At 40.1% G+C, this 67,473-nt stretch overlaps 1 protein-coding gene across 1 annotated transcript; it reads left to right on the forward strand.

Annotated features, from left to right (window-relative positions):
• Positions 1–4,909: 4,909 nt before the first annotated feature.
• On the forward strand, positions 4,910–28,469 carry LOC149300640 (excitatory amino acid transporter 3-like). The gene is made up of 12 exons (XM_089485200.1): positions 4,910–5,000; positions 18,435–18,575; positions 19,897–19,989; positions 20,737–20,851; positions 23,361–23,403; positions 23,678–23,782; positions 24,489–24,673; positions 25,746–25,853; positions 26,095–26,217; positions 26,511–26,705; positions 27,120–27,254; positions 28,220–28,469. The coding sequence occupies exons 1-12, from the start codon at positions 4,910–4,912 to the stop codon at positions 28,467–28,469; spliced, it is 1,584 nt and encodes a 527-aa protein (XP_089341326.1).
• Positions 28,470–67,473: the final 39,004 nt, after the last annotated feature.

The following is a 67,473-nucleotide window of genomic DNA, read 5'->3' on the forward strand; positions in this document are numbered from 1 at the left end:
GATGACCAAGCTTTCCCTCTCTCATAGGTACTCGCTTGACCTTAGCCAAAAGGCTGAGATGCAATCTAAAGTAGACTTGTGCATTCGTCTTTGGGCGAACATGAAAACAAACACGAAGAGTGCGTTTTCGTGTTCGTTCCGAAGACATGCCGAAGAGAAGACAGAGGCGGTAAAACGTAGGCGAAGACGAAGACACACACCACGAAGATCTTCGTGATCGTCTTCGTCTACCATTCTTCCCCCCTCCTTCTAACTTACCTTGTCATCGCGGCATCGCGGCAGTTCCCGGAAGTGGAAATCCGCAGGTTTGCCGCCACGGGTTATAGGGCAGTGCAGGATTATCAGTAGACCAGGGACCACCAATTGGTTGATGCCAGAGGAAGACCCTGCAGGTGACCAATAGGCTCATCCCACTGGTCTCCCTCCCTGTTCAATTAGTTAAATGTCCGTACGAGCGACTATTGGTCGCTCGTACGGACATTTAACTAATTGAACAGGGAGGGAGACCAGTGGCATCTGCAGGGTAAGTTGCAGCATTGAGGTTTTAAAACCTCAATGCTGCAACTTACTCGGCACATCCCACTGGTCTCCCTCCCTGTTCAATTAGTTAGTCTGTGCCGGGTTAAATGTCCGTACGAGTGACCAATAAAGTCGCTCGTATGGACATTTAACTAATTGTTGAACAGGGAGGGAGACCAGTGGGATGTGCCGGGTAAGTTGCAGCATTGGGGTTTTAAAACCTCAATGCTGCAACTTACCCGGCACATCCCACTGGTCTCCCTCCCTGTTCAATTAGTTAGTCTGTGCCGGGTTAAATGTATGTATGGACATTTAACTAATTGTTAAACAGGGAGGGAGACCAGTGGGATTTGCCGGGTAAGTTGCAGCATTGGGGTTTTAAAACCCCAATGCTGAAACTTACCCTGCAGATGCCACTGGTCTCCCTCCCTGTTCAATTAGTTAAATGTCCGTACGAGCGACTTTATTGGTCGCTCGTACGGACATTTAACTAATTGAACAGGGAGGGAGACCAGTGGGATGTGCCGGCTAAATTACAGCACCAGGAGTTAACAGTCTGTACGAGCGACCAATGGCAGACGAGCCCCCTGCTGACGACCAATAGAGTTGCTCATACGTACATTTAAACTCCTGGCGCCAGAGCTGCGTTAACCCCTTATTAACCCCTTAACCGGGGAAACGAAGAAAAACCGAACACGAAGAATGTCCACGAATATTCGCCCGAAGAGAAGACGGGAACAGGCGAATATTCGCGGAATACGAAGATTTTTTTCCCCCCCGAAGACGAGCACGAAGACGAACACGAAGAGCCCCCTGGTGCCCAAGTCTAATCTAAAGTGCACACTCCCATTTGAGGCTATGATCACATGGGTGTTATTGCAACAAACACAACTGTATGGATCCTCAGCTCAGCTTTGGTGTATAGTCCCAATTAATATTATTGATCTGTTCACCTCACTGCTGGTTCATTTCAACATAGCCACAAGATGACTCGATGGAAGACAAAATATTACTATGACAGATTTAAAGTCTGGTTCTCTTAAGCAAAAAACTTACTGAAGTCTAGCTGCTAAAGGAGAGTGACAATGAATTTTACATATTGCTGGGTAATCCTTGTCTAAGACCACCATCGAGTATACAGAATTCACAGATGTCATGTTTGATGTGGCTGGTCTGTGAAACCTACTTATTGATTGCTATTATTCACAGGGTCATATCTAATCATGGTGCAAGAGGTTTCGGAGGAGATTAAGCTCTGAATGAAAGGGAATTTACATGTTTTTTCTTTGCGTTGGAAAATAGTTGCATAAGTAGAGGATTAAGAAATTCTGTAATCTCTGCCAAAACCGTTCGCTAGAAACGGCTGCTGCTTATTCATTGACCACTCCTATATTAAAAATACTTTTTTTGCGATGACGTGTATACCTGTAGAAAACATATAATTGAATATATGAAATACAATTCAGACAGCTAAACACTACCTTAATTGTGCACTGAATTAACATTTTCATTGCCAGTTTACAAGAGACTTTCACCTGTTCAGGACCTCCCTATACTTCTCAGTGTTGTTGTAAATATCATCGATGCGTGATTCTGACAGATCTATCTGTGTTAATGACAATTACGAGTATCCATGTTGATAAAACATTTAAAAAATCTGTTTTCCTCACCTTTAAGATCTCTAGGCCACTAACTTTGCACTTGAGCCTTGCTATATCCATCAAAACATAGAATCTGACTGCAGATAAGGACCATTCGACCCACCTGGTCTGCCTATTCCCACTTCTGATGGGAGGTTGTTTATCTTCCATGCTCTCAGTAAAATAAAACTTCCTTACATTACAACTAATGATATCGTCACCACCCAAGCAATCCCTTATCTTCGGTCTCGTTCCCTTTCAAACTCTCAATTAATTTTCATTTTGCAAGAGCAGGACCCTCTTCTCATCCTATACCAGTATGTGTCACATTTCTTCATGTTATTGTTCAAGGCCCTCCAAAGCTTAGTTATTCAAATCAAATAAGAATCAAATCTTTACTACAATCACCTTTTTTGCATAGTCCATTAATCCATTGTTGGGAAGGGATCACCGTCTTTGCTCGAATATAAGACGACCCCCCAAAATTTGTATATTAATTTAGAAAAAAGCCTAAATGGAAAAATGTTTTATTAGTAAATATTAATTCACATGTAAACTATGATATGCCTTATACCCCCCTGTATGCCACTCTGCCTCCCTGATATGCCTTATACCCCCCTATATGTCCCCCTGACTTACCGATGTCTCCCTAGACGTATTCCCCCGTGCTCCAGACTCCCTGGTGTCAAGTGGGGGAAGCCGCCGCTGCGCGCAGACAGCCTCTGCTGCTACCCGGGATGTCCACCGCTGCACGGTTTCTATGACTGAGCACCGGAAGGTCACGTCTCGCCGGTGCTCCGTCATAGAAGGCCCAGTTAAAGTGTTGGGTAGGAGCGGAATTGGTCTGAGCACGTTGTGCAGATGTTCACTGGCTGCCAGAGAGGAGGATCCAAGTCTCCTGCAGCGCTGCGGGGGATCCTCCTCTCTGGCAGCCAGTGAATGTCTACACAATGTGCGTAGACAACCTCCGCTGCTGCTGGCCGGTACTTCCGCTGGGGCTTCTATAATGGAGCACCGGAAGGTCATGTCATGCTGGCACTCCGTCATAGAAGCCCCGGCAGAAGTGCCGGCAGCAGTGGAGGTTGTCTGTGAGCATCGTGCAGATGTCTACCGGCTGCCAGAGAGGAGGATCCAGGTCTCCTGCAGCGCTGCGGGGGATCTGGATCTAAGTCTTGTAGTCAGACCTCTATTTGAATATAAGACAAGGGGCATTTTTCAGAGCATTTTCTATGAAAAAAAACCTTTTTTCTTATAATCGAGCAAATAAAGTATATTTCTAAAGGTCTAATGGCTGATAATAACCTACAAACTATTCACTAATTTTCTGATTATATTTTGCATTCTAATTAATTACTTCTAAAACATTTGTATTTTTAACTGCCTGCTCAAATATTTAATTATTCAAGCACTTTTGATTTAGCCGTTAACTTCGCCTCTGTGTGCATGTTAGGTATAGCATATTCTATACCTATCTTTTGGGCTATAAAACTGAAGATTTTTGTAAAGTAAACATGATAATTCTTTAGTAAACTGCCAAGGATCATTATTCCTAGTTGTATCAAATTAAATATACACTATATGGACAAAAGTATTGGGAGACCTGAACATTACACCAGCAGGGACTTTTATGACATCCGTTCCAGTTCATCCCATAGGTGTTTGATGGGATTGAGGTCAGGGCTCTGTGCAGGCCAGTCAAGTTCTTCCACACCAAACTGCTCCAACCATGTCTTTATGGGCCTTGTTTTGTGCAGTGGGGCACAGTGATGCTGGAATAGAAAAGGGCCTTTCCCAAACTGTTCACACACAGTTGGAAGCATAGCATTATCCAAAGTGTCTCGGGATGGTCCCTTCAGCATACCAAGACATTTTGAACAATGCTATGCTTCCAACATATGGTGTATGTAAATATGACACGCTTGTATAAATACCATGTCTTCATTAAAACACTACTGTTAATGAATGTGAATGGGGCGACTCTAGGCTTTATAAAACCTAAAAAATACAATGGAGGGGCTAAAAGAATTATATAAAACTAAACAATCTGACATATACATTTATGTATGTTTAAGAAGTACAAAATAGATAACACCTACATGTGCCCAACAGCCATTCTCCAATGGGGGGCCAAAAGTGTATGGAATCTGGTAAAAGATGCCATAAATCTAGTGCTGAAATAATAATTAATTCGGTTTTCAAAACAAAGAGCTAGTGAATTAGTGCCCTGGTGAATCACCATGACTGTCAATGTAAACAGTGAGGCGGGACAGGGCATAGTCCCCTTTTATCCAGAGTATGAATGACGGGGAGGACTGACACCTCAGGCAGGAGGCAGAGCGGCAGTGAGGGAGCCTGACAGCTTGATTTGCTTCTGGCAGCGCCATAACAGTGCCAGCCGAGGGATACCTGCGTGTATAAGGAGGTACATAAAGACAACCATATATAAATATGTATATATATAGATCGGTATATGAGTCTGTGGGGTGCCATTAATGGGGGAGGGGGCACATGGTTGAACCCCACTCAGGCTGCGGCAGTGAGGCGGGGAAGGGATTAGACAGAGCCAGAGACCCGCACCTTGTGCTGGATGTCTGCAGCCTGACACACACACACACACACGTGATCACACGCATCGCACCGACACCATCACTTTCACTGTATTGTCTCCCACCTCGCAGAGCCTGCCCAGACCTTCTCCCGGGAGCCCCCGCAGCCATCTGCCTCCTCAGCCCCATCCCTGGAGCTGCAACATGGGCAAGAAGATGAAGAACGGATGCGACTGCAAACGAATACTGAAGAACAACTGGCTGCTCATCGCCACCGTGGTAGCCGTGGTTTTAGGTAAGTCGTCCGGCGATCGGGTCTCTTGTCTGTGCGTGATGTGTGTTGCATATGGCTGTGAATTTCTATCTAGACAAATGGCAGCTTCTCCCAGTCTACGGGTATAAATCACGGCGTGCACCTACTGATAATCCGGTGTATATGGGAAGGGGATCCGCGTCTGCTGGAACCATCATATAGAAATTTGGATTCCTATGTTTAATGTGTATTCTCCCCTAGCAATCCTCATTTACCATGCCTGCCTCCCAGCACAATATGAACATTGCAATATATCTATCTATCTATCTATCTATATATTATATATATATGTGTGTGTGTGTGTGTGTGTGTGTGTATATATATATATATAGCTATGTGGTTGCAGATAGCCATGTGGTATAAGTGCAATAATTATGGTATGATAATCCTTTTAATTGTTATGATATATATATATATATATATATATATATATATATATATATATATATATTTAATACACATGCATGTCTGGCATCAAAGAGAAGCATGAGGAAGTATGTTTCTGACAATGATAATGCAGTTAACATAGATACAGATGAAGGCTATTTATATATGGATTGATTTTTAGAAAAATGTTTTTAGTATGCAGAAATCCTCCCAGATTAATGTATATGTTTAACATTTAATCCTCACTACCTCCGGGTACCTTACATTTCATAAATCTTAGTTCTAGGGCCACCAGGAAATCCTACTTGATTTCTGAAGATAAGAAGCCAAATCACTGTAAAGGCTAGGTAAATCATTAAAAAAAAGTCACAACCGAAGTTTTAAGTGTAATATATACAATTTATAACAGTAAAGGAGTGCCAGAATGATTTACTCACTTACCCTGTTATATAAGTTACTATTGGTGTTATCTTACACGGGTTACTATTGTAGATAGAAGTTGGGGCTTTAGCAAGAGAGTATGCGACCTGTCGATAGCATTTAGAAGAAAAATCATTTTTTTATATATATATATATATATATATATATATATATATATAAATATATTATTGTGACTATCCTTTCTGAGCAGGGACACGTGGGTGCTATTAAATTGCACACTATAAATGTGTTTGCATTTCTATTTTGCAATGTTGTGCCACTGTTTTGATTTTTATTTGTTTTATAAACAGCACATACACATTTGGCACTGCATTTCGTGTCATTGTCATTCACTAATGCTGTTTACGCGCTCCTCTGTTTAAAAAGAGTATATGAAGTTGCAGGAAGCCCATCTCCTGCTCATTACCCCTCGACCGCCTAATAGATTGCAAGCTTGCAAGGTCGGGGCCCTCTTTGACTTCTGCAACAATATGTATTATGTGTCTTCGTGCTACGGAAGGTGCGGGCGCTCTAAAAATAATACGTAACTTTCAGAAAACCTCCGCGATTTAGTGATGCATTATGCAGGGCTGTCTTGGATTGGCCCTTTATCATGCATAGTAAAGTTGTTAGGTTGGTACTGCAGTTCTCATTTAATTTTCCTGAACCCGTTTATTTGGCACTGCTTGTTTGAGCTGCAGGAAATACACAGGCGGCTAGAGATTTTAAAGAACGCTCGTGCATGCGCGTGCTGAGTTAATAGGAAGTGGGTTTCTATACTTATATCCTATACACATAGCCTTCACGTCTCATTTCATAAGTTTAATATATCCACATGTATCCACACGGTGAAACTGTTAAAATATTAATGGTCTCATGGTTATTAGGCAAACTATATATCCTTTTTTTGCTATAGGAAGAGAGGATGGTGATTTAAATTCAATATTCTGTTTTATATGTTATTTTTGTTATTATTATTTATTGATATTCATATTCCTCGGCACTTTACAATGGGTTGTATCACAAAGTGTATATTTACCTTTTTTTATTTTGTGAAACTTTACATTTTACTTCAAAACTTGCTTCTAAAGTAATGTAGTATTATATTTTATCTTATTAAAACATCTGCCCTGTACACACAGTAGACAGGGCCAGGTAACTTTAAATGTGTTGATGAATGTTTTGATACACCTAGTGTTTGCCATAGATCACAGAAATAAACGAGCATTGTTCGTAGGGCTTGTTTATGTCTTAGAAGGTGCCTTGGAAACGGTAAAAAGGTAAACATACAATGAAATATCTTCATTCAGTAGAACGTTTGAATTGTACCAGGAACGTGTGGGTCTGGCTATTAGTTTTCTTGTAACTGGAAACAATGGTATTAATCAGTAGGGTGACCCTACAGTGGTAGCGCAGCGGCTCTTGGCTCCTGCATCTTGTTATTGGCTCAGACATGTCCATTTGTCAAGCCCAGGCTCAGGGCAGTTTTTCATCTGTGTTTGTGAGCATTAGATGTTAGCGTATGTCTGTTACTGTACGGTGTTAGAGTGTGTAAATGTATGTTAGCGTGTAGCAAGGCTCATCAAACCTCGGGCGCCGAGGCGTGATTGGAGAAGAAAAAAAAAAAAAAGCTGGCTCCTAACTTTTTTGGCTGGCTCTTCGATCCAAACCAAATTTGTTGACCCCTTATGCAATAACAAATATTAATAAATTAGTAATTAATGGAGATATTAGTTGTGCCTACTTTAAAGGGTCTGCCAGCGTGCCATGTGCATCCTATGTTACACCCTCATTGCTGATAAACATAAGATTGTTGGCTAGTTAACCACTGTTTTTCCTGTAAATAAAATCATGTATTGGGGTCGTTTATTATCATCTGTGTATCCTGGTCTTCTCAGTGCATACTGTACAACAAATCTGTAGACGGACTAATAGCTAATAATGAAACAGAGGTTTATTGTCTGTATAAATTTTCCTTCAAAAACCCCATGTCATATAATTGAGGAGATACAATAAATGGAAGAAATGACGTTTCCAGGAGATGCTGCGCTATGAAACAGCTATAAATAGTTTGATGGGGAGATTTATGTGTGATAATATATCTCTCACCTTATTAAAGTAGTATATGTTCCAGTCATTCTTGATCCATACCCAGGCATCATCAGACAGCATTGGTTTTGGAATATATTCCATCATAAATACAAGACTTTGGTCTTCTGGTGATTACAGGTTGAGATTAAAGTGAGGATGGTTATGCCACGTAATTTCCTTCCATTTCCAGCAGTTTCCCAGGGAAGTTGATGGAATCGAATTATTTATACAGTATGTGAATTGCCCCCACATTATCTAAAGTGATATGCATCAAAGAAACATAGGTATTGCCAACTGTCCTGTGCCTGTCAGGAATGTTAGCAGGTGTGAACCTTAGATAAGTTTACTATAACTTTATTATTTCATAATGACTCAAAAGAGCCCACTTTTACTGAAAGCATAGATATTGTTCAACCATTTAAAGTGGCCGAGCCAGCCAAAAGAGAACAGGTAAGTATGACAATCGCATGTACAATCACAAGGTTTTTTGTATACACACCCGTCAGTATGCATTCTCCCAACATTTACAATGTCCAACACTTGTAGGAAATATGGTTAGAGGCATAATTTTAGGGCCAGCGTCACTAAGACCTGGTGATAATTATTTATGTAATTAAGTAAGACATTTACGGTATTATATTTGCACAATTTATATTCTGGGCTAGTACAAGAGAATACTATGAAGGTAGGAAAGAGGGGTAGAGGGATTTAAATGGTCACTTGGGAAGGATGTATATATGTGACACAACAACCTTCTCTCTCATTCTACAACATTGTTATTAGTTCATTCAGTGCGACTCTACATTACTTGTGTACTCTTGAGTGAGAGAAACACGTGCCCTTTTTAGTGCAGCACCCCGTGCCTGGCATCATAACCCCATCAGATCTTAACTTGTGTCTGACATTCCTAATTTCTTATTTATCTTTTTTTAATATAAAATATTTACTCGGTTGGCACCTGATGAGCTAGATGTGTTTTTTAGTGAATGGGCTTTACAGTACTAGGTTTCATGTGTCGTGATTTTCCACTGAAGCAGTTGGGTCGGGCAGTATTCTATGATATTAACATAATAGATCTAGCATATCTTACTCTGTTACAGGTGGAGAACTTAAAGTCAAGAGAGTAAACAATGTCCCCTGGGCCAGAGACCAATTTCCTCCAAGTCCCACTCCAGTTACCATATGCGCATTAATGCATGTGATTCATTCATTTCTGAGGTTCCCATCGCAAATGCATGAGAGAGTTCTGCAGAATCCCCCCATATGCATCTCTAATATATATATATATATATATATATATATATATATATATATATATATATATATATATACATATACACACATGCACATTAAGGATGCATATTAATGTACTGTTTAATGATTTTCACTATTTGTGCACACTAATAAGTGTGGCTGTGGTTTTAACCACCGCTTAATCAATAAACATATATCATACTGTGTATGTTTATCTGATTAGAAGTTCCATAACCCACCCCCCACACACACACATTTTGTCCCCATTTCCTTCCTTAATTCTCATTTTTTTACATATTGTAAAACAACAAGATGCGCATTGGTGTGAATAGCGCTATAGAGTGATATAGATATGGTAAATAGTGAAGGTTACAGTACGGCCAGAGCCGGCCTTATGTGTTCTGGCGCCCTGTGCGGACTATTCCTCTGGCGCCCCCCCACTCTGCCCCTTCTCACTGCCCCCCCACCCTGCCCCTTCCCACTGCCTCCCCCCCTGCCCCTTCTCACTGCCCCCCCATTCTCTCCCCCTTCTCACTGCCCCCCCATCCTCTCCCCCTTCTCACTGCCCCCCCATCCTCTCCCCCTTCTCACTGCCCCCTCCCCTTCTCACTGCCCCCTCCTCTGCCCCTTCTCCCTATCCTTACTTACCTCGTAGCCGGAGTCCTGCGGTGGGAGCGGGAGGCGTCGGTCTTCCCGATCTGCCGCGGTGCGCGCTTCACAGCATGAAACGCCGGCACCGCGACGGAGTCACGGAGAGTGAGGGGCGCCGAGCGGATCCTACAAAACTTCACGAGCGACCGCTCGGTGCCCCTGCCCGGGACTTAAATTGAAACATCGTTTTTTTTGTTTGTTTTAACTTTATTTAACATCCTATTTAACATCCTCCAAGTTAAATAAAGTTTAAAAAAAACTTTATTTATTATGGAGGATGTTAAATAAAGTTACAAAAAAACCAAAATACAAAAACGATGCTTGAATTTAAGTCCCGGGCAGGCGCCCCTGTTGTCCCGGGCAGGCGCCGCACAGGTCGCACACCCCTAAGGCCGGCCCTGAGTACGGCTCTATAGAATACGAAATAACTGTATGTATACACAGTTGTGCTAAAGTATGCAATCAGCTGTCATGACACTTTATCATTTTTGCAATAAGGACCTTGGTGTCAAGTATTCTCTGGCCAAAGGTTAACTCGGCGCTAGCAATATTTTTGGTTTTTTAAAAAAAAGTAACATTTAGTGTTTGAATAACAATCATTAACCAGAACTTGTCACTTCCTAACACCTACTAGGATAAAATGTAACATAATGAAATAATTAGTTATAGTCAGAGTCCTACAGGTTGCTTGTGGTTAGCAGAGAATGTGAAAAATTGTAATATAAACAAAAGGATAGTTATTGTTACGTGAGATGAGAATAAAAAATCTCATTGCGTACCTTGGGGATTTGTGCATAAGAGGCTAATGCATAGTATCCGACTATGGCTCACATTAAATATTGTATATCATATATTGTATGATGGGTCCCACCAATTTGTGTTATTAATGCTGACACAGAAAGCTGAGCAGGCATTGCCACCTTTTGCCATGATTGTAATGTTGATTGGTTATTTACATGATTCTTTGTCTAGTACACAGGGCCATATTTAACGCAGGGCTTAAGGGGCAGCCGCCCCGGGTCCAGTCATTCCTGGGAGGCCCAAACAAAACTGGCCCTTATATGGGGCAGGCACTGGTGTCCACCACCACAATTTGTTGTGCCTGCCACTCTGCCAACTTTCTCTAGTGGCGGACTGGACTGCCCACTGCTGGAGGAGCATCGGGGGGAGATCAATGCTCCCTAGTGAAGTGTGCCGGCTATTAGTAGTGTGCTCTTCCTCTGCACTGCGCATGTAACATGAAGACTTCTCACGCGGAGTCACACTAGAGTCAGAAGGTTGGACAACTGCACAGACTCTGACAGTCTCCTCCTAATCTGCAGTCAGTACACGTGACCAATGCATTGAATGCCCCCAAGCCACATATACAGTGCCTCTGGTTGTGGCCACCAGTGCAGGTGTTGTTTTGCTATAATGTGCGCCTTATGGTCATATTTGGTTATGTTTCTACGGTGGACTGGAAAGTGAGATTCATGTCCCATATTAGCACAAACTTGCTATTTTGAAATACTCATTTGTGTTTTATGAGAGGTCTGTGTTTCTTGCCTAGACTCCAGTTTTGCTTATCCGTCAGGACATAAACTGAACACCGCGTGACATATAGCACTAAGGTTACAGAACTCAAGTGTAGCGATCAGGAGTAGAGTGTTTGTTCATTCAATTAAGTGGAACTAGCTAGTGGTCAGTGTATGGCAGCTGTTGTACCATTATCTAAACGTGAACACCACAAAAAACTTGCTTACAGTTTTATCAAATGGCTCTGGATTAGGCATAAGTATTGTGATTCTGTCACACTATATATACATATATTGCTTAGCCCGCCACTATGCCAAACTACCCCAAAGTTGGTGAGTCCTATCTTATTTTTCATGGTTATACTGCTTACCAAGGAGCTGAATCAGTGGGATAGCATTGTATTTTAATCCAAACAAGACCCAATGCAATATAAAGCCTTCTCTGGACACCATTGATGAGGCACGCGTGGCAGGTGGGGTTGGTCAATCATAAGCTTTGGTCAGAACCTCCAAATATGCACAGCACAAAGATTATACAAAGCTAGGGGAGTGCACTAAAAAAGCATAAAAAAGCATAAAAGGCCTACAAATTCAGATTCCTGTGTTGCTAGAATAATAATGACCAATAAATACACAGTTAGTGCACTTGGTTATGGGCCACTTGAAAAGAGGACCTGTCACCACCTCAAATGTTGCAACACAAAATACTTTAATCCGCAGTCTTTTGTTTGGTAAGAGTCCCAGCCCATAATCTGGTAGTTTCTACGATTTAGTCATAATAAAGAAATGTCAGTGCCATGCTTTAGTAGATCTTATTGATATGTTTTTTAATGTCCAGTTATTTCTACATGAGCTATTATTCCTTATGGAAGAGACAGGGAATTGTCAGCAAATGTATAAAACAATAGAATAAAACAGTAAAAGAAAGAAAGTAGGTACTGTATATGTCACCGAACGTGTCACTGCAAGCAGTCCTGCTGGGCCAAACCGGTCACCCATACTGATATTTTGTAGTTATGGTAATCAATTTGTGTTGCCTATACTCGTGTAGAGTAAATGTAGTCAAAAGAAATGGAGTCCATCATTACAGGGCCCTACCTGATGAATTCAGATGGTCATAGGAGATGAGTCCAGGACTGTACGATTGTTACAGTGGTGAAGAGCTCCTTTTCGTAACTCACTAGCCCCACAGAACCACCTCACCCATTTCAACCTTCGATCCATTTTTATGGTTTACACACAAATTAAGAGGATACAGAGCTCAATTTCACGGGGCTGATTCAAGTCAGAATATACTGTAGTGTACACAGGCATTTCAGAATAATACAATAACTGTACAATTAGGTTGTGGGAAGCAAACTCTTCATAGGAATACCAGCCACTTTAATAAGCTAACTGTATTACTTTATCATCTTCTGGTTAGCTATGGTCCTCATTTCTCAAACTCCTAAATTTTCAGGCGTTGGCTTTCCAGTGTCTAGAAAGCGACAGAATATGCTGAAAGAATACATTTCTTTGTTTTCTGTCATGCCCAGGAGGGCAACTGGCCTCTACTTTGGGGAGATTTGTTGACTTTGGAGAACACTTGCTTCTTCTTGCTGTGGCTGTAGGTTAATTTAAATTTGGCATTGTCATATTCTACGATATATTGGGATTTATATCTTATCCCATCGAGAGGTCATTTTATCACTGGTAGGACTACAAAAGACAACACTTTATATATATTTCTACTGGCAAAATGTATTCTACTACATAAACTCCATCCAACAAACTGATAGACAGTACTGTAGTGATGAAGGATGGTAATTTACAGTTATGGTATCATAGACTCCACCAGTTTGCAGTGTCCCACCAGTCACCAGGAGACACTCTATTGTTTCAACTTTGGATGTGCATTTTGGCTTTGTAGGTTCATATGGTGTCTTACTGTATGTGGTAATCCAGTGCAGTTTATCTTTAATTTAATCAGAAACAAATAAAACAAAGATATGTTTTACAAGGTGAATTATACCGATAAGGTTACATAGTTCAGAGTAGGATAAGATTGCTGGCTACAATTATAGGATCTGTCAGGTGAAGGTAAAGTGCTTTATGAATTTATGGATGTTATCTAGTAGATGAAAATGCAATAAACTGAAAACACAATCCCAGTTTTATCAGTAAGGTCACAATGTTGCACTTAAGTTGGACATTTTGTATCCCTGACATCAATATACATTATTAAGGGCCAGCCCCGTTGAGCTTCTCCTGCTTGAATGACTGATCAGGCTCTGTATAATACATAGTTTAAATGGTGAAATTTATTTCAAAGAATGTCTGTATTAACTATGCATTTTTGAAGTTGTGAAGCTCGCTTGGGTTGGCCTTTAGTAATGTATTATGAATCCGCCAAGATTACATTTTAAACTCTCTTGCAAACTCTCAGGTTTGAGTAAATAATGAGCTACAACAGTAATGGATTCTTTTTTTGTTATATTTCTTAGTACTGAGCACCTTGTTTGTGCGCACAAACACTGGATCATTGGCATTTCTATGGTTTTATGCACAAGTGCTTCTAGGACATTTAAATGTGTCAACAATGGCGAACGTCAAAGGATTTAGTTGCTGCTATAAAGCGGGTAACTATACTAGTATATAAGAATAAGCTACCTGTGACATCATCAGCATAATGTAGCATAGGTACAACAGCATCCAAAAGGCATTTTTTATTTTTATAAATAAAGACTTTTAAAGGATTTCTTAAATAAATGCCAAATATTTGTTCCCCATTCTCCTTTGAAATAATGGATCACGATGTGTCAGATTTGTTAATTATTATCCTCTCGCAAGTAATACATTACATGTTACTGGGAAGTGCAGACAATGACTAGGAACCGTGGAGCGATTTGGGATTGTTTGCCATTCAAACACTACCTGCCATTCCAAACAATCATAGTTTTCAGAACATTAGGGAAATAATCAGATGCCATTATAAGCTCACCAGCTCTCCTTCTGTAGCATTGTGTCTTAATATTTGTATATTGTCAATTGTAATGTTATTGACAATGTTGTATTCTTTCCTTTGGTAATACAACTTCATAAACAAAATGTAATGTACATCAGGGTTTGCTTGGACGCTGTTGCGTAATTCTATGAATAAACAAGGGTTTTTCTTGTATTTATTGGGAAATTTGTTGTAACGTTGCATTGCTAGCGTGCTATGTATATCAATGAACTCTTACACGACACATAACCTTCCATGCAAGAGTATGACGAGTTGCCTTGCAAGAAGCATTTTTAAGTAATCAACTAAATGTTCCCAGAAGCCTTTTTCGTTATTCATATACTGTTAGTTATTAAAGGTATACCACGTTCAATGTTTGCAATGTTGGTCTTGTAGATATATTTAATTACTTTAAGTTTGAAAACTTGGTAAAATAAAATATATTCATTTGCACAGATTTTTATTATCTTACAGTTAATAAACTAAAGAAACTTGTTCTCTGCCAATGAAGCATGGTTATCCTTTGTGTATTTTGCACATTCCTCAACATGATCTATTCAAATGTAGATTACATGTAGCTTCACTAAGGCAGTAGCAATGAGTAAAACATTCACCTGCCGTGGCTAAAAATTTCCTAGGTTTTGCCACCCTTTTTTGATCAATCTTAGGCTTATGGCTCCATACATGACATGACTAGGATATCCAGGGATCAACAAAGGATCCTGGTTCAAAGTTTTAAGAATGGTTTATATTTATGTATCAACCTTTTGGATGTTCCTTCTGAGCCATTCCGTTGGTTGCTGTGGTGATAAAACCAGAATCATTTTCATACATAAACTCAATTGATTGATCCGCTGTTCATCAGTATATCCCCATCATCAGATGTCTCTCAGTGTCCCTTTTTGTAAATAAACAATCAGGAAGCAGAGATGAGTATCATATGATGAGGAGTGCACTAATCCCAGCCATATAAAGAGCTCCAAGTCAAAGTAAGAGGAAATATGCTCTATGTAAATATATTTATACTGTTAAAAAATAGAACACAAAGTATAAGCCTTTTCAAGTGCCATTTAAACTTAAAAGCTTACATGTTCTGATTCGTAATCCTAGCAATTACTAAAATCATTTTGAATTTTCACCTAAAAAGAATTCACAGCAGATGGTTTATATTTTATCATTCCATTGACATTGTGCAGTACTGGAGATAATCTTAATTAGCAAGTCTGTGATTAAGCATTTTTAGCATAAAGCACGTTAGGCAGGTTGTTTGTCTTCTGTCTCCCCCTGTATTGCAGTATGAATGAAATAATAACTGAATTGCCCTAGATGCAATCTTCAGTAGAATCACTTCATAGATAAACCAATGGTTTGGGTAAGATTTACACGTTCCACTAACAAGGAGTTCAGCTTTTGCTTATTATTTCCTAATAGTCACACAATATTACTTTTACTGGTTGTGTACATGACCTGTAATAATTCTAGTTATATTGCTTTGAGTATGTTTTCCATCTTTTATTTCAGTTGCTAATATATTATTGCATGTTCATCTAGTCGTTACAACTTTGTGCACACCCAATGACCGATTCCTTGTTCCCATAAGCTCCTGGTCTCTACGTGACCATCCTCAGGTCCCCTCTTTGCCCCACACCCCAAAGTGTTCTCATGAACCACTGGTGACTATGTGACAAGCTGCCGCTTGTCCTATGCAGGACAATGAACACTTTCCAAACCAAGTTCACACCTTCAAAGCCCTATTGGCCATAGATTTGTCTTTGTCGCTTTACCCATAGTGACTTTTACTGTCATGCATGTAAACACTTTTTTTTTTCATTTTGCTTTGTGCCTGAGCTGGTGTCGTGTTGTTACTCTGGTGGTTCGTTGGTAACTTCTTTACCTGGGGTATTAAAATGTTCCGAGGACTGGAACAGCTACCCATCCTGTAGCCGGCCAGAGCTTGAGGAAGGAGACAAAGAGGACCAGGGAGGTCCCACTAGACCCCCTGGTTCCCGTTACACAAACTTTTTTTTACAGTAGTCACAGTAAATACCAGAAACAAAATATATAACAAAGAATCAGGCCTTTGATGGTTCTCTGCATGCTTTTAATGAGTTTACTTTTTGTTAACTTCTTGCATGATTAATGGATTCCGTTGTATGCAATACAAGAAGATAACTATTTTCACCATGGCTTTAAATTATACTTCGGCCAACTGTTTCTTAGCTTAACTTTTAAAATGGTTTATCAGTAATAATGCTCTACACAGAATGTTATCAGCACCACGTGTTCCACTGAACATTATGATCAAATTGTACAGTTCCAAAGGCCATGAAGATGTACAGCATGCCTGCAAATCTCCTGTAAAATCCAGTTGTTTGGTGCCTTGAAAAGATTTAGTTTTTTTAGAAAGTGAACTAAAACATTTTCCTTATATGAACGTTAATACAAAAATAAAGCATCCCTGTCACAAGATTAAAAAACTCTGATAATGTAGAGATCCACCATGAAGGTTGTACATCTTACTACTCTAAATGCTAAACCGAGGAGCATCTCCTTATGTGTTCTATGGGAGAGTCTATAGAGTCAGTGTCTACAGGGCTATCAAAATATTTACAAAAATAAGATTTGGTTAACCATGAAAGTTAAAGATTCTGTTTGCAATATTATGTTATGAATTTTAATAGTTGTATTCACTATTCAAATTCTTTGCAGTGAAGTGAGTGGATGAGGGGTTTGATGGGTACTCTTGGCCTAGGTATAACTCTGGATGTGTGGATGGCAGGGATAAACAGACATGGCATTCTAAATTGACATAAAAGCAAAGGTGAATTGAGTAGAGAAAGGACAGGCAAAGGAACATATGCACTATGTGGACAAAATTATTGGGGCACCTGACCACTACACAACAGGGACAGCATACTTTATTTGTATGTGTAAAGACTGGTAGTTTAGGTATTGTGCCCATTTTGCAACACCTTTATACCCCTTGACGTACATGGAAATGAAACCAAAAAAAAGACGGGGAGATTTGGCAGGGCATTGGAGTGTAGCTTTATGTCAAGGTCCTCGTCTGAGACCCCAACGGAGTCACTCACCTGAGTACCCGCTAATGGCGGGTGCTGGGTCCAGCGCCACTTCTCCTGCTTCCTCCTCGGCTGCCTCCCGCGTAGCTGCTTCTGGGCATGCACGCAACCCCACTCAACTTTATTTGTCCCCGAATAGAGACGGCGGGGAATGCGCGTGGATGACGTCACGCACAGGGACGGGGTGTCCCTGAGCGGCAAGTTTAAAAACCGGCACTGAGTATTACTCAGTGCTCAGTTATTGTGCCTTATTGAGCTGCCCTCTACTTACTGCCTTATTAGATTGATCTTGTTGCTGATCTCGGATTCCCTTTGGACTTTGCTGACTTCTTTTATCCTGACCCTGGCTATTGTTATCTGGACTTCACTGTCTTCTGTGAACCTGACCCCGGCTAATGTTATCTGGACTTTGCTGTCTTCCATGATCCTGACACTGGCTACACTTCCTGACCTGAGTTATTCCTGCATACCCGACTCCTCATTCTCCCAAACCTTACACTTTAGCAAGATTAAGCAAAATGGAAAAAATACTGAAATTAGTATTTAGCAATGGGAGGTTTTGTCTGAGGTAAATGGAGACATTGAGATATAAATCCAACCATTGTAATTCTAAGTCACTGATATACTTAAATTCCTTTCACTCATATATCAGATCAAAAACTTGTACGAATAAAAAAACTTATTGTGTTGTCATGACGCAGATAACCAGCTTAGGCAATCTAAGGTTAAAATAACTTTTCTTGAAAAACTAATAATAAGAAAAAAAAACATGGATGGTAATGGCTATTTAATACCTACTCTGTTTGTTAAGCTAAAAGAAACAAACACATGGAATATTCAGAAACCATATTGCTGCTGGTTTTTTTAACACGCGAATAGGCAATCTGCAAATATGGGCCTTATTTATAAAACGGAATTCCAGGAACAAAGTGCCATCTGTGGGCCAACCTATGATGTAATCGTACTCATTGCAACATATTTAGCCTCTTGTTCTTGAATCGTTCTTTGTTAATATTACCATTTGTTTTCACTACAGGTATTGGGCTTGGCGTTCTGGTTCGGGAATATGCTAATCTTTCTAACCTGGACAAGATCTACTTTGCCTTCCCTGGAGAAATTTTGATGCGGATGCTGAAGCTTATAATTTTACCATTAATTGTGTCCAGTATGATCACAGGTACAAAGTGGGCTTAAATTTCACCATAAATTATGTAAAATAGGATGATAGGTAAAAGTGAGCACATTTCTCATTCTTTGTATCCTGATTACAGAAACACTTTTGGAATGTTTGTGTAAATTGTAAATATTTGTTATTTGGCCATTTTTTTATCTATTCCCCGAATAACATCTTTCATCATACTGATGTATTTCTTAGGATGTATTCATTAACCTGTGAGCTTTAACTGACTTCAACATACATTTTCAAGGGCTAATTCCATTGAGCTTTTCTTGAGAGTAGAGACTTTGCTGGTCATGTATAATCCATAGTTTAATTCATGGTGTTAACCCCTCCACATTAACTAAGCATTATGCAGGGCCTGCGCAGCTTGTTTTTGCAGGAGAACCTTGATGTAGTTGGCCTTCCATAATGAATAGGGAGTCAGTGAGAACAAATATTGAAATTTAAAGTATAGTGGACACATCCCCTAGCCTCGGGGTACGATCATTGGCTAAATCACCTACAAAGTATGGCTTTTAGCTTCATTGTAGTCAATTGCACTGTGTATATCTTACATGTAGACTCCTACTGTCTTAAACCTCTTGCTGTTATTATTTGACTGTTAATATGCCTATGTGCAACATATCTATTTTTTTAGCATATTTATTTACCCGTTCCACTTACATTTTGGTGTTAAAGGTCTAGTCTAGCCCTATATTCATGTTACATTTTACTGCGTGTAAATCAGTGCATCCTTTAGTATTGGAGGTAGAAGATGAGACTTTTGTCTCCTGTATCGCCTGCTCTGGCTGCCTCTGCTGAAAGCAGGGAGTATTCTTCAACATGAATCTTGCACATTGCTAATTAACACTCTCATTCTAGCCAAAGGGAGCTGAGCCAAACCATTGGTAGCAGCAGCCAATACGATGTATTTGCTAGAATACATGTGATTGGCTGCTGCTTCAGTGACCCTAATGTGTTACTGAGCGTGTGCAGGAACACTTCCTGTTTTTAGTAGAGGCAGCTGGGGGAGGAGTCAAAGTCTAATTTTCTAACTCTTGTAGAAAGCCCACACTGATTTACTGCTATAAAATGTATTGGAGCTCAACATGCATTAAAAACTAACATACCATTTTGGGGACTAAACTATTTCTTTATGCAATAATGATATATCCTGTATTCTGGTAACTTTGTTCTACTTTCATGTGCTGTTAAAGGGAAAAAATGGAGAACATTATGGATAGTCTAATATTGAACCTGTTAATCTTAAAAGTATATATAGATATTGCTGTAATAACCAATGCGATGACATTTGTTTAATTTGATTTTTTTACTTTAGGTGTCGCTGCTTTGGATTCCAGTGTTTCTGGGAAAATTGGCCTGCGCGCGGTTGTGTATTACTTCTGTACGACTGTAATAGCTGTCGTTCTAGGTAAGGAAATTATTTACTTATCAGTTTTTAATTTGTAACCCCTCGTTTCATTGAAAACATAAAAATCACAAAAGGTAAGTAGAAACATCAATTTTGGAAATCGTTGTGTTGTGTGAGGCTTAGCATTTTAGCTTTCCGGTAGGGATCTTGCTATGTCCAGTGAACAATTTATTATAGGTTGGTGGGGCCATACAGTTCTCTTTCCTCTTTGAAGCCTTCTCAGAATAACTGAGCAGGAACTGAATTTTTGATATTGTAAATTTACTTGTAAAACTGAAGACTGAGTAAATTGTAGCAGTGTAACTATACAGAGAGTATCTACAGCGTGTCTCCTCCTTATTCTTAGTTACATCAGCCCCACCTCAGTAACACTACCTTGGCCTTCTAATTGGTGAATCATAAGACCTATAGTAGGTCTACCTGTCACGAAACTAAATACAATGTGTATATGTGTACTAGTTTGCAACGAAAAACGAGAACTGGGTACATGTTAGGTTTCCTTTACAAAGCTAAATTTTCTATATAACCATGGCTTTGGTGAGATTAATTGATTGGTATCCAGTTATGTATTCACCAGGTGGACGGTATTGAAGCTAGGGGATAGGTTAAGGCTTGTGGGTTGAATTGCATTTGAACTCATCAGTTAGGATCTTGCCACATTCAGTGCAGAGTTCACTTTGCTATCCTGGGTGAGTTGCTGGAAGGTTCATTGTGAGATTCTGAGGTTTTTCCTTAATCTTGTAATAGGCATTGTCCTGGTGGTGACCATCAAACCTGGAGTGTCTCAAAATCCAGAAGACATTGACAGAACAGGCAGCACACCGGAAGTCACTACAGTAGATGCCCTGCTAGACCTCCTAAGGTGAGGACCCCAATATCTTATCAAGTAAATAGAATTTGCTCACACAAATTATTTTAGTGGTTCATCGATCTGGTCTTAAAGTTTCAAGATTTCCTCTGTAACTTGTACAGATGGATCTGTCACTAAAACTGATTGATGCTAAACCTGGAAGAGCTCAATGACTTTAAACGTGTCATAGGATGCCACAAGCCAGTTAATGAAGTTTCTGCCCTGCTAGATCTGCCGTTGTAAGTGCTATTATTGACAAGCGGAAGCACCTAGGAGTAACAGCTCAGCCATGAAGCTGTAGACCAAGCATGCTGAAGTATTTAGCACTTAATAATCGCATCACTCACTACAGTGTTCCAAACTGCCTCTGGTAGCAATATCAGCACAAGCACTGTGTGTCAGGCGCTTTATGAAATGGGTTTGCATGGCCGATTCGGGATGATCACTATGCTCAATACCAAGCTTCAGCTGGGGAGCTGTAAAGCACGCCAACACTGGACTTTGGATCAGTAGAAACCTTCCCTGGAGTGATGAATCACGCTTCGCTATCTGGAAGTCTGACGGATGAATCTGAGTTTGGCTATTCGAAGCCATAGTATCTACTGTAGAGTTTAATAATAGTCTAGAGGAAGAATAATAGTCTAGGGCTGTTTTCAGGGTTTGAGCTAGACCCCTTAGTTCCCTGTGAAGAGTAATGTTACTGCTACAGCATATAAAGACAGTTTAGACAATTGTAGAGTTCCAACTTTGGGAAAGGGCCTTTTTTGTTTTAACATAACTGCCCCGGTGCACAAAGCAAGGTCTATAGAGACATGGTTTGGTGTGTAGCTTAACCCCATTGCCAAATGTGAGCCAAGCGTTACCATCCAACATATAAACACAATTGCTTTAGCAGTGGCCAGTGCTGAACTACTTTCCTCAAAAGGAACAGGAAATACATGTTTGTCTTGGCAGAACCCACAAGGGAGAGCCAATTGCTAATTAAAAAATGAGCCCCTATCTAAAGCAGTTTAATTTGTTTTAGAGAAACTTAACGTGATGACTGCATCATGTCTGTGTTTGATGTTTGTGTTTCTATGCATTCCCTTTTGGTATATGTGTTTGAAACAGAACTGAAACGTAGACATTAACCATGTTTTGGATTTTTTATTACAAGATCATATAGATTTTCCTGCTCTATATGCAACCCACCCTTACCAATCCCTTCCCTAGGTTTTAGTACTTATTAGTACTCTAAAAGGAAACAAGAGTAAAATCCAGTATTTTTTCATCAGTTGCCATATTTTTATTGATACCACACCCTCATTTTTATAATAATTTTAATGACCCTTATGATGACTTGCTGTTTTAATTATTCAGTTACCAGCAGTTCAGTTAATTATCTAACAAGGCAATATTTCCTTGCACTGAATGCAGGCGTTGTTCAACGTAAATTACCTTTACTGGGAAAAAAAGGTACAGTATATCATAAAGGGTTTTCATTTACTATCAAGCTCAGCTGAAGCGGTGTAGCCTTACAGAACTGTTATCTTATGTGCCAAGTTTGTTACCACCACTAAGTGATAACATGTCATTTCATTGCTGTTATTGCTCGGGGTAACTGTTGATGAATTACAGGAATAAAAAAGATGGTATGTTGAACAAAACATGGTTTTATAGCTTTGCATTTGCCAGAGAACATGTGAACAACATTTAATGGATAGTGGACCAGCAAGTACAGATATACTGAAACCCTCATAATGCTAGCATTTGCCCATAGCTATTGGATTTGTTTTCAATAATTGATAAACAACACCAATTTCTATACAATATTATCCCCAAAACTAGACATACTTCCAAATATACCATAAAGTATGCTTTATAGCTGCTGACTGACATTGAGCTGCCCAGTGAGTTATGATAACTCTTAAACTAATGTTTACATCAACCATAGCATTAAATAAAGGGGAACCCCCACTATTTGTATTAAAATATTGCTGTTTTCTTATTTACACAGTTCCACCTTTTGCATTATATAATATTGCCATACAGCTGTATAACTCATTATCATACTGCCTTGCGATAAACAACAGAATGGCTTATTCTTAATCACCCAAACACTGACATTTGACTAATGTAAGTTTATCAACAGAACAATTTCATTGGACAAACAGGACTTTATTAGAATTGCCATAAACTGTCATTGTGGTGTCTGAGTAGGAAAGGTTGACTGACAACAATGGCAGCCTCCAGGTCTGCAAATAAAAGGGTTTATTGGAACAAAATTAAATCAAGCCATCTTTTCTTGAAGGCTAGATTGCATCACTGTATACAACATTGTATTTAATGCTATATTATATAAAAAAAAAAATTCATGCGGCTTCCCCTTGGAAAACAGTCTTCTGGACAACTATCACACTTCAGTATGTCAGCTTTTTTGTACATGTATTAGTATCAAAAAATGTAAAAATCTTAACACATTAACAATTTAGATAATAACAAAAAATCTGTTCTTCTGACAATATTTGCTGTTCTTCCTTAGAAATATGTTCCCCGAAAACTTGGTCCAGGCTTGCTTCCAACAGGTAACATGTTTTCCCCTTATTTAAGTTAAAAACACATGTTTATTCAACTTGAATATATGACAATAATTTATCCTCTGAAACACCCTCAACATAAACATATCTCTCATTCAAATTTGTATTTCATTTTGTGCTTGTTATGTGGATGTTTCAGGCTAATCTCTTATCAGTTAAGGGTTAAAGTGAGTTATCATGTGTAGGAATATTTCAGGTTTTATAAGATTAATATGCTTGATGGTGCTTCAGTAGAGTGTTTAAACAAGCTTCTGTGTTGCAGTACAAAACCAAGCGTGAAGAGCTGAAACCATCAAAGGATCCTGACAAGAACAGCACAACAGAGAAAAGCCTCACTGAGGATTTGATGCTGATGACAGATCAAGAGGTGGAGTGTTCTTTCTCTATTGATGTTTCCTCATTCGGAATATTATTTCACTGAAATGCAAATCACTCTGACTAAACAGGAAAGGCTAAGAAAGTTAAGCAGTATAATATATCACATTTTGGGCAGTATACTTGTGCCATAGGCAGTACAGTTGCTGGAAATGTCTGAGGCAATATCCATTTCAAAATTTCTAAATAATCAGGTAATGTGCAAAGTTAAGGCTGCTAGAAATACGTTTTAGTCCGTATCCAGATATGTTGGGTGGGGTAAACACAAGGAAGGTTTTGTATAAGGAGCTATTCTGGTTAAAGGTGGTAAAACTGGTACAGTTGCAACCAATAGAGCATTTCTCATTTGAGCCAGTCTTACTACGCCCAACTATAATCTCTTCATGCATTACTTTGTTGTATTAACATATTTGAAGCAGCAAAACTGAAGGTGAAATCTGAAGAGGATGCCCAAGATGCGCACATCCACTTGGTCTTACATGGAGTACAATATTATATGGGCCCCATGTTCAAGATGGTTCAGCTGCACTCCATCCCCTGCAATGCTTATCTCTGGTGGTCCAGTGTCGAGCAGGAAGCTCTGTTGCCTTATGTGACTAGCACCATTATTTATTGTTTGGCCTAACTATAATTTGTAAGCAATAATTACACATATATTCCAGCAATAACGGTTTCTGGATATTTTTGTGTTCCTACAGAATCGTACAAAGGAATATAAGATCGTTGGCCTGTACACTGATGGGGTCAATGTTCTGGGCCTCATCGTCTTTTGCTTGGTCTTCGGTATTGTAATTGGAAAGATGGGAGAAAAAGGTCAGGTTTTGGTGGACTTTTTCAACGCACTGAATGATGCAACCATGCAGATAGTTCAGATCATTATGCTGTAAGTGGAAAACATTTAAACAGTCAAACAGTTAATAGATGGGCAGGTTTTTTTTCATCATCAATGTTGAAAATACATTTTGTTTTACGGAACATTGAATAATTGAATAAAAATACAGAGCCAATTCTAAATTTTATTTTATTTTTTTACTGATACAGGATTACAATCTGACTTGAACTGGTAATGTGTTAGATGATTTGTTAAAGGGACACTCCAGCTATTACATGTACTTTAATGCATATGATTGGTGAGCTATGTGGCGTCACCTTCGCAAAGGCATGGGGGGATTCTGCAGAATTTCCTCTTAAGCATTTGCCACACATACCCCAATATATATCAGATATGTAGTGAAATGATTAAACTGAACTAAATAGTACTTTAATAATGCTTGTCTGAAGCTGTGTAACTACAGGCATAGGGCGCTGATGTTTAAAATATGTTGCCATAACAACAAAAAGTTAGTGTCGTTCTACATACATAAAAAGTGAGAAAAATAATAAAATCCTAGATTTTGCTGTGTTACCAAGCTGAAATTAAGCACAGTTAACAAATATTAATGCAAGTAATGCTGAGTATGCAATATAATATGCACTTGCTATGTGCAGACCCAACATAGTGTACATAACATGAACAGAGCTGGTAGGGGTGCCAAATTTCCTATGATTGAAAGAGGTCTGTACAATAATTAATAACGGGCCAAAACTTAAAACTGCAATTCTAGATTTGTGATAAACTGTATATTAAGGTTTATGACAGATTTTAAGTGATCCTTTCCTAGATTTCACCAATGAACAATACAGTACATTGTAATATTTTGCTGTATTTTACATCTTATAAAGGGCTTATGGTTTGCTTTAAATTTAATCTAACCTCTGCTGCTGTTCTTGTTTTGCCAGCATAAAAATTTGCCTTTCCCGGTATCTGGGACAGGTACAAAAACATAACCAAAAGCCTTTTCCTGTCTTATTGTAAATTGGCTTAGTGCAATCCAATGTTCTCTTTAAAATAAACTTGTGCATGTATTTTTTTCTGCAGAACAAACATTTGAATTTGTCTTTTTTAAATGTTTTAGGTACATGCCCCTCGGTATTTTATTTTTGATTGCCGGAAAGATAATTGAAGTCAACGACTGGGAAATCTTCCGCAAGCTTGGCCTTTATATGGCAACCGTGCTCAGTGGGTAAGTTCCTTTCTGCTACAGATATACATTTATGGCAAAACGAATTATAGATTTATAACTGATGCATTACACTATATCGTTTTATATAAAGGGTAGTCTATAAATGAGAGATGATGTTATGAATGAAGATGGACCAAACAGCTCTTCTTGCTTTGTAAAATGGGAAAAAAATGTAATGATGTGATATAAACATTTCATGTTGTTGCTGTTAGTAATTTAATGATTTTTTTTTTTTTTGCAGACTTGCGATCCACTCCATTATCATCCTGCCTCTAATTTACTTTATAGTAGTGAGAAAAAATCCTTTCCGATTCGCAATGGGAATGGCACAAGCCCTACTTACTGCTCTTATGATATCATCAAGGTAAAAGAGGAATGTATATATTGAGTATTTACTCTACTTTATAAAATGCCTTTCAGTCAATGCTCAGTTAAAAAAAAACCACCACAGACCTCTGGGTTTAGGTGGTTATATTTTTATGTGCATAAATAAAAATGAAGCATTACTAAAATAGATTTATTGGAACATGGATGTCTCATAATAAAAATAATATTTGGGACCTGAAACATGTAAAATATTCAGCATTGGATGAATGTTTAATATAAAATCACCACACATTGTTATCCATCAACTAATACTTGATATGTATTCACCAGCTCTGCAACCTTGCCAGTAACCTTCCGATGTGCTGAAGAGAAAAATCGCGTGGACAAAAGAATCACAAGATTTGTCTTACCAGTTGGTGCCACAATCAACATGGATGGAACAGCTCTGTATGAGGCTGTAGCAGCTGTCTTTATTGCACAGCTTAATGATCTGAATCTAGATGTGGGTCAGATCGTCACTATAAGGTACAGTCAATATGTTACTGTTATTGGAAACATTCTGCATATTGTTTATTTCAACTACACAATATCAAAGGAAAGTGATAACCAAACTGCACAAACAACAGACTTTTAAGTAAAAAAAAAAGTTGACGTTGTCCTTCCTATCATATTTGTTCTGATCTCCAGTGTGAAGCTGTTATACGAGCGTCTACTGTTCCTTTTCAAAATACAGATAGTAGTCTTTGTAACTCTCAATGTATACAATAAGCCTAAGCATAATGAAATATGATATATAAACTGATTTTCCCATAGAGTTTTAAGGGAGGTTTTAGAATAAAATAAGAAATCTCTACGTTTGACAAAACAAACGAGTAGCGACAATGTTCTTAAAGTCCTAACAGCGCTTTAATGCTCTTTGCGTGTATTTCTGAAATGCAGCGTAACTGCTACGGCAGCCAGTGTTGGAGCTGCCGGGGTACCCCAAGCAGGCCTGGTTACTATGGTAATCGTTCTCAGTGCTGTGGGCCTTCCAGCCGAGGATGTCACTCTTATCATAGCAGTTGACTGGCTTCTGTAAGTATCCATGGATTACTTTGTCTGTCTTACACTTTGGTATTTATAATTGCCTCCATACATTCCCATTTGCACGCTTATTTCTGTATACGGAGGCCTCACCAACAAATAATGCATATTAAAGTACTCTTTAGTAATAAGTGCTATTAAGCACCACTATTATGCATTATTTAGCTTAAATTAAATAGGCATTCACCTTTAGGACAAGCTGCAGTTAGGTACTGTGGTGGCTGGTGCTGAGGCAGGGCTCGGAATAATGACGTTGACATGGCACCATTATTAATAAATGTAACCCAAATTGTATATATTGCTCCAAATGGAGATTATATACTTCATGCTGAGTAGAGTAACTTTGCTTTATGGCTTGCTGCTATGAAACATACTCTATGTCTAACTGATATTTGCGTGTAGGGCTAATTACCCCACGTGCTGTCTCTGACCTTCAATTTACTAGTTAGTTATATTGCCATGTAGGTTATTCACCTCCTTATCACAGGTTTTATTATTATTTTTGCGCAGGGACAATTTAGGAGCAAGTTATGCCATTGCCAACGCATCTATTTCACTTGAAGTCATCGTGACTTAAAATTCAAAGAAATGTTTTTCTTAAATGACGATAATTATGTTTATGTATTAGTCCAAAGAAGATACCTTCTTTGGCACTTTGTCATGCATGTGATCGGCCATATAGTTGGCTAGCATCTAAACTGAGCAAGAGTTGGTCTATAAACTTTTAAGACGTTGGAGGTATATTTACATCTTCGGAAGGGGCCTCTGAGGTTGTTAAAGCTTGCCGACGTTTGTTGGTGCACAAGTATCTGCGATCGGTACTGAAACTGTGATATACATTCATAATGTAACAATACAAAATACATGAAATTCAGAGTGAACTATTGGCCTGTACCTTTAAGGTAGAATTGTACTACAAAATTTCCACTTTTTGATGAACTTCTCCTGTTCCTTAGTGATCGATTTAGAACAATGGTGAATGTCCTTGGAGATGCCTATGGGACAGGAATAGTGGAGAAGCTGTCCAAAAAGGAACTTGAACAAATGGATGTGGCATCGGAAGTGAACATCGCTAATCCATTTGCCATTGAGCCTACTACACTAGAGAACGAAGATGATGGCGAACTGAAAAAATCCTATGTGAATGGAGGCTTTGCTGTAGATAAGTCAGATGCTATATCCTTCACCCAGACATCGCAGTTCTAAGTAAATGCAGGTTGCTGGGTGCGCTAGATTCTTGAAGGAACATAGACTGTGGCATCAGTGCAACCAGGTGCAGTTACATCAAGGTATTATAGAAGACGCGATCACTGTGTATCGCACCAAAGGGATATTTTTCTTTTCAGTATTTGGATTGAACGTTTTTGCTCCATGTGGGCATGATTAATGGAAATTACATTTGGAACAATGCGTTAAGCTTCTAATGCTGTGACATCTAACCACTAACTGAAAAAGCATGTCTATAATCGGGTTGGCAACATCCACAGTCAGTAAAAGGAAAACTTTGTAGTAGTTTTTCTCAAGCACAGAACAGCATTATTTTTCCTATCTGTATTCTCAATTGCATTTTTTTCTCGAAAATGCATTATTAAAATGCCCTATTGATACAGCGCCAAAACATTTTTCTTTGCGTATGAAGGTGGTGAAAAGGATTCACTAGTAAGTCTTCCGGTTGTTTTCTTTATGGGAAGACAAGATACATGCTTGCTTACATGCAATACAGAACATACAGCAATAGGGGTCTTACCATGAGCTCACACTTTGCATGCCTGCATACGGCTTCATGCACTGCATGCCTCTTGATGGTTAAAGAGGCACATTGATGCTCATACTGTATAGACAAGGGACTACATTAATGTGCATCATTGTTTGGTGCCAGTTGGTGTACATATGTGATTAGCTAATGCACCGTCATTCGAAACCTGGGCTCAGCTTTATTAAAACTGAAGTGCTCTTTCATCTCTCCCTTGAGCCTCAGATAAGCTCTCTCTCACTATCCTGACATTGATTGACACTTATATCTACTTATTAATAGTTCTGCGTCATAGAGGTAACAATGGGGCAGTCACCATAACAACCAACAGGCTGATCCTGCTGACTGCTCCACTTTTTCTGTTATGTACCTAATATGACAACTGATACACCTTAAATCAGTAAAGCAAAATATATTCTTAACAGCAGCCTATAAACCTCTATGAACTGCCCACTATAGCAAAACAATGACTATACGTATGTGACAGTGTTCTTTTTGTTCTTTGAATATTTCGAATAAATGGCAAGTCAAGCAGTGAGTTATAAAAGAGAAAATAGCTGGTCTATATCTTTCTTTTTAGTTTGTATCAGTATGACATTATTAATCCCTACTGGTGTAATGGCACTTTGAAAGTGGTTGCAGCTTCTAATCCTTTACTTATTGAGTTAGGAGCTGAAACTGTCCACCAATTACATGCAGTTTTCCCAGTTCAAAGGCTTTAGGCCTCAAATGTTATTTGGCATTTGTCCATCATAACATACTCACATATTCTAGTTTATTATGTGATTAATTGTATAACTAGCAATCGGAATGCAAGATGACCATCATCTTTAACAAGAACAGTCCTTGCGTGAATGTTTCATAATTAATGCAGAATCTACAAGTCTCCCTTTATGCTCAGACCTGCATCATGGTTATAAAGTCATTCTCATGATGCTGTTGGGAGATGCTGTACATAAGTTAGTCCTATTATAACATATACTTCTAAATACAGAATAAGATGCATAGATGTCAAGGTCTGAATGAACTGCATTTAAAAGCATCAGACAGGTCTAGGTATTCTAGATTTGTTATCCAAAAGACTGGACTGTGTGCCCTCCCTTACATTTCTAATTTCATTTCTAAAAGCTAAAGGTCAGCTGGTCGGACCCTATTTGATACTCACAATGTAATTGTACATTGCACAAAGTAATTTTGGAACGGTTCGATTTAATTGTAATATGCCGCTGAAAAACATGTAAGATTGGAACCAGTACCATTAGAACCTTGAGTCAAAGAGCACTTTGGGATAAAGCACTTAAAATGTGTACTAATTACAATAAGAAAAAAAAAAGAAATTTAGAGGTATACCATTCTATAGGGATTTCTGCCAGTTTACAGAATTTCTATTTCACCTAAAGTAATTGTAGTGGACAACATCAGAAGAGCAATTATAGCCAAAAAAAAAAAAAGAACGTTTTGGGCTATAACTACGTGTGAATTTGTTGGCACTCTAATATACTGTATATTATAACTAGCAGCAAGAATAAAAGAAAGTTGACTATGCAGATATAATAGGCTTTTAAATGATGGAATGGTCAAGTGACCTGCTCTGAAACAAAATTTTATACATTTTAAACACTTAATAAATGCAAATTTAGATTTGCATGTTTTTACTTTTTCTTTTGAACGATGTATACTAGTATTCTACTTCAGCTTTGTAATCAGTGGTTTTATAACATATTCTGCCTTATATGTCCATTACCTCAAACCAATGTTTTTTTAATAATACATAAACATGCGATTGCTCGAGTTCATTAGAAAAAAAGGCAAATTGAAAAGTTTCTGTTAATATTAAAAATGTGTTTTTTTCCAGTCCCAATAAATTAGTATGTATATTTGATTTTAATTCCATTTGGTCCTGTGCTGTTGAACCTTTGATTGTAATACTCAACAAATGCTTTCAATTAAAATAATTGTGTGCCAAAAAGATCTCTAAAGTTTCTTGCAGGTAATTAATTACATTGTTTGATATACTAAGTATTTAAAATGTATATGTGTAAAATATAAAAAAGACAGCAATGCAATGTAAATGTCCAGGCTTTACGTTCTGAAATACTATATTAAAACATGAACATAATAAAACTTGTAATTGTTGAAATCATTTAGTTCTAGATTTTTTGGGACTTGTATATGTATATGAAAATAGCCGGTATTTAAATTCTTTTGTGTGGACAAATACAAACATAGAGGGAGAAATATGATGAAGCAACAAAGGGGTTTCAAACAGGTAGGGCAAAAACTAATTGTAAAAGGGAAACAATTTAAATGGAGTAAAAAATAGGAGATAGGTATAAAAAAATGACTGAATGGTAAACAAGTAGCACATATAATTTAAGGTATAAAGCCACGCTCAAAATTAAATCCCCTAATGTCCTTGAATTAGAAAAACCAAATGAGGTCACCGTAGTCTACCTATAAATTTGATTCTTATTGTTCCAGGCCCTTCAAATGTCTACGCCAGTTAAAAACAATTAATATAAAGTTTTTATGCCTATTTTCATCTCTTTGGTCCGTAGAGAGCACTATTATAAAAAGGTAGGCCTTATTTTCATGTTATGTATGAATGCATTAATGGATTTAAAAAAACATCAGACATCATATTTAATTCCTCCCATGGCTGTAATTAAAGTAATAAGCATTCTTCTGCACATTTCCTGCACTTGTTCAGAAACACTCCCATCGTAAAAGATAGATGCAGATCCAGACTGGACTGTTCCTTTAACTACTTTGTTTCCACCACTAAAATTAAACCTCCTCTTCTACTTATTCACAGAACTCTCTCAGAGATGAAGGTGCAGGCATGACACAAACATTGATATTGTGGTCCCAGATAAAATATAGGGATGTCTCCAGCAATCAATTTTAAGCAAGCACATGCGGCAGGGACAAAAGTAGGAAGGCAATTCTAAAATACTATATATGTTAGATTTGTGCATTTGGATTTGTACGCATTGCAATTTTAACTAAATTTGCATATTCTGTTAATTCATACAAATCCTAGAAAACGAGGAGGGACCCCAAATGAAAAGTGCTCTGAATTTTTGTGTGCATTTTGGTGGTTCTTTCACTCCCACTCACAAACTCACCCACTCTCTCATTCAAGCTCTTATTAACTCATTCTCCTATGCTGCCTTGGAATGTCTCCCTACTTTCTCTGACGACCACTTCCGTGTCCCTGACGACCACTTATGTGTCCCTGACTCTTCTTGTTTTTGTGTCTTCTCTCCTCTGTCTTCTTTCTCTGCTCCAAAAAGTGTTTGTTCTTCAACTGCCTCTTCATGGACAACGAGACAGGGACATGACCTCAATTTCAATTGGGGGCATATAATATGTAGGGAGTCATGGCCCTCTCTGGCCCCCCAACCACTCTAGCAGTGCCACTGCTATTTGATGAACTAAAGTTTGTTCTAAGTAAGTATGTAGAGTTACAGAAACATTCAAGACCTTTTTTCATCACATAAAGAATCGAAAAGAAGATCTCTAAGGTCCTAGAAAGTTTGGTCCATTAATGTAAATCAACTTCCTTTGGACTGATATTCTAAGAGGGTAAAGAGGTATGTTCCACCTTCATAATTATCTTTACACCTAAACTCAACCTTACGTAGTTTAAAGTGACTTAATGTAATAAAGATCTTATGGCTTTTTGTAATTGAACTCTTTCCAGGTATGATTATACTATCTGCAGGTTTATTCATTGTTCAGCCAAATAGACTGATGTCATAATTCCCATTGTATTACTAATTCTTCTGGGAAGTTATTAGGCGTATCAGGCTATTAAGTAACCCTCCTCACTACATTGTGTAATTAATCGACATGTTCTCTTATCCAAAATTCCCTTTACTCATTTCCAGCATCAGCAAACGTACTCAACCTGACTGAGACACGCTGTTTCCAAAGAAAAATATGGAATTTTGTTGTGTCAGCCTCATGACCCACCTTGTTAAAGCATTACTGTCATGTGCATAAATGTACTGCGTTTATATTCATGTCACAGTTATCCTCTATATACCTCCACCAGTTTTGTAGTCTGTGTAATGGAATGTGACTGAACCCCATCTCATTCACTATATATTATGTGTGTTATTTAATCTGTATTTAACTATGTATGATGACATGGGTTAATTCACCAGAGAAGATGTTCACAGTTGGAACAATTTAGTTCCCTACTGTTAAAATACAGTATATTATAAGAAGCAAATCCCAGTGGACTTTTTTCCCCCTCCTGTAGCTTTCCTAAAACACCCCAAGCCCTCTACAATCCACCACATTCCAAGCCCCTTGCAAAACTGAAACCAAACACTAACCTACCTGTCCACTCCTCTGTTCATTTTATGTTTACATCCTATTTTGCATCCTGAAAACACTTAGCCTTAATTACTGCTACATGAGAGCTGCTATTCCTCTTTTTAGTTCAATTACTACTCCCTTAGATTGTAAGCTCAGAAGAGGGGCACTCAAAAGCCCACCATTTCTGCCAGGAACTTTGTGTAAAAGTACCATAAGGCTAGATGGTAAGCTCACGGGCTTTGTTATGTGTGTTAGCTACCCTAATTATATTGTAGGGTAGCTAATTTTACTTATTAAAATACAAGAAGAGCTATGCTGACCCTGTAAAATGCATAGCTAAATCAGGGTGGAGTGTTTTAAGAACCCTCCCATATAACCTATACATTACAAACTGCCTATTCAGTCTTTTTAGGAGGTAAAACTGGATTTCAGGGAGCTGAAATGTCCAAAAGCTGTTATTAGTCTAAAGTTGTAATGTAACCAACTTGGCAAGGGAAGGCCTACAGCCTTCAGAGTAATTTATACAGTAGTCCAAATATCACTTGGCCCAAGCTATCTAGCCCTATCTACACACATTCACCAAAAAGTCTGCATAAAATAAATCAATAAAAAGGGCTTATAAAGATTATAAAGGTTGCCTGAAGTTCTATTAACGCTAGACACCTAGTTGTTATATGAGGAACTGCAAGCAAAAAACATGTGCCTTTAGTGGACCTTTTATTATCTCACTTTTCTATATTCCATTAAGATGTTTGCTACTTTGTTCTTAACGTTGATGGAACAATCATGTCAAAATATCTGGACTAAATGTATCTCTCCCCTTTGTCCCCATCATCACCTTTGGGATGAACTGTGGAAAAGCATTCCCCAGAAGAGTAGAAGCTGTTATAGCTGCAGGGGGGGCAACTACATATTAATGTCTATGTATTTAGAATGTGATGTCATAAAAGTCCCTGTTGGTTTAGTGGTCCGGTGTCCCAATACTATTATCCATAGTGTATATTTATTTCAATTGATATACAATATAATATCACTACTCTGTAGAACACTGCCACCTTCACCATTTCACAACTAAAAATACTTTTAATAAAGCTTGAACCAAAACCCAAATAAATAAATAGAAGATTGAAAACATGATTAGAGAACTTTTTGGATAATATGAGGAATCTCCAGCAACTCTTAGAATCATTAAAAATAGAAACAATGGAAAAACAATGATTGTTTAAGCATAAGCACTATGTAGGGTTTATATGGAAATAATAAACAGTCCACACAGTCCATCATTGTTGACTTCTGTTTTCACAACAGACTAATGTGTATGGCCCAAATAAACGAGTAATGAAGACTTGTGTATCCTATTGTATAACTTATTTTTTGCAAAGTATTAGCTAACAGAACCATTTACTTTCTGGGGGTAAAAAGACCAAGCTTTTAGCAGGTCCCTGATTTTTAAAGAAATATTATTAATAACAAAGTTGCACTTTTTGGATCGTCTGCAAATACAGTATTGACTGTAGGAAAAGCTTTTGGGGGGGATTATAGCCCCTGAAATCAGTTGATTTTTGGCCCTTGAATGTCTATTTGTTTATGCTCAGTTATAAGCTGGTTATTTTATCCCCAGCCTCTCACACTGATCACAGTGATCTACAGCCCTGTAAGTCACATCATTAATACATAGGTCAATAGGTCACAAACTCACAGAATAAATGTTTTCAATGAAGTTTCATCCCCAGCCATACCTCTAGCCACACTCCTAAAAGATGTCTTCTCTGAGCATTCCAAATGTTGCAAGGCATGGAAGAGTAACAGAGGGGGTAATTTGGTCAGGATGATTCATTGTATCATACATTAGGTAAACTGTGTAGGTCTTCAGTTGCCTTTCTACACAAATTGTGTCTGCTGTGTTGAACCAAATGTCTTCCAACTTCTTGACTGCTTAACTTTTCTCTATGCATATTGAAATAATAAACATATTTCGTACAAGGTACTAGTGACCATTTACATTAGGTGAAAAACCAGGGACCATATTCTCAGGTAATGTTCTAAATGGGAAACATTCTAAGAGTCCAAGGGTATGTTCCTGATGATTGCTTCCTAAAGTGTAATTTACACTGCAGACTGCAAAGTAGCAGTTTAGTTGATATGTTGATTAGGACTAAATGTGCGCTTGACTGTTTCCCATTAGTACAACGACATTATGACTTTGAATCAGCAAACCATGACAGTGAAGACTCACCTAACCGTTCTAGAGGAAGGTCTGGTTCTAGAGGTAGAAAACTATTAGACACTCACATTTGCACAAGGGGCCGGTGTTTTTAAAGGAAGCCTCAACCTATGATAGCTTGACATGATTCATGGCCTTTACTAAAGGTGGATGAACCAGTCTTTGTGAGCGAATATCAACATACTCACCAAAAAGAGGAGTCTGAGGCAGCTTAGGTAAAGTTTCAACTTTAATCAAGCAGAGCTGGGCCAAAGGAGGTGCTGCGTTCAAGAAAACACTGGCTCACACAGCTATATTCTACTTTATTGAAGTTATAAATACGAAAACCTCTATGAGCTAAGAGGTGTGGATAGATGCAATCTCTGGGCTTGAACCCAAAGAACCCAGAAGCCACATACATCTTAAAAACAAAATAGGGGCTATGCATACACAGTTCTCAACGCACATGTTGACCTGATGTATTTGTCTCCCAACGGTAATTTGTAATGTTCTCTTTGAACTGACCTAACCTACAGCAGCATTTCCTTAGTGAAAATCGTGGTGTAGTTTTTAAGTGTTCTTATTTAGTATCCAGATTTCTCCGACAGCAAGGGATTTTGCTTGATCATGTCTTTTAATGTTATCTTTGGACTCATCACCCTGATAGTTCTATCTGTATCACCTTTAGATAATTTTACAATGCAGGTAGTTTATTGAGTTGACCTTAAGAATCTTTAGAATATTAACTATTTCATAGCCCATCACAAACAAGTGATCCTTGTAGAAACCTTAATTTAATTTCTTTAAACTTATGATCACCATTTCCTGGTGAGCAGAAGGGCTAGGTCCAAGGGCTAATCCACCTCGTCCTATCACTCCTACGTATTTTCCACCCTTTTCCACCACACTTTGCCAATTTTAATTATGTGTTCCTAAAACATGATTAGAGCGCATTGGGGCACCGGTAGTTTTAGTGGTTAGGTGCACCCAGAATATAAATCTTTCATTCCTGTTAATAACATTCTCCCTGAATTCTGAGTGCTGAATTCTGTAACAATTATATATATAAGCACAGAACAAATAGTGAAGAGTGTTAAGGCATGTTAAGTATCCACTTAGTTTTAGAAAATATACCAGTAAATTACTATTTTGAAATACCGTGGCTATTTAGTGCCTTTAAAAGAATGTCTCTTCAGATAAGATAAGATGAAATATGATGGAAGAAGCTGCCAATGTGTTTAATTATTAGCTAAAACTATTCTATATTTAAAGGGGGGGTCCCATGGGGAAAAGTAATATTTTTCTTTGCTCATTAAACACAGTTCAATACAGGGTAATGTTTTGTAGAAGGGGAGGAAAGGCTGTCTTATTACATAAGTCACTTTTATCTACTCACCTGGAAGAGGCTATCTAATGTCATTAAGTGCTAGCCACACCTTGTTTCAGACTATAACAGGTCCTTGTCAAGTTCACTTTCCAATAGGCCTTCATTAATTACCATAATTCTTTTTACTACTACACTATGAAACGAAGATATTAGGTAATCAAGGATTGAGCTTTATGTAACACTAATATGAAATCTGGCATCTACTATATTCACTTTGAATCCATATCTAAGCATACTTAAAAATTGGGTGGTACAAATAACCATACCTGGGAACTTTCTGGCTCCGGCTACCCAGAGCAACCCCCTTGCGGGATGCGGGTAGGAGATCCCGCTGTCATCACTGTGCAGTCCAGGTGATGTCAGTGGACGGTCTTGCTGACGTCTCGAGGCACACACTGTTGTTGGAGGGGAAGTAGGCGAGGAGTTGGACATACAGCAATACTGCTCCCGAGACCCTGGCTTTTCCAGTGGTGACCAATAGACCTGTAGAAGTAACGCTTTACCAGGGTTTCCAGGCAAAGCCCAAAGAGTTTCTAGGTATGCAAATGAATGTTACTTTTCTCCAAACCCTACCCCAGACACCAAAATTCCTAGTTATGGGCTGGTTGAAGAGATCCTCCTATCTCCCATAACTGGTCCACTGAGCTGTGATATCAACTGAGGTTTGATACGCTGTTGGAGCACGCACTTTAACCACAGCTCCTACTTTGCTTTCTTTTGAGGTAGAAAGGAAGCTGTGTGTTTCCATATACCAGCATTCAGCCTCACTAAAGAGGGGTAAAGACAGTGCCCTTGCCATCCTGCCTGCCTATTACCCTGTGCACCCAACAAAGTAGGGAAGGTCACCAAAATGTCACATGACCCCATTCAATCTGACCTCCAGATCTGCATGTAAATGCGGTGTATTAAAGCAATATAAAAGAACCACCCCCTTCTTCGGTTCTATTTTGCTTTACTGTATATACCATTCTACTTAATACTTTTTCCATGGGACTTCTTTAGCGTGCTAGGGATCCTGAGACATGTATTTTACTGGTTTCTGCAACACATTTGGAAGACTTGTCAGGCTCCAAGGTTAATTAAAGTCTTATTTTAGAAATCCATGTCAACCACAGTCCAGTGGATGTTCAATGTAGTGCAATGAAGTGTAAACAAAGAAGACTGGTGCTTGGCGAGTCCTTTATCTCTATCTATCAGCTACTACAGTTTGGACTGGAGACAATCTGTCAAAGTAAATGCAATTTCCAAAGAGATTAATTTCATCATCTTCCAAATACTTAAAAACAGAATTTAATATGTATATACTTCTTTTTGAAAGAAACAAAATGTTAAGATATTCCAAGGACATTATAGCGGCATAGCAAGAAGTAGCACGTCATGAAAGCAGTAAGGCAATACTGCTAGAAAATGTAGCACATTTTATTTGATGGATATATTATAATCAGCAGAAAAATATAAATGTTTTATTTCTTCATATCCATTCCCACAGGGAGCACACTACAAACACATCCTTCGTTTCTTATTTAGGTTCTATATTATGCCTGGGGGTACTGAGATCCCAGGCACATACAGTTGTGCTCAAAAGTTTGCATACCCTGGCAGAAATGATAACAGATATCACCCAAATGGCCCTGATCAAAAGTTTACATAACCTTGAATGTGTAGCTTTGTTACAGACACAGAAGGTGACACACACAGGTTAAAATGGCAATTAAAGGTTAATTTCCCACACCTGTGGCTTTTTAAATTCCCCGTGGCTTTGTATAAATAGTCAATGAGCACTCACATGGAAACACTGAGCAGACTACATACTGAGCCATGGGGTTCCAAGGTAATGGAACTTTATAAAGATAGAAAGGGATATCAAAAGATATCCAAAGCCTTGAAAAGGCCAATTAGTACTTATTAAGAAGTGGAAAATTTGGGGATACCAAGCCAAAGTCAGGTAGACCAAGAAAGATTTCAGCCACAACTGCCAGAATAATTGTTCGGGATACAACCAAAAACCCCCCAGGTAACCTCTGGAGAAATACAGGCTGCTCTGGAAAAATACGGTGTGGTGGTTTCAAGGAGAACAATACATCGATACTTGAACAAAAATGAGCCACATGGTTGAGTTGCCAGAAAGAAGCCTTTACTGTGCCAATGCTACAAAAAAAGCCTGGTTACAATATGCCTCACAACACCTTGACACCCTTCACAGCTTACGGCACACTGTAATTTGTTGAGATGAGACAAAAAATAGAGCTTTATGGTTACAACCAAAAGCGCTATGTTTGGAGAGGGGTCAACAAGGCCTATAGCGAAAAGTATACCATCCCCACTGTAAAGCATGGTGGTGGCTCACTGATGTTTTTTTGGGGGGTGAGCTCTAAAGGCACAGGGAATCTTGTAAAAAATGATGGCAAGTTGAATGCAGCATGTTATTAGAAAATACTGGCAATTTGCATTCTTCCGCAAAAAAGTTGCGCATGGGAAGCTCTTTCCAGCATAACAATGACCCTAAGCACACGGCCAAGTTTACCCTCCAGTGGTTACAGCAGAAAAAGATGTCTTACGCTGGGCTGTTTCAGGACAAAGATGGCTCAGACTGAGCTGTAATTTTGGACACAAAGGCTGGCCTTTGGGGTGTGCAACCTGTGATCTATGCCTGTTTTTTTATCTATACCTTTAATGCTGAGTTTATGTGTGATTTCCTTTTGATCTATACCTGCAAAGACAGCTTTGTGTGTTATTCTGTTGATCTATATCTGCTATGCTATGTTTCCATACATTATTTATGTATACCTGCAAATACAGGGTTTGTATATCTTATTTAGTTGATCTATACCTGCAGTGCTGTTTCCATGTGTTGTTTATTTGATCTATACCTTCAGCACTGAGTTTACACGTGATCCCCAGTTGATCTATACCTGCAAAACTGGGTTTGTGTGTTATTCTGTTGGACTAGATCTGCAATCCTATACACGCAAGTGTTTACATGTGTTGTTTATTTGTTCTATACTTGAACTACAGGCTGGCTGAGTGAATAAGGGGACAAAGAGACCCTGTGGAAGAGTAGAGGAGAGAGGACCTTTCAAAGTCACGGTAGGGTCAGAAGGTGTGGGAGCGGAGGGAGTGATTGCATGCTAAAGGAAATGTAAGGGTGGAAATGAAATAATTGTCTAGGGTCCCATTCTTTCAATATTTAAAAGAAAAATGTTTTTTTCCCCATATTTAATGTATTTAAGGTACATAATGGTTACCATTTGCACATAAATAATTAAAACTAGTTGTTTGTTACAAGATTTTTTCCCTTTCTTTTTTGTCGAGGGGGGCGCCAGATAAGTAGTCCGCACAGGTCGCCTGAACACCTAAGGCTGGCCCTGGTCAATGTCTTGAAGTGTTTCATTGAAGCCATTAAAGGTATTTTTAATCCACTTTTGTGATTCCTTGGTTATAATAGTAACTTGACTCCAGCCTGTTCTAATAGCTAAGACAATCATTTCCCTCTTTTTTACTCATATCAGAACAGGCCTTTCTTGTTAATGCAAATACAAATGCAGTATATGCCACAATAAACATTATGCAACAGCAGCTAAGGAAATTGGCACAGGGCTAAATGTCACACCTCATACAAACATCATACAAACTTTTTAATATGGCATTTTTAGACTAATTAGCCAAAGCAGCAGGGTAGAGAGGCTACGTTCCTGTAACAAACCTGAGTGTGTGCTTTAATTGTCAAGGACTTGTAAATAAAACCATGGGAATTCTGGTTAAACCCACCATTTGGTCTTGGGACACTTTTAAGTTCTAAGAAAAAATTAAACCTATCATGGTTTACAAAAAAAAAAAAGATTTAAGTTACGCCTCTTATAAATCAGAAAACAGCACCTGATTGTGCCACTTGTGGAGCAGCATGTCACAAATAATCACAAAAAATATTAACATACAATTTCAAATCCATATAAATAATTATTCAAAAATTGTGTCAAACATCCTTAGCAAAATGTGCATGTGTTTTCGTCAATACTTTGACTTCATGTACAGTACATCTGATGTCTTCTGATGTCAAATACTGCCCATCCTGCTGGCAAAAACAGCACACAATTGTAATGAAAATTGGAACATGTAAATCACACTGGGAAAATCATGAAATAAGAACACACACGCAAAATTGTAATGTAGGTTTTCCTTATCTTATGCTTCAAGTAACAAAAACTTAGCACACATAGCTTGGTACCCTACTGGCAATATATTATGATGACCTGGTCCTTGGTATTCTCAGCAGACAGTACTAACAAACTTGGGAAATAGCCTGCGGCACAAAGGAAAAGCACCGTGGGGTGTTCCACTGATTATGTAACGTCCTATAGTTAGATGTTACATAATAAGCTGTAAAGGGTACCAGTATGGAGCTTCCAAATCCCATAAACTGGTTAAAATTATTTCACTAACAGGAGCAGAACAGGAACAAAAGCCAGTAGTGGACGGGTCTCACCTACGTTGAAGTCAATCAGCATGTGCAAAAAGATTTGGATCTCCCAGCTGGATGAATCAGTATTGTCTATCTACTGTATATCTATATGCCTATTATAGCTATGTTACGATCACTCAATGCTGAACTACCTGCCCATGGCATCAACACAAGTTGTGGGCTTATGGATATGAGTACTGGAGAGCACCAGGTTGTAACCGCATATCTGCCTTAAGAGGAATGTCAGACATAATATATGTAAAATACAGTAAAAAGAGCTAGGAGACATTGGGTACTATAAAAATAAGAACTGTTATAACCAGGGCCGGCCCTATAATGGGGCAGACTGGGGCAATTGCCCCAGGCGGCACTTTAGAAGGGGCGGCACTTTGCCGCCCCAAGCGCTTTTTTTTTTTTGAAGCGGAGGAGAGAGAGAGGGGCACCGAGTGGTTTTAGCTTACCCGCTCGGCGCCCCTCTCTCTCTCTCCTCTGCGGCGAGTCTCCCTGTTCGGTCCCGGTGCCGGCTTGTAATGCAGAGCGCCGGAAGTGACGTCAATTTCCGGCGCTCAGCATTACAAGCCGGCACCGTGGCAGAGCAGGGAGACTCGCCGCAGGACTGTTTAAAGGTAAGTACCGGGGGGGGGTCGTAGATTATGCCGTCGGCGAAGTTTAAAATGCCGCCCCCCCCCCCCCCCCCCGGCGTCGGCGGGGGGGGGGGGGCGGCGTTTTAAACTTCGCCCCAGGCGGCGTTAAGTCTTCGGCCGGCCCTGGTTATAACAATATTGTAGGACACTTTAGCTCTAAAACAGCATAGAGTACTCGTGAGATAGTCAAACCATCTCCATGGAAACAAGAAAGTTAATAAGCACTTTACTACGCAACTCAAACAGATCTTTTTTTTTTAAAATCACATCTCTATTTTTTTTTAACTTCGTTATTACTAAAACTGTTTTTGAGAAAATAGCTTCTTCAAATAAATGGTGCTTCACCCTCTACATTACATAAGTAAAACTCTTTTTCAAATAAATAAATGTTGAGGTTAATAGAAGAGGACCGAATGGTTCACAAAATTATAGATTTTATCTCAGACAGGAGGCTCCTATTATGCTTATACTTTCTTTACTACTCACAGCAGCAAAATGGTTAATAAACAGGTTAGGTAGAGAAGAAAAAATGACAACCAAACATGACAGGAACAATATGCTGAGAACCAATAATATGAATAGATAGGTATAAAACAGGTGTAATCAATTAGTCCCTCCTCTTTCTTTGCTGCTCCTTCGGAGAGTTAAGTATCTTGTCACTGTGCTCCTCAATATTACTCTTATTTTGCACATATTTGATATATATATATTTAATATATTTTATTTTAATTGTGTACTTAATTCATGGTTTATCTCCCTTATTCAATTTATACAGGAGGTAACTCATTATTCAAACCATACAGCCCATACAGCTTACACAATTTGCAGCATGTTTTGCCAGGGCTGCTTACTCCCTCTCCGGTCTGATCCTGCATTGTTTTAACACAGCGGTTAGACCAACATCTATTCTACCTTGCCCTGCATTCATATCTCCTGGTCTTTCTCCTTGCAGTGGCCATTTTCATGCCGTTTGCTTCTCCTTTCTAGGCTCCTCTGCGTCACGTGACGTATGAGCCCCCCCCCGCGAGATTACCTCAGTTGGTGCCCAGCTGACTCGCATTCCCACCCACTCCCTCAGAGCTATCAAGTTCTTTAGCTGAGTAACATACATTGTTGCAGTTTGCTCAATCCTGTGACACAATTTACACACAGTGTTTATTTACCTTAAATATTATCTACACTAATTCATTTACCATGGCTAACAAGGAGCTATCTAAGAAATCTGTTTCTGAGGCTGTTAAACATACCACAGGTACTGTTATTTCTGAAGGCCCTTTTCTCTAATACTGCTGACCAGTCTCTGAATACTTCTGTGTCCAATGCCATTATTACGGCTATGACTTCAATGCAAGAAGTCTTTTCTAAATCCATGGAGTCAGCCCTCTCCATAGCCAGAGAGAGGCACAGAGAGTTTATAACCCCTGAGGTCTTTTGGTCACCTGAGGAATCTTCCCGTGAGTTGGCCCAAGGGTTTTCTAAGTCAAAAAAGGCATCCCATAAGAGGAAACATTGCCTGGAAAGCCCAGAAAATAAATCCAAACGTTCCAAAGGGCCATCTAAAGAAAAGGAACGTGATTTTACCTCAGAAAAGCTGTCACACCACAGCTATAAAAAGTCACACTCTAAACCCTCTGCCCGTGAGGAAGATAAACGGGATAAAAAAGCGTACAGGCGTAAACCTGACTCTAACACTACCTCCTCCAATGATTCCTCCAATGATTCCTCAGACTCGGATGCAAAGTCCTATGAGACTATAGATGAGGTATATTCAGACTCATTATCTGATTTACAGGAGGAGGTTGCAACAACTGATAATTCAGAAAATGTTGCATGTGATGCCAAAGGCAAGCCCTTCTTTGACCCAGGGCACATTAAACATCCCCGCTCATCGGAATGGACACCTTCCTCCCATTTGGCTCACTATATGGAGACATGGCTCAGGAAATCAATGGACAAATCAACCAGAAACAAGCTTCGCGCAGAGTGCCCCAGACCCACACTTTCCAACAAAGTGTCACTGACACCTGAAATAGACCCGACTATTTTACAATACCTCATTAAATCAGGGAAGAACCCCAAGAAAGGTCTAGATAGGTCTATGAGGTCCTGTCAGGATAAATTCTTAGATATCCTTGGTCCTCTTGCTAAGATCTGTGAATTGGCAGAGGAATCGGCAAACACAGGAATCCCGGTGGACACCGAAATCCTAAGAGGCTGGGCACAAAGAGCAATTTGTTTCTTTGGAAACGCCAATACTGCTATGGCCAGTGAACGGAGGCGCTCTATACTCCTAAAGATGGACCCACTGCTAATGAACATTGCCCATAAGGAACCAGGTCCATCAGCCGACGGCTGTTTATTCGGCGAGGCGTTCATTAAGGAAATCAGCAAATATGTGGGCATCTTTTCTACATTGGACAAAGCTAAACTGTCCTTGAACAAATCCTTCTCCCAAAAGGTTTTTGGGAAGGCTGGGAAAGGCAGGGGCCGCTTTCCCAGCCACAGCTCTCACGCCAGACAATATTTCAAAGGCTCTATCTCGGACAAATACAGACCACAATCAGACCATCGAAATTCCTCCCCATTCTTCCCTTCTAGAGGAAGACAATGGAAACCTAGGGGACAACGCGGATTCCAGAGATCCCGTGGCTATTCAGGTGAGATTCAATCATTCCCCTTCTTCCCCAACAAACTTAGGGGGCAGATTAGCCTTTTTTTCCCACATTTGGAACACCATAACTTTAGATCCTTGGGTACTCAATACCATCACGGGGTACAAAATAGATTTTGTGTCCCTTCCTATTCAGTCATCCCTTCCTTTCCCAATACATTTTTCCCTAGCAGATCAGTCTCTCATCCAGATAGAAATCTCAGATCTAATCAACAAAAACGCCATCATCCCAGCTCCCCACAACTCAATGGGTTTCCTCAGCAATCTTTTTCTTGTGAAAAAGAAAGATGGAGGTTACCGACCAGTAATAAATTTACGACATCTAAACAACTATGTCCGCTATCAACATTTCAAAATGGAGGGAATACATTTCCTTCGGGACCTCTTACTAAAAGACGATTGGATGATAAAAATAGATTTAAAAGACGCATATTTAACAGTCCCCATTCATCCGGACCATCAGAAATACCTTCAATTCCTCTGGAAAGGCCAAAGGTGGCAATTCACATGCCTTCCATTTGGCCTTTCTTCAGCACCTTGGTGCTTCACAAAGATTCTAAAACCTGTAATCGCACTCCTCAGGAGTCGGGGAGTGAGGCTTATCATCTATTTAGACGACATTCTTGTAATGTCACAAAACCTCGATTCCGTACATGTCCACATGACCTGGACTTTATCCATTCTGACGGATCTAGGTTTTATTATCAACGAACAGAAATCTATCCTACTCCCTTCGCAAGAAATAGAATTCTTAGGTTTTGTTATCAATTCCACGGAAGCTACTCTCAGCCTTCCTTCAAAGAAATTAAAAATCATCCGCAAAGAAATCAAATCTGTTCTCAACAGACAACTTATCTCTATCAGATCACTAGCCTCATAGTAGGCCTCTTATCAGCTTCTGTACAAGCCATATTCCCAGCTCCTCTTCATTACCGAGCTCTTCAACGTCTCAAGGCGAAACACTTGAGAGAAGGGCTAGGGTATTCAGACGAAATCCCTCTCAACTCAGATGCCAGAGAAGAACTTCTTTGGTGGCTTCATCAAGTACAATCCTGGAACGGGAGAGCGATTTTCGGATCCTTTCCCGACATTGTTATAGAATCAGATGCCAGTCTCCTTGGCTTGCGGAACTTCTTCAACTGGAGGGAAATGGTCCTCTATGGAGTCCAACATGCATATCAACTATCTGGAATTGTTGGCAGGCTCCTTCGCTCTGAAGAGTTTCGTCAAACACAAGACCAACTGCTGTGTCCTACTCAGGATGGACAATGTGACAGCAGTTCAATACATCAACAAATTGGGAGGCACGAGATCGAAACCTTTAGCAGATTTAGCCAAACAATTTTGGCATTTCTGTCTAGACAACAATATTTCTCTGAAGGCAGAATACCTCCCTGGCTTATCCAATACTATCGCAGACTGGAATTCCCGATTCCTTGTCGATTACAGCGATTGGCAACTCCATCATTCAACATTCCAAAAGATTATCTCCCTATGGGGTCCCCTTCAGATGGACCTCTTTGCTTCACGCCTCAACCGCCAACTGCAACACTTCTTCAGTTGGCGTCCAGACCCGGAGGCTCTAGGAACAGATGCTTTCCTCCAGACATGGCCACCAGGGACCAACTATGCGTTCCCTCCATTTGTGATGATATCCCGAGTTCTCCTCCAAGTCTCGGTTCAGAAACACCCCCTAGTTCTGATAACCCCTTGGTGGCCTGCCCAACCATGGTTTCCACAACTCCTGAGCATGATTGTAGACTTCCCGAGGATCCTCCCAAACTTCCGATCGATCCTTTCCGACCCGCTAGGGAACCCTCACCCTCTCATCCTATCCAACCAACTGACCCTTGTCGCCTGGTTGATTTCGGGGCATTCGGATCTAATCCCGAATTTTCGATCTCAACTCAAAAATTACTATCCGAGGCATGGGCTCCAGGTACCAGATCTAATTACAGATCAGCCTGGAAACTTTGGATTCATTGGTGCTTACAACGGGATTTGGATCCCGTTCAAGCATCTCTCTCCCACATACTAAATTTCCTCTCCTTCCAATTCGATGCAGGTAAAGCTTACCGTACCATCAACCTTTATCGTTCAGCTATCTGAGCAAACCACCCTCCCATTGACCACCTCCATGTAGGCAAACATCCTCTCATATGCAAATTACTCAGGGGTATCAGACTTACCAGACCCCCTCTACCTAAATACACTGACACATGGGACGTAAATTTGGTTTTTCAACTATTATCTAATTGGGATGATAACCCTGATTTATCCCTGAAAATGCTGTCTTGTAAATTAACTATGTTACTGTGTCTTATATCTTTTAAAAGAGTATCTGATGTTAAATCTCTAGACTTATCATTTAGATCTTTTTCTCCAGATGGAGTTTCATTTAACATTGTTAAACGTACCAAGACTAACCTTAGAACTATTTTCTATCCAAATTTCCCAGACCATCCCAAATTATGTGTAGTTCGTTGCTTACAAACTTACGAACAAAAGGCGCTTCCATTTAGATCTCCTACATCCACTCAATTACTTATTTCATACTGTAAACCTCACCTTCCAGTATCCTCCGCCACCTTAGCCAGGTGGGTGAGGTATGTCATGTCCTCTGCAGGCATTGACATCTCCATATTTGGTGCACACTCTTCTAGGGGCGCTATGTCTACCAAGACTTTCCAGGCAGGAGGCTCTCTATTAGACATTCTTAAAGCTGCCAACTGGTCATCGGAATCTACATTTAAATCCTTTTATTTTAGACCCACTTCTCATGTTTCTAGGACTGTGTTATGATTAGTACTTATGCTTTAAACTAGCATAATAGGAGCCTCCTGTCTGAGATAAAATTACAGATTTTCCTAGCCTAGGCGTCAGAAAATATAGATTTTAGGGTAAATAATATTTTATTGATTGAAGGACACAGACAACACAATAACAAAAGGAAACATCACATGAAAAATGCAGCGTCAGCGACATGACCATGAGTCAGGCACATAATAAGGCAGAAATTGGCAGTAATAGATACATTCCAAATACAACCTCCTCCAGGAGGAACACAAAAGATGACAAGCAACGCGAGGCAATGTGGAGTAAGAGGCAATGGAGGCCAAAAATCAAAGCCCGTGAGTCAAAGTGTCGCTAGACCATGTGATGGAGAGGGAAACACCTAAACACACACGAAAAGGAGGGAGATGGAGGAAAGAAGAAAGGGGAGACAGGAAAAGAACGAGAGAAGAGAGAAGAAAAAAAAATAAAAAATAAAAAAAAAATTTACTATGACGGGAAGGGAAGAAAGAGAAAGAGAAGAAAAAGCAAAGAGCCAGTAAGGCAGAAACAGATATCAGGAAGCCGAGTGTCATCACTGAAGCAACGACACAAGCACAGGAGAGGAGAGAAAGGAGAGCCAGCATGCCCACGTCATCGTGTACGCCTCCATCCTGTCAGAAGCCAGGTGAATCAGCTCCTCCAAAGTCCGGATCTCCTCCACCCGCGAAACCCACAAGCGCAGGGGTGGGGCCATAGGGCGCTTCCAATACAGCGGTATGAGGCTACGGGCCGCATTAATAAGATGACGGAGAACGGAGCGTTTCATACTGCCCAACGACCTCTCAGAGTGGAGGAGGAGCCCAAAGCCTGGGGAAGGCCGAATCTCCTCACCCGTAACCTCCTCCAAACACCGGAAAACCCCAGACCAGTAGGGCTGAAGCGTGCTACAACTCCACCACATGTGCAGGTAAGTGCCACTATCCTCCCCGCACCTCCAACAGGCGGGATCACTCCCCGGTACAACCCGACTAACCGCCACTGGAGTCCTATACCACCGAGATAATAGCTTGTAAGCCGTCTCCTGATAGCGAGTTGCAACAGAGCATTTGTGGGCCAAGACGCAAACCTCCAACCACTGGGGTTCCGAGAGCGGTTCCCCCAGGTCAGCCTCCCAGCGTCCCATGAACACCGGAGGGACCAGAGAATCTTTCGCCAACAGCATGCGGTAGAGGATGGAGATCCCCCCTCTGGGGACACAAGATCGCCGGACAAGTTGCTCAAAAGGGGTAAGAGGTCTGGAAAGATGATGCTTGCCCGGAACCGATCGAACATAGCGAGAGATCTGCGCATAGCGGAAGCGCTGCATCAGAGTGCCTTCAGCGGCAGGAGCAGCCCGCTCGAAAGGCAGGGCAGCAGCGCCATCCCACACGGCGGACAGAGTAGTGTCCGGAGACAGCATAAGTGAGTCGAGGTATCCCCTCTCCAGTCCCGGAGGGAAATCCGGGTTCCCAGCAACGGGGGTCAGCCGGGACGGGAAGGAAGAAAGCGCCCCACCGACGTGACGTCGACGCCAAGTCCCCAGAGTAGCCCGCACAAAGGGATTCGGGCAAGAGGAGAGATGGATGGCCCCAGGGCGGAGCCCCACGCTACCAGGCAGGGAGAAAGGTGTATCAGCCTGCTCCAGAGCAATCCAGAGTTTAGAAGACGGCTGAAACTTCCACTCCAACAGTCGCAATAAGTGGGTAGCACAGTAATACTTGAAAAAGTCAGGCAGGGAAAGTCCCCCACTGTCTTTCAAGCGGGTAAGCACCGCATAGCTTAGCCGAGGGCGAGCCCCCCGCCAAACATAGCTCGTAACGAGCGTGCGTAACTCAGAAAAAAAGGAACTCGGAATGGTCACCGGCAGCGTCTGAAAGAGATACAATATCCTTGGCAGGACATTCATTTTGATGACATTAACACGCCCATGCCAGGACACGTAGGCGTAGTAGGAGACTGGGGAAATTGACCCTGTAGATAGAGGAGAGGTCCGTAGGAATCCAGACCCCCAAATATTTAAGACAACCACGACACCACCGGTACGGATAGGAAGCACCAATAGCACAGGAGTCAGCCGCGGACAATGAAATATCCATTACCTCAGATTTGTCTGTGTTGATTTTAAAGTTGGAGAGGGAGCCAAACAGCCTGAGCGCGCCATGCAAGTGCGGGAGGGAGACTACCGGTTGCGAGATCGCAAAAAGCAAATCATCAGCGTACGCCGACACCTTCAGTTCGCGGCCAGAACAAGTCAGGCCGTGGATGCCAGGGTCATCCCGAACCACCTGTAGGAAAGGCTCCAGAGCGATGACAAAAAGGAGGGGCGACAGAGGACATCCCTGCCTCGTGCCGTTGCGGATCGGAAAGGAATCTGTGAGGGCTCCATTCAGGCGAATTTGTGCAGAAGGGGCAGAGTACAACGACATGACCCAATGAAGACAAAACCGTCCGAAACCCATGGTCCAGAGGGTCTGGAACAGAAAGTCCCAAGCCACCCTGTCGAACGCCTTTTCGGCGTCCGTCGACAATAGAAGTATTTTTTGTCCCGTCACTTGGGCAAGGTGAATCGAATTCAATGCTCTATAGGTCCCGTCGCGCCCCTCCCTGCCAATGATAAAACCCGACTGATCAGGATGAATCAAGGAGCCTAACACACCCTGCAGTCTAGAAGCCAGGACCTTAGCAAAGATTTTTAAATCTGCGTTCAGGAGAGATATGGGCCGATAGCTTTGACACAGCAAAGGGTCTTTCCCCTCCTTAGGCAACACAGCAATCGTCGCCATCAACGAATGGGGGTGCAAGAGGTCTCCCTGCCGCACAGCATTAAGAAGAGTCACAAAGGGGACCCTCAACTGCTCCCAGAAAATGCGATAATACCTCAAGGGGAGGCCGTCCGGCCCCGGAGCCCTTCCCGCCGACATCGACTTCACCGCCGCCCACGCCTCCTCCTCACCAATCTCCCCCTCCAGGGCCGCCGACTGTTCCGCAGTCAGTTTACGACGGATATGTTTTCCTAAGTATTCACAAATGAGAGTCCCGTCCAGAACCCGAGGAGCCAACAGGGAGATTATATAAAGGGCGATAATAATGGCAAAAGGCGTCCGCTATGTCAGTGGGAGAGCAGGAAACCAGGCCCCCAGGAGTTTTAACCTTACTAACATATAGAGATTGTTGTTTGGAGTGCAGCGCCCTAGCTAGGAGACGGCCACTTTTGTTGCCATGCTCATAAAAGAGGGAACGAGTGTGGAGGAACAATCTCTGAATATCGTGGTTGAGAAGAGTATTCAAGCGTTGCCGCAAGGTGAGTAGCTCGAGATATGTGCGATCGTCGCAGGTGCGTTTGTGGAGAGCGTCCACGTCCGCAATGCGCTGAGAAAGATCGGATATCTCCTGGGAGCGGAGTTTCTTAAAGTAAGATGCCTTACTGATAAAGAGCCCCCGGACCGTGCACTTGTGAGCCTCCCAGACTGCGGGGCAGCTCACCTCCGAATCGGCATGATCTAGGAAAAAATGGGACAGCAGCTCCGAAGCAGCCTGAACCACATCGTCATTAGTCAGGAGAGAGTCATTAAGGCGCCATAAAGTAGTGGAAGGCTTATAAAGGGGAGCCCGAAGTCGCAGGGTCACTGGGGAATGATCTGACATCTCAGCAACACCGATAGAACACCCTTCAGCCTGACCCAAGTGATAGTATTCCATCAAGAACAGATCAATCCGAGAATACGACCGGTGCGGAGCAGAATAACAAGTGAAATCCCGCTCACCCGGGTGAAACGCTCGCCAACAATCAACAAGCCTGTAGCGGCGCAAAATGGAGTTAAACTGCTTGACATGGGATGGTGGAGTAGGGGATATAGATTTTATTAAAGACAGGAGGCGACTATTATCCCTCCCTTAACCCACCCTTTGCTCTCTCTTTCAGCCTAATCGTTTATTCCGTTACACTGTTATGATTTCATCGTTCCTCTTCAAGAATTCATAGTTCCAGTTCTTCGTTCCAGAATTCCTATGGTTATTTCATCGTTCCAAGTTCTAATACACAGTCGCAGCACGAAAGAGGAGGGACTAATTGATTACACCTGTTTTATACCTATCTATTCATATTATTGGTTCTCAGCATATTGTTCCTGTCATGTTTGGTTGTCATTTTTTCTTCTCTACCTAACCTGTTTATTAACCATTTTGCTGCTGTGAGTAGTAAAGAAAGTATAAGCATAATAGTCGCCTCCTGTCTTTAATAAAATCTATATTTTCTGACGCCTAGGCTAGGAAAATCTGTAATTTTTGTATGGTTAAAAAGGGCATATACTTTAAAATATAACACACTGAAATGAATCAAATACCCAAATGGAAAATAACTCTTCCCTGTCTGATGGGACAAGCATTTGAGTTCATGGAAAGAAAAATTCCATGACTATGCTGTCTGCAGACATCTGCTGAAGGTCCAATACAAATGTATTCAGCAAGATGAGATTGTTTCATCTCCACAAATCCTAACTAAAAACAACAGGCATTGCTGTCTTTTCATAGACAAAAGGATTATCTATGAAGAGCTAATCTGTTAAAGAGTTAGATTTGGAAACTCACCAGTGAGCTGGGAACTGCATCACATGTTCAAAAGCCAATTGTTCCCTGCTCGTGGCATGAAGGTGACCATTTGTTTCATCAAGGTCATGGCTAATGACTCATCATGATTGCCTCCAAAGCCAAAGACAGTTTGGGACAATGGTTCCACTAACAAGTGTTACACTCAGCACCACCAGCTAATTTCCTTTGCGCTTCCTCCCTCTGGTCCATGTTTTCTCAGTTTGTTAAATTCTACATCTAACTTCTTACTCCCATTCCACTACTTATACATACCAAGATGTTTTTTTTTTGTTTTATCCAATGTTCCTGGTGGCCTTGCAAATCCAGAACTGTCTCTAGACATTCAAAGTGGAACTCCCAACATAATTTTATTATTAGTATCCGATTAATAATAATATTATTATTTTTAATATTGTGCTGTTTTTGTTGTTTTTTTTTTTTAAGAGTCCCACACTTTGCATAATATATATTTACTTAACTGCATATTAGGAATTTGTATATTCTAGCTCTGTTATCTGAGCAGACCAAGTGCTGATAAAAAAAACCCACAATGTCTCAGTCTTAATCACCCAGCCAGACACCCTGAAAAGTCTACAGGAAAGATTTTGCAATCACTGTCATAAAACATTAACTCAGTGTGGTGCTTGGGCAGTTAAAGTCATCCAAATATCAAGCGTCTGACAATGGCAGCATCCAAGCCTGGAGATAAAGGAAATTTTTTGAAACAAAATGAAATAAAATATTTTTTTTTGTCAATGCCAACCAACACATTGTATGCTGCACTATTTTTTATGCTAAAGGGGAAAATAATTTTGTATGGACTTCCCCTTTAAATCTCTTTTACAAATGATTGGTTTAATGACAAGTAAGTTATGGAATACACCACATACATTTATGTTTACTTGTTTTTAAAACATTATATGGATGTAACAGAAGGAAATATATACTATATTGTGCTTGAACAGTTTTCTTCCCCCAATACTTTGATGTAAATGAGGGTCCTAAGTGTTTTTTTAAACTGGTTATTTAGTAGCACCACTACTTGCATATTAATGTGCTGATAATTAATTTACAAAAGTAAAAGATCATGTATATTGGTAGTTTAGTTTAATGAAAAATGTATGTGATAAAATACAAACAAATTAAGTCAATAAAAAAAACTGCCACACAGAAATAAAGTTTGCATGCACCATAATAATTGCATATCTAATGCATTTAATTTATTATGAACCCGTGAAGTTGTGAATTAAGACAAACAGTTGCAGAATTGTATTTCTTGTAATGTTCACTTAGCACCATCTGTCAAAGAAACAAAGAAAACATACAAGTGAAACCGTTTTCTGAGATAAACTATAGTGCTACCAGTTGCTCTGCAACAACTAGAGAATGTATATATACTATATGTAGATTAGACCCAGTAATCAGTTATTTATAGGCAGTTTATGGAATAAGGCAGCAGTAAAAGTAATATAAAATGAGGAAATAGGATTTTAGGAGCATTTATGTAATTTCTAAAAATTAGTGGATGATTGAAATTGTATTCATCATAGATCACCACGGGAAGAGAAAAAAAAGCAGGCATGATATTATAGTATAGTGTAGCTCAAAAACATCTTGGTTAAGTGGTAACTTGTTTTTAAAGAATTTTGGTAAACTTCTATTGTGCCACAATATGAAATACTTAAACTAGTATTCTTAAGACTGTTTGGCCGCTGAGTTGTTGAAATCATGCATCTCTATTCGATGGATAACTTTTCCAAATATATTTGGGATCAATATTTAGAAATTATTCGGCAGCAGAAAAAACTCACTGTCAGAAGGTTTTCTTTAGAAAACTGTTGTTTGCTGACGTATTATAAAAAAAAGATCTTTCAAGGATGTGATCTACTTCAGCCTTAGAGATGTCCTAAGAGAGAAGAAATTTGGTAGAGTTTACAAATTACATAGAACCCCGGCGCAAACAAGACAAACACAGCTAGGTATACTAAAAACATTTGGACTCAACAATCCTTGTAAGCTGTAAATTATGTGTCTGTTCGTGACCTGCATGATAAGAAAAGCACCAAAAGCGGATTAAAGGGACACTCCACTTTAATACATATGATTAGCTGCATGGTCCAATTACATTTTCATGGTGTCCATTTCAGAAATGGATGGGAGGCTCTACAGAAATCCCTATATGCACTTCTCTACGCAGTTCTGAAAACTGAACCTACAGTAATGTGGGACGTGTCTAAGTTCACATTTTTATTATTGATGCTGTAGTAATGTAATACGTATTTTATAGGGATGCACCGAAATTAAAGTTCTGGACCGAAACCGAAAATTCAGCATTCACTTGGCCGAAACCAAAAATCCCCCCCCCCCACCTTTAAAAAGGTTTTAATAAAAGTGTGATTAACAGCCAGTACATGCTGGGCATGATAGGAGTGTGATTACAGCCTCCCTATGCCATGCTATTCACCCCCACACACTTACACATCCATGCTATCACACACACACTCATTCATTTACTCATTCACAAACATTCATTCAAAGATACTAATCATTCACAGGTTCTCATTCATTCACACTCTGTGTGAACAACTAATCTTGTCTTGCCCCCAGGAGAAGAAGGAACAGAGCAGAGTAATGTGAGGTGCATTCACATGACCCTGCTGGGTTCCTGCTTCCCCTGGCCAGTACAAGAGATGCTGCTCGCAGACTGTGCGAACAACACACAGGTAAGCAGCAGGGCCCCTGCGGACGATTATTTTCGGCCATTTTTTTATTTCGGCATTTTGATGATACTGCCCTTTTTGGCCCATATAGTTCAGCCACCGATATATCGGTGCATCCCTAATTTTGATACTCACATAATACAGTTTTTCTTTGGCGCTGTGAGTGGTTAGGAGACTACGGACTCTGTTGTGTATTAACTCCCATGTGCTTTGTCCAGATTTAAACCTATAATATAAAAAGGAGACACATAACCTGAAAGCAGACATGAGTGTGAATTGTGTATCGGGCCTATAGTTGTCATAGACAGATTATGTACTATGCATTAATAGGCAGACTGGAGCACTCCATATGGTCTTTTAAATGCTTTCTGTCACTGCTGCACACTATACATTACAGTAATGGACACTGCATGGTAACACAAATAAAAGTTTCTTAGTTCAGGAATATACAGTAACATATAAAATTAGGCACAAAATCACAGAATCTGAGTAGCTCAAAGAGTATCCATACTAGTCAATGAACAGTTACAAATCTTTGTCCATGTTAGGAAACTTGTCATTAATTCTAAATAATAACATTGGAATGATTCAAACACAATCTACTCTAATAATTTATCTTAAATTAAGAACACTTTAAAGTTTTCTTTTATTTTTTTTTACACTGTTGTGATATTTACACTGCAAACCTTTTATCGAAGGGCTGAATTTATTATTGGCGCTATTAACTATTCCTAATTATTTTGTGTTTTTATTCTGATACTTTTCAAGAACTACTACTGTGTGTTTTTTATTAATTTAAAGGGTACCTCTCACAATATTTGTATATCTAAACCAGGTACAACAGAATGCATTTTGACATAACTAACCTTTCATGAAGAGAACTTCGTGTTTGAACTGGACTTGTACTTCCATCCTTCAAGGAAAGTGTATGAAACTGATAAGGAGAACTCTTAGCATTGTCTGGATCTTCAAAAGATATGTTTTTCCTTGTAGATCTTCGCTTATCAGTATCTACAAAACTCTGATTATCAGAGATATTTACTTTTAATAACACTTAAACATAATTTCCATTTTGAAAGGTTGCTTTCAAGACTCAATAAATCTCACTGGTGCTTACTTACTAGGGTATTGATATTTTGCTTTCTAATTAGCGTCCAAGAAGACTTAGCTAGTACCGGAAGCTTTTCTGTTACATAGTTTTCTGAATTTGAACCTTTTCTGAAAACCTAAACGAGTTTGAACCTCATTAGCATCCAGACTTCACAGCCGCCATACACTTGTCTTACAGAGCAGCATCAAAGGGTGCAATCTGAATAAAGACTGGAAGTAATGCTGCTGTCATATTCACTACGCCGTCTTAAATCAAAACTAATTATACACCAAAGTAGGCAATTTACATATGAGGTTACATAACGATAACACAATCAACGATGTGTTAACATTATTTTCTTTATCTATACAATTTTGCATAGATAATAAATATGCTCAACCCTGAGGGTGTATTAACAAAAGATTGATTGACATCGTAATGTCCCTTATCAAAGCTGAAATGCATTAAAACACCATATTCTATATATGTAATAGCAATAGTTTTTGAAGTATACTCTTGGTAGTGTTGACTAAACCTTTATGACAGGCATGATTGTAATAACCTGAGAGTATGGGAAAATAATTTCGTTTGCCCCTATCATTATACTGTAAAAATTATTTGACCTGCTCCCCATAAACAGGATACATGAGTGTAATCTTGGAATGAAGGGGCTGGAGTCACTGACTTTTATGTATTTTTCTGTACATTTCTCATGTGCAATGCATGATTGTTAAGATACAGAGTTATACTGATACATGCTTTCTTATCAATTAGGCAGAACTAATATTTTATTTGAGTGGTATTAGATAGACATAGAAAGGTCTACAAGACAAATGTACACAACTATGACCTGCTGGGACAGGCATTTGATTTTTAAATTGATATCTCTGAGATCAAACAAGAAGAACTGATCAATGAAGAACCGATACTTTGAGCTTGGTATATAGCTGCTATCTGTAGCCTACCCACAGCCTATTTTCCTCTTTATACCGCATGAACATACCTTTTCTCCATCTTCTTCATTGCAGATACTGTCAAAGGACAAAGCTGTAAAGTAAATAAAATGTAAGCTTTAAAAGCAATGTCCAATGGAAAACCAAATATTTTTTCTAAGCATTAAATACAGGGTTTTACACAGTGATGCAGTTTACCATGTAATGTAGTTTTAAGACAAGGTTTCCCCATATCATTATTCAGAGTGTCTGGCTGGACGATAAAGACCGAGTCATTCTATTGCTTACGACAAGCAGTGTTATACAGGATAGACAGAAAGTGCACTATTAGCATCACTGCTTACTTTGGGACAAAAATCCGCTTAGTATTGTATGTGTAATATTCCTTTCCAATTAGTTAGAAAAGTCATTATTTCTCATATAAGTGACATTGTGTATAGTCAATACGATATCTTTGAAAACTAATTTTGAATGTGATAATAATAAAAAGACGGGGTTTCTCTTGCAAGACTAAATAATAGTTGATTTAAGCTTAGAAATGTACTTTGGTAGATGTTAAATATATTTACCTCGCCTTAACGGTGGTTCATTCAGTATATCAATGGATCTAGAACGATGTTTTGTCTTTGGAGACTTGATCTGAAGTGACGATTTCTCGCCCACAGGTTTGGAGTGGTCAACCTATATAGACAAGACAAGTTTTTCCACTATTGAGAGTACGGCTGCTTTTTAGGTCAGTGGCTCTAAGAACAAAGCTGATCAATTCTTCAGGAAAAAGTGGGTGGTCCCACGAATGTCATTGGGTAGTCCTGCTGACGTCAATGGGCAGTCCCCCCCCCCGACATTGTGGGGAGTTCTGCTGATGTTGAGGGACACACCATTTTTGGAGGGGAAATGGCCGAGGAGTGGGGAGTGTGGCAACCCGGATCTGGTGGCCAGAGTTTCCCCATAGTTACCCGGAGAAGCAAAACCCAGAGAGTACCCAGGCACACAAAAAAAGACTAAAATTATTCAAATATATAAGTTTATCTAACTGTAGTTTTACCATCTGTTTTGGAACTACATCCCCAACAATACCCATTTAAACTACGCATATAACAATAGGAGGTCAAGCATCATGTGTAATGTCAGGCAATCCAAACTTAAAGTACACCAGTCAGCACATTATTTCATAGCATTAATGACCACATATAGAATCTTAAAAAATGAAACTTTTCTATTAGTGATACATTACCCTGTTTTTAAGCATCATAGTAATTTAGGTTGAAAAAATACCAAAAGATCCAAAAGAATGTTAAACAATTAAGCTATTATTTTAAAATTTGCCACTTAGGAAGAAACATTCCTTCTTGACCCCAAAAGGCAATCAGATTTTTCCTTGGAGAAGCTCTAAAATATGAATGTATATTCTATTTTTAGAACCATCAACATGAAAAAGTAATAATTTAATGTTAATTAGAAAGAAAGTAAACAATACATCAAGTTATTCCCTGTAAAGCAACAATGATGAGGTAGATGGGTACAAGATCAGGACAGGGCCAGCCCGACAATGGAGCCGAGTGGGGCAACCGCTCCAGGCGGCACTTTTGAAGGGGCGGCACTCTTTAAAGTGAAAGAGAGAGAAAGTGGTTTTCGCTTACCAAGCTGTCAGTACCCGTTCAGCGCCCCTCTCTCTCTCCTCTGCGGCGAGTCTCCCTGTTCGGTCTCGGGGGCCGGCTTGTAATGCTGAGTGCCGGAAGATTACCTCATTTCCGGCGCTCAGCATTACAAGCCGGCACCGAGACCGAACAGGGAGACTCGCCGCAGGACTGCTGAAAGGTAAGTACAAGGGGGGGGGGGTAAGGGTAGATAATAGGGAGGGACGGAGGGAGAGGAAGGGTAGATAAGGGGGGGGCGGCATTTTAAAATTCGGCCCAGGCGGCATTTTGCCTATTGGTATGACTATTAGTGATGGGAAGTTCGGATCATTAACGTGAATCGGTTCATTTCGAGTTGAAATGAATCGATTCATGTTTAACACACACATATTATATATATATATATATATATATATATATATATATATATATATTGTGACAGAATACCCCTTCACTCTGGTACTCTGTCCGGGAATCTTTACCTTGTGACAGAATACCCCTTCACTCTGGTACTCTATCCGGGAATCTTTACCTACACACAGTCTTCCAGGCTGCAGAGACGGCTCAGACACGAGGAGGGTAAAATAAAAGGCTGGGCCTGTTTTTATTTTTCGTCACAGGCATAACAGGAATAATAAACAAATCAAAACAAAAACCTTGCTCTTGTGAGCACTAACTAATACACGGTTCTCCAACCTAACTACAGTTGGACGGCTTATCCGTTCCCAACAAACAAAACAACAGAGTATATGCAATAATAGCAGCAGTCAGTGTTTTTGGTAGCTCTCTCCCTCTCTCTCAGGGAGCCAAATGATCTCTCCTCTGCACTGAGACCAGGAGGCTACTTAACTGCCTCTCCCATTAATTAGTGGAACCAGGTGAGTACTAGGAGAGTATCCGATAATCTCCGGACTGGATTCCCACCTGCTGGTCTTCGGCTGCTCATAAACTGTGGAGTGGAGCACTGGCCCGCCCTACTCTCCAAATGCTCCACCCCAGGGACCCAAAACACACAAATAACAACAGACGTTAATAAGTCCAATATTAACAGTACATTTCCCTGGGGCTAGAAAACCTATTGTGGGTAACCACCCTGCAAAATATAAGGGGATATATACACTCCTTCCATTATCATCCCCTGCTTTCTGTCACACATCCTCCCCCCCAGCTCAGACCTGATGGGGTGAGCGACCATAGACATCAGCGAGTGCATTCTTGAGAGCCCATCAGCATTTCCCTGTTTGCATCCAGCCCTGTGTTCTACTGAAAAGTGATAAGGTTGCAAACTCAGAAACCAGCGCGTTACTCTACTGTTTTTCTCTTTGTTCTGGCACATCCATGTAAGTGGTGCATGGTCAGTTACCAGTCTAAACTTTCTCCCTAGCAGGTAATATTTAAGGTGGTCTACCGCCCACTTTATAGCAAGGCATTCTTTCTCTACAATAGAGTAATTCCTTTCGTGTGGGTTAAGCTTCCTGCTTATGTACAAGATTGGGTGCTCTTCCCCTCGGCTTTCCTGAGAAAGGACTGCACCCAGTCCAACATCAGATGCATCTGTCTGCAAAATGAATTCTTTGGAGAAGTCAGGGGTTACTAACACTGGTTGGGTACAGATGATTTCCTTCAACTTTTTGAATGCTTTCTCAGTTTCTGGGGACCATTTTACCAACACAGGGGCTTTTGCTTTCGTAAGGTCTATTAACGGACTTGCAATTGTAGCAAATTCAGAGATGAACCTCCTGTAGTATCCAATTAAACCTAAGAATGTTCTCACCTGTTTCTTAGTGGCTGGTTGCGGCCAATTGCGTATGGCTTCTATTTTTGCCTGTTGAGGTTTCACTAAACCCCTTCCAATTGAATACCCTAAGTATTTGGCTTCCTCTAGGCCAATTGTACATTTACTCGGGTTAGCCGTTAACCCAGCATCTCGGATTGAATTCAACACGGCTTGCACTTTTGGAAGGTGAGATCCCCAGTCTTCACTATGTATGACTACGTCATCCAAATATGCAGCTGCATAACGCATATGTGGTTTCAATAACCTGTCCATCATCCTTTGAAAGGTGGCAGGGGCTCCATGTAACCCAAAAGGTAAAACCTTATATTGAAAAACACCATCGGGGGTAGAAAAAGCAGTTTTTTCTTTCGCTCGCTCTGTTAGCGGAACCTGCCAGTATCCCTTGGTTAAATCAAGTGTAGTAAGGTAACGGGCTTTCCCCAGTCTTTCTACTAGCTCATCAACTCTGGGCATGGGATATGAATCAAATTTTGAGATGGCATTCAATTTACGGTAATCATTACAAAATCTTATTGTACCATCCGGTTTTGGTACAAGTACAATAGGGCTACTCCAATCACTGCATGACTCTTCAATTACCCCAAGGTGTAGCATTTTTTTTACTTCTGCCCTAACTGCTTCCCTGCGAGCTTCAGGTATTCTATAAGGTTTGAGGTAGATCCTTTTACCTGGTTCTGTTATAATATCATGTTTTATAACATTTGTTCTGCCTGGGTTTGGAGAAAACACATCTGTATTTAATCTAATAAATTCCTTCACCTCACGTGTCTGGTGTACTGACAGGGTTACTGGTATGTTAACCTCTGGTTCCACATTATCTGGCTTCCACTGCAACTAAGACTTCCCTGTCCTTCCATGGCTTAAGCAGATTTACGTGATATATTTGTTCAGGCCTTCTTCTGCCTGGCTGTCTCACCCTGTAGTTTACTTCTCCTACCCTTTCAATAATTTCATATGGTCCATGCCAGGTTGCTAGGAATTTATTTTCTACGGTGGGGACCAGGACTAGGACTCTATCACCAGGCTGAAACACCCGAACCCTGGCGTTCCTGTTATAACTATTCTTCTGATCCTGTTGGGCCTTTTCCATATGCTCTCGTACTATGGGCATAATAGCTTCCATACGTTCCTGCATTTGGCTTATGTGGGAAATGACGCTACGATATGCAGTACCTTCTTGTTCCCAAGTTTCCTTAGCTATGTCAAGTAGCCCCCGGGGATGCCTACCATACAATAATTCAAATGGTGAAAAACCCGTAGAGGCTTGGGGCACTTCCCTAATGGCAAACATTAAATAGGGTAACAGAAAATCCCAATTTTTCCCGTCTTTATCAATTACTCTCCTTAGTATTGCCTTTAAGGTTTTGTTAAAACGCTCTACAAGGCCATCTGTTTGTGGGTGATACACAGATGTTTTCAGGTGCTTTATGTTAAGGAGCTTGCATAACTCTTTAGTGACATTAGACATGAATGGTGTTCCCTGGTCTGTCAAAATTTCTTTTGGGATCCCAACCCTGCTAAACATCATCCACAACTCTTTGGCAATAGACTCTGCAGAGGTTGTACGCATTGGTATCGCCTCGGGATATCGGGTGGCGTAATCCAATATTACTAATATATATTGGTGTCCTCTCGCAGATTTCACCAACGGGCCAACAAAATCCATTGCAATACGTTCAAATGGGGTTTCAATGATGGGCAAGGGCACCAATGGACTACGGAATGCTTTAAATGGGGCGGTGCGCTGACAATCAGGACAGGATGCACAGTAATTTGTTATGTCTGCAATCACCCCTGGCCAATAAAATCTTCTGAGTATCCTTTCTCTTGTTTTGTCCACTCCTAGATGACCCCCTAAGACATGGCTATGTGCAAGATTTAACACTGTGCGCCTATAACTTTGTGGCACCAACAACTGTTTTGTTGCCTCTTTTTTACCAATTCTATATATTAAGTCATTATCAACTTCAAAATACGGATAGGTAAGTGGTTTTCCTGGGTCAGTAGGCGATCCGTTGCTTACTGCAATAGTGCTTCTAGCCACTGATAAAGTAGGGTCTGCCCACTGTGCACTATGGAAGTTACCTGGGCTAACTTCTAAATCAATTAACCCCATGTCTTGTTCCGGACTATTCAAGGTGTCAGTTTGTTCTGGATTGTCGCCAACTAGTGTTTTAATAGGACATAACAACTTAGCTTCAGGCTTCTCATCATTATTCAGCTCGTCTACCAACATCTCTGCAAAAGGAAAATCATCCGACAACCTAGATGCATTATTCTCAGAGGAATCCCATAACCCTAAAAAATGTGGGAAATCTCTACCGATTATCATGTCGTGTGCTAATTTTGGTACCAGGCCAACTTGACAGTTTACTGTGCCACAATGTGTCTCAACTCGTACTATAGTAGTAGGATAATTGTGTATGTCCCCATGTATGCATGCGATATCTACCTTATTACAATTATCAATACAAATGTCGGGAACCAAAGACTTGTCAAGCAGAGTCACCATACTTCCAGAGTCCAGTAAGGCCTGTACTGTTTTCCCTTCCACAGTCACCGAACACCATGGATGATTTTTTTCACAACCACTTTTGTTTGCAGAACACACGGATCGTGAATATAATGAATAACCATCCCTATTATTACCCAAGTTACATTCCATTGGTTCAATATTATCAGGGCAGTCTTTTGCTATATGTCCAAATGCCCGACATTTAAAACATTTTATCATTCTAGTGTCCCTTGTAGGTTCTTCCTGCATGAAAAAACCTCTCTCTCTTGGCGTTATGTCCCTGGAATTATAAGAGCCTACTTGCTCTTCAAAAGTTCCCCTTTTCCCAGGAGCAGTCTTACCATATTTGCTCGGGCTTTTTAGGTTTCGAGGTCGCTCCGTTGCAGGATGTTGGATTACTTCTTCGGCTGCAATGTACCGCTCTACTAAAGCAACCAACTGGTCAGCTGTCTGGGGTTCGCTCTGACTGACCCACCGGCGGAGAGTAACTGGTAAACCTCTCAAAAATCGGTCCATCACTAGTTGCTCCACTATGTAGCTTGATGAGTTAACCTCCGGCTGTAACCACTTCCTGGCGAGATGTATCAAGTCAAACATCTGTGACCGAACGGCTTTTCCTGGGCTGTACATCCAGGCGTGAAATCTCTGTGCGCGGATAGCGGCTGTGACTCCCAAACGTGCCAGGATCTCCAATTTTAGCTTGTTATAATCCCTTGCTTGGTCTGGCTCCAGATCGTAGTATGCTTTTTGGGGTCCTCCACTTAGAAACGGTGCTATTAAGCTTGCCCATTCAGCCATAGGCCAGCCTTCTCTTTCCGCTGTTCGCTCAAATGCCATAAGGTACGCCTCAACATCATCTGTAGGCACCATCTTTTGCAGATAGTTACTTGCTCTGATTACCTTGGGACCTTGCAGTCCTTCTGCGGTGTCCCTGGTAAGCCTTTCAGATAGGACCTGGATCTCTTGCTGCATGGCACGAGTGGCATTTTGCTGCTCCTCTCTGAGCATTTGATGAGCTTCAGCTTGAGCTAATGCGGCTTGCCTGATCATAGCTTCTATGTTTTCTTTTTGGGCTAGCACCAGTTGCTGTAGTGCAGCGATATTCTCTTGCTGTATAGTATTAGTCTCAGCTGCCCTTTTGTTAGTTTCTTGCTGCACTGTGGTGCACTGGATAAGTGCTTTAATGACATCCTCCATTTTCTTTAGTCTCTTTTACACCTTACCGACTTGTTCGTGTGTTGCCTGCATTCTCCACCATATGTGACAGAATACCCCTTCACTCTGGTACTCTGTTCGGGAATCTTTACCTTGTGACACAGTCTTCCAGGCTGCAGAGACGGCTCAGACACGAGGAGGGTAAAATAAAAGGCTGGGCCTGTTTTTATTTTTCGTCACAGGCATAACAGGAAAAATAAACAAATCAAAACAAAAACCTTGCTCTTGTGAGCACTAACTAATACACGGTTCTCCAACCTAACTACAGTTGGACGGCTTATCCGTTCCCAACAAACAAAACAACAGAGTATATGCAATAATAGCAGCAGTCAGTGTTTTTGGTAGCTCTCTCCCTCTCTCTCAGGGAGCCAAATGATCTCTCCTCTGCACTGAGACCAGGAGGCTACTTAACTGCCTCTCCCATTAATTAGTGGAACCAGGTGAGTACTAGGAGAGTATCCGATAATCTCCGGACTGGATTCCCACCTGCTGGTCTTCGGCTGCTCATAAACTGTGGAGTGGAGCACTGGCCCGCCCTACTCTCCAAATGCTCCACCCCAGGGACCCAAAACACACAAATAACAACAGACGTTAATAAGTCCAATATTAACAGTACATTTCCCTGGGGCTAGAAAACCTATTGTGGGTAACCACCCTGCAAAATATAAGGGGATATATACACTCCTTCCATTATCATCCCCTGCTTTCTGTCACAATATATATATATATATATATATATATGTTCCAAGAATAGCTGCTGGCACTCGTGGGACTTGATTTCCAATAAATCAACGATTTTATATATATATATATAATTATACCTGTGTGTGTGATCTCATGTGATCTCATGATTCCAAAAAATATAAAGAATATAAAAAATAAAATAAATTATTAAAAATAAGAAAAACTTACATCCCATTGGAATAGCACAACATCTAAAGGGTATAACCCCCTGCCTTCGTTTAAAACCCCCAAACCCGTTAAGCCATAAGTATGAAAAATACTACGCTATAGGGTGCTATCTGTAAGGGATGGATATGGCCCTCTAGGAAGGAAAAATAAAACTATGGATGTGAGGTATTTCCGTAATCAGAAGATGCAGCTAAACAATTTTGCAACAAAGTTGCTGAAAAAAAGAGCAGGAAATTATTGCTACAGACAACTTTGGCAGTGATTAATGTTCAAATGGCTGCGTGAAAAATGTCCAAATACTCTGGGTTGTCTGCTTAACAGAAATATATACCTTTATGGGGGGGGTATTTAGAATTAGGGGGTGCAAATGAGGCATAGGGCCACTAAAGCGAAATGTGGAATTGATAACGCGCATGGTCTGTTTTTTCCTAATTTAAGCTAGTTTTTACTAAATCCTAAATTTTCAGCTAGTTATCTAATTATGGTATCAAGAGAAAGCCCTCTCTCTCTAATTGAAAAAAACAATATACAGTTTATATGGGTACACTCTTCGCAGGAAAGGGGGTGGGTCGCTGAACCGACATACCCCAAAAATGGCAATATTGCTCTGGGACTTGAGGTTCAAAAAAGCCCTGGGTCTTACAAAAGATAGGAAATTGCATGAGAGTGGCCATTTCAATTCAATTCACTGAGCCTGGGACCTCCAGGTGTGGGGTGAGGTAAAGCAAACTGGCCCCAGTGGCCCCTCGCACACCTTTACACTCAATTCACCCTCCTCTAATATGTTTTAAACTTTTACCACACATATGCTTTTTTTCTCAGGACTATTAATTTATTACATACAAATGAACAGTATACATTGAATCACTCTCTGGTCAAAGTTAAGTAAAGTATCTGAGTGTTGTTTTCTTCTTCTTTTTGTTTTCCTTCTCTAATCGAATTCGACCAGACCTTTCACTTTCCAAACATTCCTCCAAAACAAGAGTATTTGTGGGAACCTTTTGTAGGTTTTCCTGTGGCTGGCTGTTTTTTGGTCTTCTTTAAGAAAAAATTTGCCAGCCTCTCCAACAAATTCTGTTGTCTGCTCACCTTTGGGGTTGGAGTAGGTGAGCTGTTATGATCTGCTTCAGAGGAGGAGATGGTGTTACCAGATCTTGTTTCCTCATTAGCTTCAGCAACATACTCTGAAATGATTGTGTTAGAGACGGCTTCTCCTGTGTCCTCTTCGCTTTCCTCTGGTGGAGGAACAGCATTGGTATAAATGGTGTTATCTGATCTAGATTCCTCATTAGCTCCAGCAATGGACTCTGGCATGATCGTGTTAGAGACGGCCTCTCCTTTGTCCTCTTCACTTTCCTCTGGCGGAGGAACAGCATTGGTGTAAATGGTGTTATCAGATGGTGTTTCCTCGTTAGTTTCAGCAACGTACTCCGGAATGATTATGTTAGAGACGGCTTCTCCTGTGTCCTCTTCGCTTTCCTCTGGTGGAGGAACAGCATTGGTATAAATGGTGTTATCAGGTCTAGTTTCCTCGTTAGCGTCAGCAATGTACTCTGGAATGATCATGTTAGAGCTGGCTTCTCCTGTGTCCTCTTCACTTTCCAATGGTGGAGGAAAAGCATTGGTGTATATGGTGTTATCAGATGGTGTTTCCTCGTTAGTTTCAGCAACGTACTCTGGAATGATTGTGTTAGAGACGGCTTCTCCTGTGTCCTCTTCACTTTCCTCTGGTGGAGGGACAGCATCAGAGTAAACATGACCAGGGACATATTCTTCTATATTCTCCTCCCACTCTTGAATTGAAGATTGTCTGTTATCTCTCTCGATATTTCTCACAGCATTAATTGTAAAGTTTATCACAATGTCTCCAATAAAGCAACTCACTATTACAGACTGCCATTCATAGCAGCAAAACCCATCATCAATTCTGGTAATGAAACCCAAAGCGCTATATGGTACAGGACAGGTAAAATCGCTTAGTGTCCAGTAAGACATATTTCCAAAGAATATATCAACTGAATTCGCAAAATGGAATATAAAGTTATCCAAAACAGTGGCAGCTCCTCTCAACTAACTGGCAGAGGAACAAATGTTCAGTGCCCTGCACTCACTAAACTTGTGCTGCAAAACACATGATGTCATAAAGACTGAGCACAGAACAGTGCAACAGCATCACAGCCTGTGTCTGAAAACTGACAAATTATTAAAGTTGCAACTGACACTGACCAGTATAAAACTATAAACATACCTGGGCACTCTTTGGGTTTGGCCCGGAGAACTCCAGGATAAACGTCGCTTCTTAGGTTCCCTGAGTCAACACTTCAATCTTCCAGGTTGTGGGGTCATGACATGCCCCACTCCCCTCCCATTTCCCCTTTAACCCCTTAAGGGACAGGCTGTTTTTTTATTTTGTGTTCCCTTTGGGACCAAGGCTGTTTTAACACTTTTGCTGTGCTTGTGTTTAGATGTAATTTTCTCCTCACCCATTTAGTGTACCCACACAAGTTACCGTATTTACTAGTA

This window comes from Sceloporus occidentalis, unplaced genomic scaffold (genome assembly GCF_023333645.1).
Source record: "Sceloporus occidentalis isolate IW3139 unplaced genomic scaffold, rSceOcc1.0.p SCAF_24, whole genome shotgun sequence".
Lineage (NCBI taxonomy): Eukaryota > Metazoa > Chordata > Lepidosauria > Squamata > Phrynosomatidae > Sceloporus > Sceloporus occidentalis.

Bases quoted from the DNA above. Each gene is read 5' to 3' on its own strand.
- LOC149300640 (XM_089485200.1), top strand. From the start codon at position 4,910: ATGGGCAAGAAGATGAAGAACGGATGCGACTGCAAACGAATACTGAAG. The intron at 24,674-25,745 runs GTAAGTGGAAAA...TAAATGTTTTAG, and splicing joins ATAGTTCAGATCATTATGCT to GTACATGCCCCTCGGTATTT. The intron at 26,706-27,119 runs GTACAGTCAATA...TCTGAAATGCAG, and splicing joins GGTCAGATCGTCACTATAAG to CGTAACTGCTACGGCAGCCA.